General features: G+C 48.4%; 2 protein-coding genes and 1 long non-coding RNA gene across 4 annotated transcripts; all 3 read right to left on the bottom strand.

Annotated features, from left to right (window-relative positions):
• Positions 1-9,338: 9,338 nt before the first annotated feature.
• Positions 9,339-14,441, bottom strand: TNFSF14 (TNF superfamily member 14). The gene is made up of 4 exons (XM_020916797.2): positions 14,129-14,441; positions 12,260-12,296; positions 11,945-11,986; positions 9,339-11,332 (listed from the first exon to the last, which is right to left on the bottom strand). Exons 1-4 carry the CDS (start codon positions 14,345-14,347, stop codon positions 10,905-10,907), a joined length of 726 nt encoding a protein of 241 aa, XP_020772456.2. The 5' UTR covers positions 14,348-14,441; the 3' UTR covers positions 9,339-10,904.
• An 8,587-nt stretch (positions 14,442-23,028) lies between these two features.
• On the bottom strand, positions 23,029-25,453 carry LOC139034319 (uncharacterized). The gene is made up of 2 exons (XR_011486720.1): positions 24,183-25,453; positions 23,029-23,724 (listed from the first exon to the last, which is right to left on the bottom strand). It is a non-coding gene; the product is annotated as an uncharacterized lncRNA (long non-coding RNA).
• Positions 25,454-33,824: 8,371 nt separating this feature from the next.
• Positions 33,825-70,233, bottom strand: C3 (complement C3). Of its 2 annotated transcripts, none has more exons than XM_070464839.1 (41): positions 70,074-70,233; positions 69,078-69,270; positions 67,712-67,874; positions 67,533-67,603; positions 65,529-65,623; positions 65,343-65,425; positions 65,158-65,248; positions 64,941-65,043; positions 64,684-64,810; positions 63,938-64,053; positions 63,691-63,837; positions 62,573-62,782; positions 62,242-62,448; positions 60,702-60,860; positions 60,025-60,154; positions 59,688-59,759; positions 59,322-59,519; positions 56,986-57,097; positions 56,613-56,698; positions 52,210-52,352; positions 51,899-52,111; positions 49,378-49,444; positions 49,191-49,277; positions 48,267-48,470; positions 47,633-47,708; positions 47,217-47,376; positions 46,136-46,234; positions 42,512-42,668; positions 40,736-40,899; positions 39,102-39,260; positions 38,895-38,954; positions 38,682-38,772; positions 38,490-38,541; positions 37,854-37,941; positions 37,644-37,730; positions 35,739-35,844; positions 35,191-35,280; positions 34,929-35,012; positions 34,311-34,451; positions 34,105-34,279; positions 33,825-34,026 (listed from the first exon to the last, which is right to left on the bottom strand). In XM_070464839.1, exons 1-41 carry the CDS (start codon positions 70,148-70,150, stop codon positions 33,885-33,887), a joined length of 5,085 nt encoding a protein of 1,694 aa, XP_070320940.1. In that variant the 5' UTR covers positions 70,151-70,233; the 3' UTR covers positions 33,825-33,884. The 2 variants fall into 2 exon arrangements, with proteins under 2 accessions (XP_070320940.1, XP_020772460.2); XM_020916801.2 differs by having other exon boundaries at positions 34,105-34,240; positions 34,368-34,451.
• Positions 70,234-70,463: the final 230 nt, after the last annotated feature.

The raw sequence follows: 70,463 nt of genomic DNA, 5'->3' as shown, positions 1-70,463 counted from the left end.
TATATGTCTCAGTGCAGTTCTAAAAAAAAAACTCAACTTTGATTTTCATGGAATTTGACAAGCAGAGTAAAGTACTCTACATAACCAAGAAAATCCTGAAGATGCAGAATAAGAAGAGCTCTGTCTTCCCAGATAGCAGGGCTTATTGTACTCATCATGTTAGTGAAGGCAGTGTGGTACTAGTATTGGTATAGACACATCAGCCCTTGGAATAGTTTATCATCTGCCTGGCTTCCTCCTGAGACATGAAAGATGTTCTCAGAGGACTTTCCAGCCATCAGGATGATAGACCTGTGACAACTTACCGCATCCTCTAAACTAGATAAAATCTGGCATACATATTGCGTGCGTGTATGCTCAGTCATGTCCAACTGTTTGTGATCTCATGGAGCATACATATTAGCCCTGGGTTTTTTTGGAGGGGCTTTCTACTTATACAGATTTTGATCTAAGATTGGAGTACATCTACAATGGATGCCTGCACGATATGAATTAGTGTTTATTGTTTGCCAAAATAGGCTCTTACTGAGGTTAGAGTTTGATTTAGAATATGTTTGTATACTTTTATTCATCATCCATTTAGTCACTCTTTTATCTGTACATCCAGCCATACATACATTCAGTCTGCCCACACATGTCTACTGCCCATCCACACATCCATCCATCGATTCATTTATCCATCCAATCAACCATCCATCCATATACTCAACTATCCATCCACCCATCCCTCAACACATCCATCCACTCAACTATCCATCCATCTATCCATCCAACCATCCACTTTCACTCATTTACCCATTCATTCATCATTTATCCACCCATTGAAACATCTACCTATTTATCCATCTACGCGTCTCTGTCTGCCTACCTATCTGTATGGTTATAGAAAAGGGCTTGCACAGTCCACTAGCTACCTACTGATGCGTAACATCACCCCAAACTTAGTGATGTAAAACAAGTGTTTTATTTGCTCATAATCCTGCAAATTGACCCAACAGGGCTTGACGGGGATGGTTAGTTTCAGCTCTGCGGATCCGGGCAGTTCATCTGGGGCTGGTGTTAACTATAAGGACTTGGTCTTACATTGTTCGTCCTCCAGGGCTGTCCGGCCAGCCATCGTTTCTCACCAGACAACTGTACTTCTTAACATGGCCACTCGGGTCTCTGAGAAGGCAAACGTTGCAAGCCGCTTGGCCTCCTTTTTTTTAGTTTAGTTTTTTCCCCTAACTGATTTATTTTTTATTGATATATAGTTTACTGTGTTGTTAATTTCTTATACAGCAAAGTGATTCAGTTGTACATGTATATGTACATTCTTTTTAAAATATTTTTTTTCCGTTATGGTTTATCATTGGATATTTTTTAAAAACTGGAGGATAGTTGCTTTACAACCTTGTGTTTATTTCTGCTGTACAACAACATGAATCAGCTCTAAGTATACCTTTGTCCCCTCCGTCTCGAGCGCCCCTCCCACCCCTTCAGGTTACACCCCTGTGTTACCCAGCAGCTTCCCGCTAGCTAGCTATTATAATCTACACATGGTAGTGTGTATGTGTCAGTGCTACTCTCTCAACTCGTCCTGGCCTCCTGAGGACTGGATTCTGGAATTCCTGGAATGTCACTTCTGTAACATTCTATCAAAGTAAGTCAGAGTCAGTTTACTCAGCCGTGATGGTTCGAGACCCTGTCATGTTCTGGTAAAGAGAGGCACAGGGTGGACACGTTCCCTGCCCCCATGGTGCTCACCTTCTGGCTCCTGCGCTTTCTATAGACTCCAGCTGCCCTAACAGGTGCGGCAGGCCTGAGGCCTCCATCCACTGTGGGAGACTTTTCCCCCCTCCCACAATAGGTCGAGTTTTTTCTAGACCCCCTTCATCAGAATGGACTACTTTTCCAGGCTTCAGTGTCTGGGAAGGGGCCCCAATTCCCCTTCCTCAGCCTCTGAGCCACATCAGAGCCACGTTGCTATCCCCAAGGGATACCAGATCCCCATTTCTTCACCCCCAGAGTCCACTTTGGGGACTAACCCTCCCACCTCAATCCATAGAGCAACAGCCCTTGCATTGTCACTCTGGCTTTAATTTCTCTCTCCCAGGAGCAGCTAGGGATGTTTCTTTCTTCAAGTTCATTGATATATTGTAATATATTAAAAATTTTTAAATATTTGTTTTTATTTATTTATTTGGCTGCACCCAGCCTTAGTTGCTACATGTGGGATCCAATTCCCTGAGCAGGGATCAAAGCTGGGCCCTCTGCTTTGGAAGCTCAGTCTTAGCCACTGGCCCACCAGGGAAGTCCCCGTATGTTGTAATATTTCATTAGACTTTATTTGGATGTCTCTGAGTTTGTAGCAGGAGCAGGGTCTGTCTGTCTCAGCTGAGACCACTTTGGAAAGATTTGTTGTTCAGTTGCTCAAATCATGTACAACTCTTTGAGGCCCCATGGAGTGTTGTTGTTCACTCACTAAGTCGTTCATGTCTGACTCTTTGAGACCCCATGGATGGCAGCACACCAGGCTTCCCTGTCCTTCACCATCTCCTGGAGTTTGCTCCACCTCATGTCCGTTGGGACAGTGATGCTATCCAACCATCTCATCCTCTGTTGCCTGCTTCTCCTCCTGCCCTCAGTCTTTCCCAACATCAGGATCTTTTCCAATGAGTTGGCTTTTCACATCAGGTGGCCCAAGTATTGAGCCTCACCTTCAGCATCAGTCCTTCCAACGAATATTGAGGGTTGGTTTCCTCTGGGGTTGACTGGTTTGCTCTCCTTGCTGTCCAGGGGACTCTTGAGAGTCTTCTCCAGTACTACAGATAGAAAGCATCAATTTTGGGATTCTGAAAGAGACACGTGCACCCCAATGTTCATCGCAGCACTGTTTATAATAGCCAGGACATGGAAGCAACCTAGATGCCCATCATCAGATGAATGGATGAGGAAGCTGTGGTACATATACACCATGGAATATTACTCAGCCATTAAAAAGAATCCATTTGAATCAGTTCTAATGAGATGGATGAAATTGGAGCCCATTATACAGAGCGAAGTAAGCCAGAAAGACAAAGACCATTACAGTATACTAACACATATATATGGAATTTAGAAAGATGGTAACGATAACCCTATATGCAAAACAGAAAAAGAGACTCAGATGTATAGAACAGACTTGTGGACTCTGTGGGAGAAGGCGAGGGTGGGATGTTTCAAGAGAACAGCATCGAAACATGTATATTATCTAGGGTGAAACAGATCACCAGCCCAGGTTGGATGCATGAGACAAGTGCTCGGGCCTGGTGCACTGGGAAGACCCAGAGGGATCGGGTGGAGAGGGAGGTGGGAGGGGGGACTGGGATGGGGAATACATGTAAATCCATGGCTAATTCATTTTAATGTATGACAAAAACCTCTGCAATGTTGTAAAGTAATTAGCCTCCAACTAATAAAAATAAATGGGAAAAAAAAAAATTTGGGATTCTGTAAAACAGACCTGCAAGGGAGACTTCCATGCTGGAGGTTAATTAATTGTAGAATGCTGTCAGGCTCAGCTCGTGGGAGGGCACTGGGGCTCGGCAGAGGGAGGAGCTGGGCTCCGACAACAGGGACTTCAGTGGGTCTCATGGGAAGCTCTGAAGCTGGGGTGGCTCTTCAAAATCACCCCCACATCACACCCCCACCCCCAAGTTCTGGCCAAACCTCAAACCTCTTCATCACTTTGTGCTTTTTGGAGATCAATGCCAGGAGGAGACTAGTAGGTGATTCCTGCTTTCCACCATCTCTTTTGTGAAGAAATGAAGATGCAAAGTCAACTACTACCTGAACGGGAAAGGGCCAGGAGAAATAAATAATAGCATCAGCAACGATGTATGTGCTCAGTCACTCAGTGGTGTCTGACTCTTTGTGACTCCGTGGACTGTAGCCTGCCAGGCTCCCCTGACCGTGAGATTTTTCAGGCAGGAATATTAGAGTGGGTTGCCACATCCTCCTCCAGGGAATCTTCCCAACCCAGGGACCGAACTCTCATCTCCTGCGTGTCTCCTGCATTGCAGGCTGATTCTTTTACTGCTGGGCCTTCAGGGAAGCCCAACAATGACGGCCAGTGTTTACTGAGCACCTAGTTGTGCCAGGAGCCACTCAACTTAGCATTTGGCATATCTTTAAAAAAATTTTTAAATTTATTTATTTTTGACTATGCTTTGTTGCTTCAGGGGCTTTTCTCTAGTTGCAGCGAGCGGGGGCCACTCTCCGTTTGCAGTGCACGGGCCTCTCATTGCAGTGGCCTCTCTTGTTGCACAGCCTGGACTGCAGGACACGTAGGCTTTCAGTAGTCATGGCTCCCAGGCTCTAGAGCACAAGCTCAGTAGTTGTGGCACACAGGCTTAGTTGCTCCAGGGCATGTGGAATCTTCCTGGACCGGGGAATGAACCTATGTCTCTCGCATTGACAGGCAGATTCGTATCCACTGAGCCACTGAGGAATCCTAGCACTTGGCACATCTCAACTCTTCCCAGGTAATGGAGTTGTGGGGAGGGTTAGGATGATATATTAGTTCGTGGGGCTGCCATAACAAAGGACCACAGCCGGAGTGACCTAAACAACAGCAATGTATCTTCTCACAGTCCTGCAGGCTGGAAATCCAAGATCACAGCGTCAGCAGTGTTGGTACCTTCTGAAGCCTTGCTCCTAGGTTTGCAGAGACCACTTTGTGTCCTCACGTGGTCTTACCTCTGTGTGTGCCTGTGTCTAAATCTTTTCTTTTTCTTAAATTATTTTTTAATTGAAGTATAGTTGCTTTACAATGTTGTGTTAGTTCAGGTGTGCAGCAAAGTGAATCAGTTACACATACACATATCTCCACTCTCTTTTATTTCCCATTTAGGTCAACACAGAGCATTGAGTATTATTTCCTGTGCTCTCCAGTAGGTTCTCACTAGTTGTCTATTTTATACATGGTAGTGAATATATGTCAATCCCAGCCTCACAACTGATCTCACCCCACCTTCCCTCCTTGGCATCCATGCATTTGTTCTCTATGACTGTGTCTCTATTTCTGCCTTGCTACTAGGTTCATATGTACCATTTTTCTAGATTCCACATATATGTGTTTGTGTATATTTGTTTTTGTCTTTCAGACTTACTTCACTCTGTACAACAGTCTCTAGGCTCATTCACGCCTCTGCAAATGGCACTGTTTGGTTCCTTTTTATGGCTGTGTAATATTCCATTATACATATGTGCCACACCTTGTTTATCCATTCTTCTGTTGATGGATGGCCTTCTCTGGTGGCTCAGTGGTAAAGAATCCACCTGCCGATGCAGGAGACATGGGTCCAATTCCTGATCCAGAAAGATCCCTTGGAGAAGGAAATAGCACTCACTCCCATTCTTGCCTGGGAAATCCCATAGACAGAGGAGCCTGGTGGGCTACAGCCCACACGGTCACAACATGTCGAACATGACTTAGTGACTGAACACCACCACCAATAATTAGTGATGTTGAACATCTTTTCATGTGCCTCTTGGCCATCTGTCTTCTTGGGAGAAGTGTCTATTTATATTTTCTGCCCATTTTTTTAAATAGAGTTGTTTGTGTGCTTGATATTGAGTTGCATGAACTGTTTGTATATTTTGGAGATTAATCCCTTGTCAGTTGCTTCATTTGCAAATATTTTCTCCCATTCTGAGGGTTGTCTTTCCATCTTGGTTATGGTTTCCTTTGCTATGCAAAAGTTTTTAAGTTTAATCAAGTCCCATTTGTTTATTTTTGTTTTTATTTTCCTTACTTCAGGAGGTGGATCAAAAAAGATCTTCTTATAAGGACACCAGTCACATTGGATTAAGGCCCACACGAATCACCTTAATTTTCTCCCTTAAGGTGCCATCTCCAAATATAGTTACATTGGCAGATCCTGGGGTTTGAACTTCAACAAATGAATTCTGGGGGAACGCAATTCAGCATACATTACAGGGTGGGCAGTTCCTATGCTCTGCTTTTTGGAGAAAACCACCCTGGAAAGGGGAAAGTCCCTCTCCCCCCGAGAAATTCTGGGGGAAGGGGACTGAAACCTAGAAGAGGCTGCAGTCCTGTTCCCCGTTGCAGAGAGACTGCAGGTCCCCAAAGAGGAAATGACTCAATGGTGTCTCTGGGCAGCTGAAGCCACAGAGCGCCTCAAAGAGTTTCCTGTACCTAAACCCGGCCTAAATACCGGCCTCCTGAGCAAGGCTCAGGACTAGCAGAGAATGCACCACTCTAGAGAGACTATAGGAACACAAAGAGGGGGTGGGTGGATCAGAAGAAGAAGCTGGGCACCATGTGCATGTGTGGCTTAAGAATCAGACTATGGGAGGGACATAGGTAAATCTATGGCTGATTCATATTGATGTTTGGTAGAAACCAACACAATACTGAAAAGCAATTAACCTTCAATTAAAAATAAAAAAAAAGAATCAGACAAGATCCCTCCTTCTTTTTTAAAAAAATACTTCTAATTCCTTATTTTTTTTGAACTTTTAATTTTGTGTTGGGGTGTAGCTGATTAACAATGTTGTGGTCGTTTCAAGTGAACAGCGAAGGGACTCAGCTTTGATTTTTGTCCCCTAAGACTCATTTCTGACTTCTGACTTCCGAAACTGTAAGATAACCAATTTAGTAGTGCCTTAAGCAGCAACAGGAAACTAATACAACTAAGAACTCTCAATTTTCCTGAAATTCATGGTCATCTCAGACTGTCATATACGTTCCCACCTTTGATGGAGAAATGACTTAACCTCTCTGTGCCTCAATTTCCCCATCTATCAAATGGGTACTATAACAGTATACCCCTAGCCCCAATAGGGTCATTGTGAGAATTCAGTGAGTTACTGTGAATTAAAGAAGGCTGAGCACCAAATAACTGATGCTTTCGAATTGTGGTGAACTGACTCACTGGGTGAGACCCTGATGCTGGGAAAGACTGAAGGCAAAAGGAGAAGGGGTCAACAGAGGATGAAGATGGTTGGATAGCATCATCGGCTCAATGGACATGAGTCTGAGCGAACTCCAGGAGATAGTGAAGGACAGGGAAGCCTGGCGTGCTGCAACCCACAGGGTCACAAAAAGTCACACATGAACGACTTAGCGAGTGAACAACAGCAATGCACTTAGCATAGTGCCTGGCATGCGGTGCGTGCATTAGTATGACCTATAATTAAAGATCATTATTATTTTAAGAAAAACAGTCATGCAGACATGATGATGAAAGGCAACTGACATCCAGTCTTCAAGTGGAAGACCATGAAGAGGAGTGGAGACTGGTGAGCTGACGCCCTCTCCACAGGGGACAACTGCTACCCAACCTGGGTTGTTATCACAGCCCCCAACTTGCCAAGAAATCTCGATTTGTCCATGTGCAAAGTTTCGTAACCTTTAAACAATGGCTACTAATTGCTGTTTGAAAAACACACTCAGTGATTAGACGTGATCTTACATCTACAGATGTCAGATCACCTTATGTAATAACTGAAAAGAATTGGAAAAAAATTTGTTTTAAGTTTTGATACTTTATTTTTGTTTGTTTGTTTGGGCCACATGGCATGCAGGTTCTTCCCATTTCTTGGAGACGATGCATCTCAGTGTTTGTATGCCATAATAACGCAGCAGGGAGGGGCATAGTGTCATCACAGGAAAGTAGGAAACAATTTAATCGCTATGGTTTTTCCTTCTATTACCTCTGGATCCTGGCAAGAGATTGGGAGAAGGAGAAGAGTTTTCTGTTTCAGAGCTGGGGGTGGGGGGGTGGTATCAAGTGATGACAGGAGACTTTGGGTATTGCAAGAGAAATGATGGGGCGGGGAGAAGTGAAATCTGAAAAGATACCGGTGGTGTTAGCGGAAATCAAGTAGATAGACTTCTAAGAAGTTGTAAATAGGTCACTGGCCTGAACTGGGGGCTTCCTGCTCCCACACTTTATCTGAAATCAAAGCCCCTCCCAAAGGTGATCTTAGGAGGCTCAATTCCGTAGAGGTTCTATCCCCAGGCAGATGTTGGTGGCTGCTGGTGACTTTGATGAGCTCCCCCCAGACACACACAAACACACCCCGGTCTTCTCATCAAAGCCACGGAAACAGAAAGACCACGAAGAGAGTAAAGGAAACTCCAGCATGGGTGGAGGCTGGGCCCTTGGGGCTGTTTCACCTCCCACCAGCCCAGCCAGGGAGGCATGAAGCTGGGTGCCCTTGGTGTGGGCAGAGTGGGGTGGGGGAGGCTCCTGAGCCTTGGTCGCTGCATCTGGAAAGTGGGGGCAACAACAACTCCTCCCCAGAGATGCAGATAAAGATGTGACTCGCCACCTATGGCTGATTCATGTTGATGTTTGACAGAAAACAAAGTTCTGTAAAGCAATTATCCTTCATTTAAAAAATAAATTAAAAAGATGTGACTTGCACAATATGCAGGGCACATGCCTGACAGATGCTTTCCTTAATATCTCTTAATGACACTCATGTACTTATGTATCTCTTCCTGCATACCAGGCACTATACCAAGTGGCTTTTTTCCTCATCTGATTTTAAAATTCATTGCGTCTCTTTTTTTTAAAAAAAAATATTTATTTATTTGGCTGCACTGGGTCTTAGTTGTGGCACGAGGGATCTTTAGTTTCAGCATTCAAACTCTCAGTTGCGGTATGTGGGATCTAGTTCCCTGAGCAGGGAGTTGTGGAGTCTTAGCCACTGGACCACCAGGGAAGTCCCTCCTCATTTGATTTCATCTTTACAATAAACCTGGGAGGTGAGAATCCTTGTTACCTAGTATTTCAGATGAGGAAACGGCATGGAGAAGTGACGGGGTTTGCTCCTGTGTCACATGGCCAGGAAATGACAGAGTAGACTTGGAACCCAAGACCATCAGATGGCAAAGCCAGTTCCCTTCACCCCTTTACCAGGCAACTGTGTCAATAACAAGTGATTCATTCTTCTCTGGGGTCTGAGCTGTGATACTAGGGTCCAGGGAAACCTTGCTTTCTGGGCCCATGCTCATTTGCATAAAGCATCAGGTCTGTAAGCATATCATTACCTGTCCCTCCCCACACTCTTGGATGCCCTGATACCCCAAGCTCCCAGCTGGCTGTGCTGAATGTTGGCAAGAAGGGTACTGAAGTATGTAGCCTCTGTTTTCTCAGGAACTGTGGGTCTGAGGCTAAGGCACACCTGGGCCCCAGCTCTCTGGCTTCTCTGATAAACTTCCTGCATAGAGTTGGGTCAGCTGGGTTCAGAGTTCTCAGCTGTAAAAGTTACCTCTGTGGGTCATTCCATCTGTCCCTGGGCTTCCATGAGCTACCTGCCCGCTAAGAACTAGACAGACCAGCTGCATTGTTCAGTATTTATTTCCAAGGCCAGTGGTCCAAGGGCTACAGACTAAGTCTGGTCCTCACCCCAGGATGTGAGGTGGCTGGGAAGAACTGGCTATGTGTGTTTGTGTGTTTGTGATTGTGAGGCTGCGAGTGTATGTGATGGGTGTGGCCGTGATGCAGCATGCGAAAGTCTGACATGAGAAGCATCGCATCCCGTGTGTCATACGTGGTGTGACTGTACGGCCCAGTGTGGGTGACTGGGGCTGTGATGATGACTTGTGTGTGACTGTGTCATATGTGGTTGTAATGCAGTGTCTGTGCCTGAGGGTTTGCTCTGCTCTCTAGGACTTCCAGGTTGTGTGAGAATCTGATGTTTGGTGTGTATGTGTCTGTGGTTGTCAAGGAGTGGCTGAGCTTGTGATTCTCTGGGATGCTGTAGCTGTGATGACAGTTTATTTCTTTCACTTTTTCTACCTTTTCTTTCTTTGTCTTTCCTTTCACTCTTCTTTATTTCCACCTTTTCTTTCTTTCTCTATCAATCCATCTTTCTTTTCTTTCACCCTTCCTTTCTTTCTACCTTTCTTTCACCCTTCCTTCCTTCCTTTCTTTCCACCTTTATTTCTTTTCTGCCTTTATCTATCCATCTTTCTCTTCTTTCACCTTTTCTTCCTTTCCACCTTTCTTTCATTTTTCCTCCCTTCTCTCCCTTCCTTCTCTCACTCTCTCTTTTTCTCTCTAGAAACATTTTCCAAGTACCTGTGCTCCAGGCTCTGGCTTGGGTGCTAAAACAGCATTGCTGGGTGTCAGCCGGCCTGTGGGAGATATACACTGGGAGCCAGAAACCAACCGCAGAGGGAATATCTGCATCATGGAAATGGGCATCCCCTCCTGGGACAGCTGGTTGCTGAACACCTCCCAGCACGTCCCTACACCTGTTTCTCTGAGTGTAGCTTTGTGACCAGGCTGTGGTGTGGCTGCAAGCCCCGTGGGTGGAACTTGGGTCATGACTATGACCATGGGTAGGGCTGGGCTGGGCTGGGCTCTCCAAGGTGGGTGAGTCTTGATGATAAATCCTCGCAATCCCCCCCAGACTCGCCCACACTTGTGAGAGGGTAGAGGGTGTTAAGAAATTTTCTGTTCTCAGTCAACTCCCTGGACCCCATGTCCCACTTTAATCTGAATCAAAAGTATAAATACAATTTCCTGTCTTAGCCAACCACCACCACCATCACCATGTCCCTTTGATCTGAATCAGAAGTATAAATAGCCACCCCTGAATATCAAGATCGGCTTTACCCCCTGCCTGGGGACTAACAGACCCCCGGTCTCCGGGTTGACGTCCTCGGGGTTGTCCATGGCAGGGCCTGCAGTCTCCTTTGGTCCTTCGGAGGTGCCTGCTGGTTCTCGGGGCAGCTGGGTTCTCGGCATCACTGGTCCCCACTGAGCTCTCCACCTGTCACGTTTGGGTGTCCCCCAGGCCCGCTCTAAAAACTTCCGCTCGTGTTTTTCTGTGTCCTGAGGCATCCTCTGAGGTCTCTCAGTTATCGCAGACACACCTTAGATTAGCCCCGACCACGTCCTTCACACCATGAAGGCCCCGAAGTAGGAGCGTGTGCCGTCGAGGAGCTGGACCACGTGCTCGCCCGGCATGCGTACCACCACCTCTTCCCCCACGTCCAGGTGGACCACTCCGCCCAGGAAGCTGCTGTCCCACCACACCTGGGAGCTGCCTGCTTGCCTCAACAGCGACTGCCGGCTGACCAGCAGCTCCAGCTCCTCGGGGTAGCTGGCGGTGCGCATGTAGAGCCCATGGGTGATGGGCAGGCAGCTGGACGATTCCTGGGAGCAGCGCTTACCACCCAGCTGCACCTTGGAGTAGATGTAGTAGTAGCCGGCCTGGGTAACCACCAGGGCCCCATCCCGGTAGCAGAGGCCCCTCAAGAAGGTCGGGCCCAGTTTCGTCTCCCACAGCAGCGGGTCACTGCTGCCAGTCAGGCTGAAGTTGGCCCCTGTGGAGGGAGGCAGAGCAGGGCTTGTGAGCGCACATCTGCTTTCAGTGGGACCCGGGGCCAGTCGCCAGCCCTCTCTGAGCGCCACCTTGCTCTGGGCTAGGCTTTAAATGTATGCACTCACTTTATCCTCACTTTACAGGTAGGGGAACTAAAGCACAGTAAGTGGCAAAATAACTTGCTTATCCTCCATCTTAACGCTTTCACTCCCTTCTTGCAGGTGGGGAAACCAAGGCACAGAGCAATCAATTCGCCCAAACCATCAGAAATTGTTAAGTGGCAGAACTAAGGATTTAAGCAAAACACATCATGGCCCAGCAGCCTTATAACCTCTGTATGCCTCAGTCTCCCTCTCTGGAAAATGGAGCTATGAATAGTCCTGGCTAAGAGGTGGAAAGTCCATCACAGTGTGAGCCAGAGATTAAGTACCCTACAAGGCTTTATTCAGTAAATGAAATTAGAAATTCGTGGACTCAGGCAGTGTCTGTGCTCTGGGCAGCTTTGAAGAACTAATGAATAAAGGAGTACTCAGCCACCATTGGGGTGTCTGTCTGGTCTCCCCAGGACCACTGAACCCTCTTATCCCCTGCCAGGACTTGAGGGCCCCCTCACCTGTGAGGTGTGCTGCTGGGCTGTGTTGCTGGGGCTTCCGCTCTGGAAAGAGAGAATCAGAGGTCAGAGGTGAAGGTGGTGGTTGGGGGTAAAGGGCCAGCCTCCAGAGGGGTCATCTAGTCCACCTCCTGGTGTCAACCTCACCCTTTCCGGAATGACCCAAACTTCTGCTTCTCCGGCCTGGGGGAGGGGCTTCCGTGGGGCTTGAGCCAGTTGTGCAAATTGCATTGGGCAATGGACTGAGGGGGTGGGGGCAGCATAGGAACCATACCGTCCCCTCCTGGGGGTGGGGTGGGGACCAGGACCCTGACTCACCTTGCAGCATCAGCTCCCAGGGTTCTGCACCTTTGTCCTAAAAGTACAGAGCAGTCCCATGGTGAGGATCTCTGGGGCCCACACCCTGGCATCACTCAGACTCGTGGCCGGGAGGCACACGCAGACCATGGCCACAGACATCACCCTCCGTTGACTCCAAGGCCACGTGCACGCACGCCCTGCCCCTACTCCCTGCCACCCAGCAGGCTCTTAACCAGCCAGGACCTCAGTTTTCCTCTCTTGTAAATGGACACATGGAAAATGCCTGGTTTGAATTCCCATGTGAAAAGTGTATTACAATGCCTGGCACAGAGCAAGAGCTATAGAAGTGTTTATTACATAGGTGCTAGGGAGCTCAATCCCTGGATCAGGAAATGGCAACCCATTGGAGAAGGTAATGGCAACCTACACCAGTATTCTTGCCTGGAGAATCCCAGGCAGAGGAGCCTGGCAGGCTACAGCCTGTGGGGTCGCAGAGTTGGACAGGACTGAAGTGACTTAGCGCACACACACAGAAGACACACAGTCACCTGAATGGCTGGACACTTGTACATAAATGCAAACACGTGAATACAGACACACGGACGCAGACCTGGACGCACTGACAAGACACACGGAGGCAGATGCATGGGTGCAGGGTTACGGAGTCACTCGGGTCTGTGCATACAGAGACCCAGTAACAGACACAATGTCAATACACAGGCTGTAGATGAGTGAGGAAGTATCTGTGTTGGTACACGTGTGTGGGATAGCAGCACATGTCCAAGTGGGCCTGTGGCCACCAGGTCCAGGCACGAGGAGAAAAAGGACCTGGAAACAAAAAGGCTGAGACCGTGTGGGCATGGCATGGGACACACAGACCTACAGGTGTGGCAGCGACATCCACGGCCGTAGGAGATGGATGCAGAGAGACATGCTCACAGACTGAGAAAACTGGCTTAGTGACAGCCCCGGTAGTGGTGATCAGGGCACTGCTGATGATGACTAGCTAGGTCAGGGACTTCCATGGTGATCCAGCAGTTAAGACTCTGAACTTCCAATTTAAGGGCAAAGGTCTGACCCCACTCCTGTGCGACATGGCCAAAAAAATTTTTTTTAATTAAAATATTTTAAAAAGTGGTCAAACTGAGGAGTCAGATAAATATTTTAAAAACAAACAAACAACTAGCCATGTCAGGATGGCGGTTCTGGGGGATACAGACAGCACGACTGTTTTATAAAACATTAAGCTTCCTAGAGGTATGTGTGCTTAGTCGCTTCAGTTGTGTCTGAGTCTGCAACCCCGTGGACTGCAGCCCACCAGGCTCCTCTGTCCATGGAATTCTCCAGGCGAGAATACTGGAATGGGTTGCCATTGCCTCCTCCAAGGGATCCTCCCGACCCAGGGATCAAAATCGAATGCCCTGTGTCTCTTTTGTTTTTTGTCCTGTGTCTCTTGCATTGGCAGGTGGATTCTTTACCACTGAGCCACCTGAGAAGCCCGCTCCTAAACACCTAGGTTTTGTTAGTTCCCGTCACTAGAAGAAATTATAATTATGTGATGCCATTGCAGTATTTATATACAAATCAATATGTTGTACACCTTAAACTTACACAATGTTCTACGTCAATTATAGCTCAGTTAAAAAAAAAAAGTAAGTTCCTATTTATTGAGTGCTTGCCTGTGCCACACACACAATATTCTGTTTTATTCCCTATGGAGACTCTTATTATCATGCCCATTTCATGGATGAGGAAACTGAGGTTCCAGAGGTGAATTAGCTTGCCTGGGACTGCTCTTAGTCTGTCCTCCGTCCTTGCACATACACACGTACAGATGCTCAGTGACATTGGCTTGGAGATCCCCACCCCTACCCCAGTGGTGCTTACCTGCAGGGGGGCGCCAACCGCCTCTAGACGCCAGTGCAGCTGCAGCAGGAACCAGCCCTGGACAGCCAGTCCAGCCACCACCAACAGCAGCATGAGGCCCAGTCCCAGCTGGGTAGCACTGCAGGGCTGTCTCTTGCGGCTGCACCCCAGCCTCCTGAACGGGATGTCTGTCTGTCCATCCACCACGAACACCGAGGGCTTCACGACTGTCTCTTCCATGCCTGAGTGGACAAGGCCCCAAGATGCCCAGGGCCCGGCTGGCTCGGCTGAATCCTGCAGGCCAGGAGGGAGGAAACCACGATTGCCCAACACGCCTGGGCTTCTCACACTGCCGACAGGCACTCGTGGGTCCCGGGGCTGCCTTTAGAGCTGGGGCTCAGCCCCTCCCCTTTCCCCACACGCCCTCCTCTCCTTCCTGTCATCCCCCCACCCCCAGGCTGGCCCCATCTAACTCTCACTCAGAGTCTCTCACACTTTCCAGAGGCATCTGGAGATGTGACTCAGGTGGGGATGGGAGACGAAAAGCCCCAGCTTTCCCTTCTGATGGCATCAACCATGTGGCTGCCAAGTGTTTGCTGAGCACCTCCTGTGTCCTAGGTACTGTTCTAGGTTTGGGGGCACAGCTGTGAGCAAGAGAGACAGATGTCCATGGTCTTAAACCATTCCTATTCTAGCGGAGTGAGAAAGACCAGCGTAGTAAGTAAGAAAATACTTCAGAGTGCTTGAAATGGTAATATGAGCAATGGGAAATGCCCACAAAGAGTGGTTTGTGTGTGTACATGTATGTGGGTGTGATTATGTGTGTGCACGAGTGTGTGGATGCATGTGTGTGTAGTTGCGAGTGTGCACCTATGTGTGTAGTGTGTGCATGCAGATGTGTGCAGGTGCATGTGCATGCCCATGCTTGAGTGTGCTTGTGTGTCTGTACACACTCCTGTGTGCGTGCATGAAAATTTTTTTGTGTGGTTTGTTTTTAAGTATTTATTTATTTATTTATTTGGCTGTGCTGGGTCTTAGTTGAAGCATGTGGGATCTTTGATCTTCATTGTGGCATTCGGGATTTTTAGTTGTGGCATGCGAACTCTTAGTTGCAGCATGTGGGATCTAGTTCCCTGTCCAGGGATCAAACCCAGGTCCCCTGAATTCAGAGTGGAGCTGCGAGCATGTGTGTGCATGTGTTTGGATTCCAGGTCACAGTTTTTTGGGTATATACCTAGGACAGGGACTGCTGGGATCAACCTTAAAAAAAAAGTATAGTTTAGTTTTTTGGTCACACTATGGGGCATGTGGGATCCTAGCTCCCCAACCAGGGATTGAACCCATGCCTCTTGCAGTGCAAACGTGAAGTCTGAACCACTGGCCCTCCAGGGAAATCCCCTGGCATCAGCTTTTAAACACTTAAGTCAGCTCTCATCTCTTCCATGTTTGTGTTGTCATTCAGCCACTAAGTTGTGTCTGACTCTTTGTGACTCCATGGACTGCAGCATGCCAGGCTCCTCTGTCCCTCACTATCTCTTGGAGTTTGCTCAAACTCATGTCTGTTGAGCCAGTAATGCCATCCAACCATCTCATCCTCTGTTACCCCCTTCTCCTCTTGCCCTCAATCTTTCCCAGCATCAAGGCCTTTTCCAAAGAGTCAGCCCTTCATATCAGGTGGCCAAAGTATTGGAGCTTCAATTCATCCTCAGTTCTTCCAATGAATATTCAGGGTTGGTTTCCTTTAGGATTGACTGGTTTGATCTCCTTGCTGTCCAAAGGACTCTCAAGAGTCTTCTGCAGCACAACAATTTGAAAGCACCTGTTCTTTGGCACTCAGCCTTCTTTATCGTCCAGTTCTCAGTTCAGTTCAGTTGCTCAGTTTTGTCCAACTCTTTGCAACCCCATGAACCGCAGCATGCCAGGCCTCCCTGCCCACCACCAACTCCCAGAGTTTACCCAAACTCATGTCCATTGAGTCAGTGATGCCATCCAACCATCTCATCCTCTGTCATCCCTTTCTCTTCTTGCCCTCAATCTTTCACAGCATCAGGGTCTTTTCAAATGAGTCAGCTCTTCGCATCAGGTGGCCAAAGTACTGGAGTTTCAGCTTCAGCATCAGTCCTTCCAATGAACACCCAGGACTGATTTCCTTTAGGATGGACTGGTTGGATCTCCTTGCAGTCCAAGGACTCTCAAGAGTCTTCTCCAACACCACAGTTCAAAAGCATCAATTCTTCTGTGCTCAGCTTTCTTTATAATCCAACTCTCACATCCATATATGACTACTGGAAAAACCATAGCCTTGACTAGATGGACCTTTGTTGGCAAAGTGACGTCTCTGCTTTTTAATATGCTATCTAGGTTGGTCATAACTTTCCTTCCAAGGAGTAAGTGTCTTAATTTCATGGCTGCAGTCACCATCTGCAGTGATTTTGGAGCCCAAAAAATAAAGTCAGCCACTGTTTCCACTGTTTCCCCATCTATTTGCCATGAAGTGATGGGACTGGATGCCATGATCTTAGTTTTCTGAATGTTGAGCTTTAAGTACTACATTTTGGACTCTTGTTGACTATAATGGCTACGTTATTTCTTCTCAGGGATCCCTGCCTACAGTAGTAGATATAATGGTCATCTGAGTTAAATTCACCCATTCCAGTCCATCTTAATTCACTGATTCCTAGAAAGTCAACATTCACTCTTGCCATCTCCTGTTTGACCACTTCCAATTTGCCTTGATTCATGGACCTGACATTCCAGGTTCCTATGCAATATTGCTCTTTACAGCGTCGGACCTTGCTTCTATCACCAGTCCCATCCACAACTGGGTATTGTTTTTGCTTTGGCTCCATCCCTTCATTCTTTCTGGAGTTATTTCTCCACTGATCTCCAGTAGCATATTGGGCACCTACTGACCTGGGGAGTTCATCTTTCAGTGTCCTATCTTTTTGCCTTATCATACTGTTGATGGGGTTCTCAAGGCAAGACTGCTGAAGTGATTTGCCATTCCCTTCTCCAGTGGACCACATTCTGGCAGACTTCTCCACCATGACCCATCCATCTTGGGTGGCCCCACACGGCATGGCTTAGTTTGATTGAGTTAGACAAGACTGTGGTCCATGTGATCAGATTGGCTAGTTGTTTGTGATTGTGGTTTCAGTCTGTCTGCCCTCTGATACCCTCTCTCAGCGCCTACAGTCTTACTTGGGTTTCTCTGACCTTGGATGTGAGGTATCTCCTCACGGCTGCCGCTCCTGACCTTGGACTGGGGTATCTCCTCACGGCTGCCGCTCCTGACCTTGGAACTGGGGTATCTCCTCACGGCTGCCGCTCCTGACCTTGGAACTGGGGTATCTCCTCACGGCTGCCGCTCCTGACCTTGGAACTGGGGTATCTCCTCACGGCTGCCGCTCCTGACCTTGGAACTGGGGTATCTCCTCACGGCTGCCGCTCCTGACCTTGGACATGGGGTATCTCCTCACGGCTGCCGCTCCTGACCTTGGACATGGGGTATCTCCTCACGGCTGCCGCTCCTGACCTTGGACATGGGGTATCTCCTCACGGCTGCCGCTCCTGACCTTGGAACTGGGGTATCTCCTCACGGCTGCCGCTCCTGACCTTGGACGTGCGGTATCTCCTTTCAGCCGCTGCTCCTGACCTTGGAACTGGGGTAGCTCCTCTCAGCCTCCGCTCCTGATCTTGGACTTGGGGTAACCCTTCTCGCCGCTCTTGTGCTGCGCAGCCCCCGCCCCTGCGCGCGCAGCCGCAGCTGTCCAATTCTCTCATCCGTATAAATCTTCCAGTGACCGCACATTGAGCTTGAGGGTTGACAGATTGTGGCCCGTGGGCAGAGTCAGGCCAGGCTTATATTTCTGTACAGCCACAGGAGCTGCTCTCAGGGTGCTCATCCTTTAGTGTCCTGGAGTCCCAGATGGGGCACCTTCCTCTGGTTGTTCCCCCCTTTGCTTCCAACTGGCTTCCTAATTGGCAGCCAACACTCACCACTATCCAGGCTTCGTAGCTGATTGTGTTGCAGGGAAGAACTGATTCTGCCTCAGCTGTCTCATCTGGGTGAGCTGGTGGGAACTGGTGGGAACAAAAGCTTTTCTTGCTTTTGTTCTTATAATCATACATTATGGACTGACTGCCTCAGAGGACCCTGCCCCTCTGTTTGACTTGAACTAAAGTGCCTTTGTTTAGCTCGCAGAGAGATAATCTGACCCTGCCCACCTGTGAATGGCTGCAAGAAAAGAAGAAATTAACACACCCCCTTCTACTTTGCAAGATAAATGGTCTTTTTACTTTATTTGCTCACCTCCTCTCCCTCTCTGTTTCTATAAAAGAACCTGGTATCCAGACCCCAACAAGACGGTTACCTTGAGACATTTAGCCTGCCGTCTCCTGGGTCAGCCGGTTTTCTGAATGAAGTCGTGTTCTCTGCCTCCACACCTCTCTTGGTTAGCTGGCCTGTCGCGTGGTGAGCAGAGCAAGCTCGGGCTGCGTAATCATCACATGGGCTGCCACCTACATGTTGGCGTGTCTTCTGTTGACAGTTACTAGGCATTGACTGGTGCATCTGATTCTGGGGGTTGGTGACTCAGCATGTTGCTTCAACTCCGGCCAGCTCACCCAGATGAGACAGCCTAGCCTTGGGAAAGAGAGGTCGGCTGGAAACTGGGCATCACTGGAGCAGAGAGAAACTGGCCTTGGTGGTCATCCCACACCCTCTCCACTCACCTGGATCTTGACTACTAAAAAAGATGCACAGCGTGAGAGTTGTAAGTTAAGTTTTATTTGGGATAGAATGAGGACTGCAGCGCAGGAGACGGCACCTTAGATAGCTCTGAGAGACTGCTTCAAAGAGCAATCGTCAAAGAAGTTCAATATATAAGATTTTGGTGAAGGGGGAGTTCAGTGCAATCAAGCACTCATTTTGCATGAGGTTTTCTGCTAGTCATGAGGAGCTGATGTCATCATGAAGGGATTTAGTGCTTTTCTAGATATAAGTCAAGAATCCACCTGCAATGCAGGAGACCTGTGTTCGATTGCTGGGTCAGGAATATCCCCTGGAAGAGGAAATGGCAACCCACTCCAGTATACTTGCCTGGGAAATTCCATGGACAGAGGAGCCTGGGGGGCTACAGTTCATGGGGTTGCAAAAAGTTGGACACAACTGAGCAACTAACAGTCACTCACTAGATGTGAGGAGATATAAGGATTGGGGTCATGAAATCAGTTTCTGAAAATATATAGCTTTCTAAAGACCTGTCCCACTGGTTTCTCTGGAGCAGAGTGCCTCACTTTCCACACTGAACTGCCTTTAGTGCATCTTGAGAATCAGCAACTGCAGCCACACAGGATTCCATCTCTGCAGAGGAAGATGGCAAACGTCCTTGGTGAGTGCCAAATTGTAGTTGATAATCTCCAAGCCTCGGGCCCATCACTCTTCATCCAGAGAATGTCTCCAGAGCTGGACACGAATCCTGTCTTCCAACCCTGGGTGGCCCATCCCAAGCAAATGAAGCATAAGGCAGGCTGGAAGCACCCTTCATTTTATGAATATCTTCTTAATAGCCTTAATTTTATCTCTCGGTCCTCAAAGACTAAAATATTTACTGTATAGCCCTTTATGGAAGGGCTTTCCCCTGAAGTAAGAATAGACATTAAGAGGACTTCTGGTGGTGCAGTGGTTAGGACTCCACGCTTTCACTGCCAAGGGCATGGGTTCAATCCCTGGTCAGAGAACTAAGATCCCCCATGGTGCCACGATGTATCACATCATCACCCTCATCGGGGAGGACCTCGAGAAGTTCAAGACCCTTGAGAGTGACCCTGCAGATAGGCATCAAGGATACAGGGCAAGCTGCTGAAGGCACACCATTCAGTTCAGTTCAGTTCAGTCGCTCAGTCGTGTCCGACTCTTTGCAACCCCATGAGTCGCAGCACGCCAGGCCTCCCTGTCCATCACCAACTCCCAGAGTTCACCCAAACTCATGTCCATCGAGTCAATGATGCCATCCAACCATCTCATCCTCTGTCATCCCCTCCTCCCGCCCCCAATCCCTCCCAGCATCAGGGTCTTTTCCAATGAGTCAACTCTTCACATGAGGTGGCGAAAATATTGGGAGTTTCAGCTTTAGCATCAGTCCTTCCAATGAACACCCAGGACTGATCTCCTTTAGGATGGACTGGTTGGATCTCCTTGCAGTCCAAGGGACTCTCAAGAGTCTTCTCCAACACCACAGTTCAAAAGCATCAATTTTTCTGTGCTCAGCTTTCTTCACAGTCCAACTCTCACATCCATACATGACCACTGGAAAAACCATAGCCTTGACTAGATGGACCTTTGTTGGCAAAGTAATGTCTCTGCTTTTTAATATGCTATCTAGGTTGGTCATAACTTTCCTTCCAAGGAGTAAGCGTCCTTTAATTTCATGGCTGCAATCACCGTCAGCAGTGATTTTGGAGCCCAAAAAAATAAAGTCTGACACTGTTTCCCCATCTATTTGCCATGAAGTTATGGGACTGGATGCCGTGATCTTAGTTTTCTGAATGTTGAGCTTTAAGCCAACTTTTTCACTCTCCTCTTTCACTTTCATCAAGAGGCTCTTTAGTTCCTCTTCAGTCTCTGCCCTAAGGATGGTGTCATCTGCATATCTGAGGTTATTGATATTTCTCCTGGCAATCTTGATTCCAGCTTGTGCTTCTTCCAGCCCAGCATTTCTCATGATGTACTCTGCATATAAGTTAAATAAGCAGGGTGACAATATACAGACTTGATATACTCCTTTTCCTATTTGGAACCAGTCTGTTGTTCCATGTCCAGTTCTAACTGTTGCTTCCTGACCTGCATACAGGTTTCTCAAGAAGCAGGTCAGGTGGTCTGGTATTCCCATCTTTTTCAGAATTTTCCACAGTTTATTGTGATCCACACAGTAAAAGGCTTTGGCATCGTCAATAAAGCAGAAATAGATGTTTTTCTGGAATTCTCTTGCTTTTTCGATGATCCAGCAGATGTTGGCAATTTGATCTCTGGTTCCTCTGCCTTTTGTAAAACCAGCTTGAACATCTGGAAGTTCATGGTTCACGTATTGCTGAAGCCTGGCTTGGAGAATTTTGAGCATTACTTTACTAGTGTGTGAAATGAGTGCAATTGTGCAGTAGTTTGAGCATTCTTTGGGATTGGAATGAAACCTGACCTTGTGGCCACTGCCGAGTTTTCCAAAAGTGCAGCACTTTCACAGCATCATCTTTCAGGATTTGAAATAGGTCAACTGGAATTCCATCACCTCCACTAACTTTGTTCGTAGTGATGCTTTCTAAGGCCCACTTGACTTCACATTCCAGGATGTCTGGCTTAAGGTGAGTGATCACACCATCGTGATTATATGGATCATGAAGATCTTTTTTGTACAGTTCTTCTGTGTATTCTTGCCTCCTCTTCTTAATATCTTCTGCTTCTGTTAGGTCCATCCCATTTCTGTCCTTGATCGAGCCCATCTTTGCATGAAATGTTCCCTTGGTATCTCTAATTTTCTTGAAGAGATCTCTAGTCTTTCCCATTCTGTTATTCTCCTCTATTTCTTTGCATTGATCACTGAGGAAGGCTTTCTTATCTCTCCTTGCTATTCTTTGGAACTCTGCATTCAAATGGGAATATCTTTCCTTTTATTCTTTGCTTTTCACTTCTCTTCTTTTCACAGCTATTTGTAAGGCCTCCTCAGACAGCCATTTTGCTTTTTTGCACTTCTTTTCCATGGGGATGGTCTTGCTCCCTGTCTCCTGTACAATGTCACGAAAATCCATCCATAGTTCATCAGGCACTCTGTCTATCAGATCTAGTTCCTTAAATCTATTTCTCACTTCCACTGTATAATCATGAGGGATTTGATTTAGGTCATACCTGAATGATCTACTGGTTTTCCCTACTTTCTTTAATTTAAGTCTGAATTTGGCAATAAGGAGGGCCTGGAATGCAAAAGTAGGAAGTCAAGAAACACCTGGAGTAACAGGCAAATTTGGCCTTGGAGTACGGAATGAAGCAGGGCAAAGGCTAATAGAGTTTTGCCAAGAGAACACACTGGTCACAGCAAACACCCTCTTCCAACAACACAGGAGAAGACTCTATACATGGACATCACCAGATGCTCAACACTGAAATCAGATTGATTATATTCTTTGCAGTCAAAGATGGAGAAGCTCTATACAGTCAGGAAAAACAAGACCGGAAGTTGATTGTGGCTCAGATCATGATCTCCTTATTGCCAAATTCAGGCACATAAATACACAACATCAAGCTGATCTGAGGAATCAGCCTGCATCCCCTGCATTCTTTGATCTTAGTTGCCGTATGTGGGATCTAATTCCCTGACCAGGGATCTGCCCCCGGGCCACCTGCATTGGGAGCTCGGAGCCTTAACCACTGGACCCCAAGGAAAATCCCTCAGCATCGTATTTTATGACCCTTATTTGCAGGACAGGACTGAGCAGTCCCTGGGCCTGCAGATGGTCTGTGCCCCTCAGGACTTACTGTTATCAGAGCGGTCTCCTTGTCGTCTCCTTCCACTGTAATCTCCACAGACATAACCACCACCTCGTCAATGACTTTACTATAAAGCAGGTGTCTTTTGGACTCTGTGGGAGAGGGTGAGGGTGGGATGATATGGGAGAATGGCATTGAAACATGTAAATTATCATATGTGGAATGAATGGGCAGTCCAGGTTTGATGCATGATACAGGGTGCTTGGGGCTGGTGCACTGGGATGACCCAGAGGGATGGGATGGGGAGGGAGGTGGGAGGGGTTTCAGGATGGGAACACATGTACACCCATAGCAGATTCATGTCAATGTATGGCAAAACCAATACAGTATTGTAAAGTAAAAAAAAAAGAAACGAAAGAATTAAATAACAACAACAACAAAATAAAGCAGGTGGTCCTATTTTACTGACACCAATGAATGCATGGTCGAAGTAGACTAAAAGGCATTCTTTTCGCCAAGCACCTTGGTGTTTGCACAAGTTTGCTTAAAATGCTTTCTCTGTAAATCAGCTCTTTAGGTTTTCTGTTGGGCTAAGGGCTCTGTACTTCCTTCTCTTTAAAAAAAAAAAAAGATTGTATCTACTTATTTAATTTACTTTTTGGCTGCACTGGGTCTTTGTTGCTGCACTCGGGCTTCCTCTAGGTGCAGCGCGCGGGGGCTGCTCTTCCTTGCGTGGCGATGGCTTTTCATTGTGGTGGCTTCTCTTGTTGCAGGGCACAGACTATGCACGTGGGCTCCAGTGGTTGCAGCTCGTGGGCTCCAGAGTGGAGGCTGTGTAGCTGTGGTGCACAGGTTCAGTTGTTGCATGGCATGTGGAATCCTCCCCGGCCAGGGATTGAACCAGTGTCCCTTGCATTGCAAGGAGGATACTTAACCAATGGTCCACCAGGGAAGCCCTCTGCACTCGCTTCTTTCTGTCAAAATAACTTCATCCTGATAGTGTTCCACTGGTCACTCTCAGCACCAGTAGGAGATAGCAGACAGCCTCACTGGTCATCTGTTTGCTTGGGTTTCCTACACTGGTTTAGCACAATGTTTGGTAGAACATCACTGAGCAGAAAGCATGGATGTCACATCCCTAGAAACAAAAACCATAGTAGTTCCGTTCCCAATGTGTACCTTAATTTTTTTTTCTGTTTGTGTTTTAATTTTTCAAGTAAAAATAATACTGACTTTCAGTGAAAAAAAATACTGAGTTTTTACTTGGCTGTTCTGGTTTTAAAGGATGAGTTGTAGGCTGTGTGTTTTTCTCTACCAACATGGTGCTTATGAAAAACTTCTGTACCATGAGTAAAATTTGAGGTTTTTTTTTTTTTTTTTAAAAAAGAGCAGATGAGGTATGGAGCATCCCTAGTGAATGAGACACCTGAGGGACTGGGGGATGAGAAATCCTTAGCTCCAAACCTCAAGGAAGGCAGGATAGAGGGGTGGCCCTTGGGAGTGCACTGATCGGAGCCTTACAGCTTCACTCAGGGTCCTTGAAAGATCTCTCATTTGTACACCTCCCACGGCATGGTCGAGTGAGCAGAGACCTACCTGGCAATCACAAGTTGCATCCCAGAAGGCTTAAGAAACTGTGTGAATAAGGAGTTCTTGGTCACAATGGTACCCTGGTCCATATGGAGCAGCAAGAAATTCATCCAGAGTGAAGCGCTGCCACTGCAGATGCCCACAAGGCATCATGGGCGGGGCTCCAGGATGATTTCCTGCAGCCAAGGGAGGGACCACTCTGGAGGCATCCTGGTAACCCACAACCTCTCCACAGTGGCACAGCCTCCCCGAGCTCCCTCTCCCAACAAACCTGCAAAACACAGGGATGATCCAGAACACCCCCTACAAGTGATAGCAGAGAGTGATGAAAGGTAATCTTTCAGATACACCTGAGACCAGGTGAAAAATAGATGAGCTTTTCCAAAGAAGACACACAGATAGCCCAAAAAGCACATGAAAAGATGCTCAGCATCACTAATTATTAGAGGAATGCAAGTGAAAACTACCATGAGGTATCACTTCCCACTGGTTAAAATGTCCATCATCAAAAAATCCATGAAGAATAAATGCTGGAAAGGGTATGGAGAAAAGGAAACCCTCCTACACTTTTTGGTGGGAAGGTAAATTGGTACAGCCACTGTGAAGAACAGATGGAGGTTCTTTAAAAAGCTAACAATATAGCTACCATACAATCCTGCAATTCCACTCCTGCGCATATATCTGGAGAAAGCTATAATTTGAAAAGATACAGGCACCCAATGTTCATTGAAATGCTGTTTACAATAGCCAGGATGTAGAAGCAACCTAAGTGTCCACTGATAGATGAATGGATAAAAAAGATGTGGTACATATATACAATGGAATATTACTCAGCCATAAAAAGAATAAAATAATGCCATTTGCAGCAACATGATGGACCTAGAGATTGTCAGACTGAATGAAGTATGTCAGACAGAGACAAATATCATATGATATTGTGGAATCTGAAAAAATGGTACAAATGAACTTATTTACAAAGCAAAAATAGAGTCACAGATGGAGAAAACAAACATAGTTACCAGGGAGGAGAAAGAAGGGAGGGATAAATTGGGAGTTTGGGATCCACATACTCGCTAGTATGTAAAACAGGTAACTAGTAAGGACCTACTGTATAGCACAGGGAACTCTTCTAAATACTCTGTAATGAATGACCTACATGGGAATAAAATCTAAAAAAGAGTGGATATATGTATACGTATAACTGATTCACTTTGCTGTATACCTAGAACTCACCTTACATTGTAGATCAACTCTACTCCAATAAAATTTTTAAAAAAACTTGTGTCAGGGTCAACTGTTTGCTCTGGGGCTTTCCTGGTAGCTCAGCTGGTAAAGAATCCACCTGAAATGCAGGAGACCTTGGTTCAATTCCTGGGTCAGGAAGATCCACTGGAGAAGGGATAGGCTACCCACTCCAGTATTCTTGGGCTTCCCTGGTGGCTTAGCTGGTAAAGAATCCTCCTGCAATGTGGAAGACTTGGGTTGTATCTCTGGGTTGGGAAGACCCCTGGAGAAAGGAATAACTACCCACTCCAGTATTCTGGCCTGGAGAATTCCATGGGCTGTATAGTCTATGGGGTAGCAAAGAGTCGGACACAACTGAGTGACTTTCACTTTCAAGAGAAAAGGAATTCGACAGTCTTTTAAACTGATTCTGTACATAAGCACCATGGACACTGCAGAGTTAAAACTACAAAGGAGCTGGAGGCATGGGCAAACTGAAGAAGATGTAATCTGCTTGTGAAAGCACAGAAAAAGAGTAGGACGTGCTTTAGTAACAACCAACTTCTGTTATTGTGTGTTAAGTTTCTCATCTGTGCATCAGTCACCAAGAAGTCCTTTATCTGTTCCTTGGGCACAGCAGGTCCTGAACACCTTGCTCTAGACTTGGCCTCAGGGGAGACACAGAAGATGGCGGAGGAATAGGATGGGGAGACCACTTTCTCCCCTGCAAATTCATCGAAACAACATTTGAACACCGAGCAAATTCCACAAAACAACTTCTGAACGCTGGCAGAGGGCATTAGGCACCCAGAAAGGCAGCCCATTGTCTTCGAAAGCAGGTAGGACAAAATATAAAAGATAAAAAGAGAGACCAAAGAGGTGGGAATGGAGATCCATCCCGGGAAAGGAGTCTTAAAAAAGAGAGAAGTTTCCAAACACCAGGAAACACTTTCTCCAGCGGGTCTGTTGGGAGCCTTGGAATCTCAGAGGGCAAAATAACTGGGAGGAAAACTAAATAAATAATTAAACCCCACAGATTATGTGCCTAACAGCAACTCCCAGCGGAGCAGCAGCCCAGACGCTCACATCCCCCACTAGCCAGCAGGGGCTGGACAGGGAGGCGCGGGCTGCATTGCTTAGGCTAAGAACCGGGCCTGAAAGCCCCGAGGGCAATCTGAGGGAACTAGCTTGAGATAGCAACTGAGAGTGTGGGAGAGCTACCCCGCAAAAGGCCCTAACCTAAGACACCACCAGGTCCGCTCACAGAACAAAGGACTGAGCAGAGCTAGCTGGCTGCGGGCCGACCCATCCCCTGCTGGAGGCAGGCAGGTGAGGGCAGCCAGAGCCGGAAAGGGACAATTGGGGCCCCAGAGAGGCATTCTGTACAAAACTGCAAGCAGGCCTCATTGCTAACCAAGACTTCTTGGGATTCTGGATAGTCGACATCCACCAGGACGGTCGCAGCCAGAGATCAGCTCCCCAGAAGAGACGCACGGCCCACATGAAAAGGCGCGCCACTCTACACCCAGGAAACCGGGCGGCTGGCTCGGGGGAGGCGATAAGTCGCAGCCTCCAACCGGGGCGACTGCGCCCCCCAAGCACCTGCTGACCTGAGCTGCTCGGACCTGGGAAGGGCACAAAACGCAGGCCCAACCGAGTCTGCGCCTTTGCGGAGCACCGAAGAACTTGAAGCTGAGCGGCTTAGACCTCGGCAGGGCGTGCAACCCAGGGGCCCGTCAGTTCCCAGCAGAGCACCCTGGAGCCTGAGCGGTGTGGACTGGGAAAGCACCCACGCCGAGCGCGGGGGCGAGCGCAGTGTGCCTGAATCACTGGGAGCACACGCCGGGGATGTTTGTTCGCGGTGTTCCTTGCGCCCCACAGCACAGCTGAACAAGGGAGCCTGAAAAGAGTGACACCACCGCCCCCCTTGTGTCAGGGCGGAAGTTAGACACTGAAGAGACCAGCAAACAGAAGAACCTAAAATAAAGAGGGAACCGCTTTGGAAGTGACAGGTGCAATAGATTAAAACCCTGTAGTTAGCACCGACTACATAGGAAGGGGCCTATAGGCCATGAGAAGTACAAGCCGGACCAAGGAACTATCTGAAAATGAACTGACCCCACACTATCCACAACAGCTCCAGAGAAACTCCTAGGTGTATTTTCACTATTATCATTTTTTAATTTAAAAAAAATTTTTTATTTTTTATTATTTTTTATTTTTAAGTCCTCTATTACTCCTTTAATTTTCATTTTTATAACCTACTATTACCTTGCAAAAAAAGGGCCCTATTTTTAAAGCAAACTTCACATATATATATTTTATAATTTTTGTGACTTTTTTTTAATATTATATTTTTGAGAATCTAACCTCTACTCTAGATTTTCAATCTTTGCTTTTTGGTATTTGTTATCAACTTTGTATCTTGAAGAACCCAATCTTCAGTACCCATTTTTCCCTTGGGAGCGAGATCACTGGCCTGATTTCTCTCTCCCCATTTTGACTCTCCTTTTTCTCCACCAGATCACCTCTATCTCCTCCCTCCCCCTTCTCTTCTGTACCCAACTCTGTGAATCTCTTTGTGTGTTCCAGGCTATGGAGAACATTTAGGGAACTGATTACTGGCTGGATCTGTCTCTCTCCTTTTGGTTCCCCCTTTTATCCTCCTGGCCACCTCTGTCTCCTTCCTCCCTGTTCTCTTCTCTGTGTAACTCCGTGAACATCTCTGCGGGATCCAGACTGTAGAGAGCACATAGGGAAGTGATTACTGGCTAGCTTGCTCTCTCCCCCTTTGATTCCCCCTCTGCTCCTCCTGGTCACCTCTGTCTCCCTCCTCCCTCTTCTCTTCTCCATGTAACTCTCTGTGCCTCTCCGAGTGTCCCTCACTGTGGAGAAACTTTTCATCATTAACCTAGATGTTTTATCATCGGTGCTGTATAGATGGAGAAGTCTTGAGGCTACTGTAAGAATAAGACTGAAAACCAGAGGGAGTAGGCTTAAGTCCAAATCCTGAGAACACCAGAGAACTCCTGAATCCAGGGAACATCAATCGATAGGAGCTCATCAAACGCCTCCATACCTACACTGAAACCAAGCACCACCCAAGGGTCAGCAAGCTCCAGAGCAAGACATACCACGCAAATTCTCCAGCAACACAGGAACATAACCCCGAGCCTCAATATACAGGCTGACCAAAGTCACACTAAACCCACTGACACCTCAAAACTCATTACTGGACACTTCATTGCACTCCAGAGAGAAGAAATCCAGCTCCACCCACCAGGACACCGACACAAGCTTCCCTAACCAGGAAACCTTGACAAGCCACTCGTCCAACCCCACCCACAGGGAGGAACCTCCACAATAAAGAGGAACCACAAACACAGCAATATAAACAAGATGAAAAGGCAGAGAAATACCCAGCAGGTAAAGGAGCAGGATACATGCCCACCAAAGCAAACAAAAGAGGAAGAGGTAGGGAATCTACCTGATAAAGAATTCCAAATAATGATAGTGAAAATCTTGAAAACAAAATGGAGTTACAGATAAACAGCTTGGAGACAAGGATCGAGAAGATGCAAGAAAGGTTTAACAAGGACCTAGAAGAAATAAAATAGAGTCAATATATAATGAATAATGCAACAAATGAGATAAAAAACACTCTGGAGGGAACCAACAGTAGAATAATGGAAGGCAGAAGATAGGATAAGTGAGGTAGAAGATAGAATGGTAGAAATAAATGAAACAGAGAGGAAAAAAGAAAAAAGAATTAAAAGAAATGAGGACAACCTCAGAGACCTCTGGGACAATGTTAAACGCCCCAACATTTGAATCATAGGAGTCCCAGAAGAAGAAGACAAAAAGAAAGACCGTGAGAAAATACTTGAGGAGATAATAGTTGAAAACTTCCCTAAAATGGGGAAGGAAATAATCACCCAAGTCAAGAAACCCAGAGAGTCCCAAACAGGATAAACCCAAGGCGAAACACCCCAAGACACATATTAATCAAATTAACAAAGATCAAACACAAAGAACAAATATTAAAAGCAGCAAGGGAAAAACAACAAATAATACACAGGAGGATTTCCACAGCTGATCTTTCAATAGAAACTCTTCAGGCCAGAAGGGAATGGCAGGACATATTTAAAGTGATGAAAAAAAAAATAACCTACAGCCCAGATTACTGTACCAAGCAAGGATCTCATTCAAATATGAAGGAGAAATCAAAAGCTTTACAGACAAGCAAAAGCTGAGAGAATTCAGCACCACCAAACCAGCTCTCCAACAAATGCTAAAGGATCTTCTCTAGACAGGAAACACAGAAAGGGTGTATAAACTCATACTCAAAACAATAAAATAAATAGACTTGGCATCAAGAGTCCCAAACATCCGAACACAGCACTGTAAGTCAACTTTAGTAGTAGTGGTAGTGTCAGTCACTCAGTTGTGTCCCACTCTTTTCAACCCCACGGGCTGTAACCGGCCAGGCTCCTCCATCCATAGGACTCCTCACCAGGCAAGAATACTGGAGAGGGTAGCCATGTCCTCCTCCAGGGGATCTTCACCACCCAGGGATTGAACCCATGTCTCTTGTGTCGCCTGCATTGGTAGGCAGATTCTTTACCACTAGCGCCACCTGGGAAGCTCTTATTTCTATTAAAAACAAACAAACAAACAAAAAGAACCCCAAACAAGCAAAAAAAAAAAAAAAAACAAAAACCAAAAAACCCAAAACTCAAACAACAAAAGAATTCCAAACATCAAAATAAAAAAATTGTAAGAGGAGGCGGGACTTCCCTGGTGGTCCAGTGGTTAAGACTGCACTTCCAGTGCAGGGGGCGTGGGTTCAATCCCTGTCTGGAAACTAAGCTCCCTCCCATATGCCATGCAGCTCGGTCAGAAAACAAAAAGTAAGAGGAAATCCCCATCCTGGGACTGTAGTCCCTTTGGTCTATGGGGCTGGTCACCTCTTTTGCTAATAGGAAGGCTAAAGTACTGCAAAATGGGAAGAAAACTGTTCTGTGAGACAACCTTGAGCATAGGATCGAAGACAATACAGGCACCTGTACAGAGAAGCCTCACCCATCTGAAATGCAAATGGAGTGGGTAAGTTGGTTGTTAAATCAGTAAGACCCGCTGATAATGCAAAAAAGAAAAAAAATTACTTGTGGACACAGGGAGGGAAGGAGAGAATGGGATGAATGGAGAAAGAGGCATTGACATATATATATATATATATATATATATATACACGCTCCCATGTGTAAAACAGATAGCTGGTGAGAAGTTGCTGTGAAAAGCAGGGAGCCCAGCTTGGTGCTCTGTGATGACCTAGAGGGCTGGGGTGGGGCAAGAGAAGGGAGGCTCAAGAAGGAGGGAATGTACGCATGATTGTGGCCCGACTTCGCATTGTTGTATGGCAGAAACAGAGCTTCTCTGGTGGCTAGATGGCAGAGCATCCACCTGCAATGCAGGAGACCTGGGTTCAATCCCTGCATTGGGAAGATCTCCTGGAGGAGGGCATGACAACCCACTCCAGTATTCCTGCTTGGAGAATCCACATGGACAGAGGAGTCTTGCGGGCGACAGTCATGGGGTCACAAGAGTAGGACACGACTGAGTGCTAAAGCACACATGCAGAAACCAACACCACATTGTAGCTTTACATTTCCCTCCAATTAAAACATAAATTTAAAAAGAGTTTAGAAATGTATTAAGTTTCACAAGCTGTTTGTACTCATATATACTTTCTCAGTTTCAGATCCTCAGCTATTTTATTGAGTGGGAAGTCGAACTGAAAGGGTTCAAGAATAATGTTGCTTTAACTTATGTCTCAGGAAAACATTTTTTTTTTTTTTTTTTTGGCCATGCTGCGTGGCATGTGGAATCTTAGTTCCTTGACCAGGGATCAAACCTGTGCCTCCTACATTGAGAGCATGGAGTCTTAACCACTGGACCGCCAGGGAAGTCTCAGGAAACACTTCTTATGATAATTTGCCAGATTGTCTATGAACAAACCCACTTTTTTTAGACATTGATAAAGTCTTCTTTTCTTCACATGGTATTTTATACAAGAACACTTCAGGTGTGTTATTAGATGTGACTGATTTTGATAAATCCTATTAGGTCTGTATCAACTGGTTACATGTTGTATTCATAGCCTTTTGTCAATCATCACCTCTTTGTTTAAAAGATGGCCTATTTTGAGCCTTTGGATTGGGACATTCATGTTTTTAAGACAAAAAAACCTTGAAAACAGAGACTTTCCTGGTAGTCTAGTGGCTAAGACTCCACACTCCCAGTGCAGGGGGGCCTGGGGCCCATCCCTGGTGAGGGACCTAGATTCCACATGCTGCAACTGAAGTCCTGGCACAGCCAAATAAATACATAAGCATTAACAAAAGAAGCCTTGAAAACAGTCCCAAACAGGAAAATAATGGCTATCAGAAATATATTTTTAAAAATTATTTTTAACCACAGGATAATTGTTTACGATGTTGTGTTGATTTCTGTCATACAGCAGCATGAAATCAGCCACTGTGTGTTGAGTTGCTCAGTCTTGTCCGACCCCATGTGACCCTTTGGACTGTAGCCTGCCAGGCTCCTCTGTCCATGGGATTTTTCGACACAAATACTGGAGTGGGTTGCTATTTCCTTCTCCAATACGGTTTGTTTTAGTGAGAGTTACTGTTACTGTATTTGTTTATTGTAAAGGTGGATATTTAGTGTTTTGTCCAGTTTTCAAAAAAAGTAAAAAAAAATTTCAAGGAAAAAAAAAAAACCACCTTCATAGCAACATTTAGATTGGTGTTTAACCCAACTGGTCACCATAGCCTAGCAAAAACTGACATGTAAACTGAACCATCCCTCAATCTAAATGACTTTGAAGGTGGTTCCATCACAGGCAGGCTTTCCACATCACCCTGTTCTCCTTTCTTTTTTTGGACACCCTCACTGTCTGAAATCAACTCCATGCTATCTTTAGAAATGTGAGATCCTCAAACCATATGTTCACAGCCTCGAACCACAGATGCTGAAAAAAAAAAATCAAACAACAAAACAAAAATACCCAATGCATTAAAGAAACGAGGAACTTGAATTCCAAGCCAGAAGGAAGGAGAAATGAATGTGAAAAGAAATGAGAAACTGTCCACCAAGGAGAGCGGTGGGGAGGGGAGTGGCTGGTAGACGTCAGCTGGGACACCTGGTGAGTGAGGAGGATTTTTGAGTGTCCTCTTGACAGGGGTCTCTGGCAGGCAGGGACTGGAGGGAGCAGGGATGGGCTATGAGTCAATTTCCCCTCACATTCCTGGAGTTAAGGGGGTGGGGAATTCCAGAACCTGGGGTCTTAGGGGAAGGGGGCTGTGCAGGGGTGACTTCCAGGTTCAGAGGTGTTTTCCTGTGATTGTCGCACCCAGAGCTGGAGCCTGGACCTCACCCTCAACCATCCTCAAGGGTCCACAGGTGGATGGGCACTTAGGGCCCTTGGGCAGCGGGTGGCCTCACCCTCTGACTGCTGCCTCACCCTGTGTTTCTGATGAGGCTGTGGCCACAAGGGCCCCTGCACTCCTTCCTCAGTCGCTGGCTCATGAATCATGTCTCTGGCTAGGTCCCTCAGGCTCCAGGCGGAAACATCACCCTGAGCTGCCTGTGACCGCCCCCTCCTGGCCCAGCCGCCTCACACAATCCCACCAGTCTGCTCAGGACCATCTACAAAATGGTGACCAGGAGGGTGAGTCTAGGGGGTGGCACACGGGGTGCAGGTGAGACAGGAAATGGAGTGAAAGTGAGCTGAGGAGGAGGGCAAATGCGATGACAGTCCCAACAGGTGAGGATGGGAGCTCGGGATTCAGGTGAGCATGAGGGTGAGGAGGCAGAGAAGGACTGGTGGGTTCTGATGCCGAAGACACAGGTAGAGATGCAGGGGGAGGTGCAAGCAAGAAGCCAGGTAAATACCCAGGTGAGGATGTAGGCAAGGATGCTGGTAAGAAAACATGAAGAGGGACTTCTCTGGTGGTCCAGTGGCTAAGACTCCATGCTCCCAATGCAGGGTTCAACCCCTGGGCAGGGAAGCTCAGCTGGTCCACCTGCAGTGCAGGAGACCCTGGTTGGATTCCTGGGCCAGAAGGTTCCCCTGGAGAAGGGACAGGCTACCCACTCCAGTATTCATGAGCTTCCCTGGTGGCTCAGATGGTGAAGAATCTGCCTGCAATGTGGGGAAGAGGCATAGGCACTTCCGGTTGGGAACGGGTGAGGCAGGCATGGGCACTGGAAGCCCGTGAACGTGAAGGTGAACTGCAGGAGGGAGTGAAGTGGGAATCAGGTCAAGTTCCTGTAGGATGGAGCTGAGCAGCAAGTGAAGTAGTGGGGGGTCGAAGCTGCTTCTGTCCCCCTCTCAAAGACCTCCAGACTTTGGGAGACATATGAAATAGGAGTGGAGCTTTATTGGGTGGACAGTGTGTGTGTGAGGGTGTGTGGGTGGGATCAGTTGGGGCAGCCAAAGACGACCATGTTCTCCGTGAAGTTGGCCAGCTCCTCGCACTGCTTCTGGTTCTCTTCATCCTGACATTCCTCAGCATCGGGCCACAGCTCCACCCAGGTGTCCTTCCCGACGATGTAGCTGATGCTGAGGGAAGACAGGGATCAGGAGCGGGCGGGGAGGGTGGGAGCAGGCGGCCTCCGGAAGGCAGGGGCGGGAACTCACTTGGGTTTCTCGCCCCACAGGTCAGAGGACACGCCCCACACGAGGTAGTGTGCTCCCTCCTTCAATTTAAGGGCTTCCCTGCACTTGATGTGGCTGATGAACTTGCGCTCCTGGTTAACCTGCACCTCGTCGGAGCCTGGAGGGGGCAGGGAAAGGGAAGCTGAGCTGGGGGAGGGAGAGGGTGGGGAGGGCTGAGCTGGGGGAGGAGAAGGGGAGGGGCTGGGGGAAGGGAGAGGTAGGAAGACAGCAGACACAGGACCAACCCGATTTGATGATTTGCTCGATCACCATGATGTACTCGTCAAAGTCATCTTCCAGCTTCTTCCGGGTAAGTCTGGTCTTGTACACTGTTGAGGGGTGTGGAGGACAGCGGGGCATCCTGGGCAGGGCTGTCTGTGGGGCGCCCTCACCTGGCTCCTCCCAAGCGATGATCACAGCCAGGCATGCTCACGTCCCTGCTAGCCAACCCCTCACCGCAGGATAACACGCCAGGCTACACTCATAGCCATGCATACAATCAGCCCTCCGCAACCACCGTCGGAGGCACGATGATAGCGACTCCTATCCACCATGACCCATGGGTTCCCCACAACATGGCGGTACGCACAACCACATCCACTCCCAACCACCGTCACGCACACGCCCACAAACCCACCCCACTCGTGGCCATGTGACCCCGTGCAATCAGAGCCCCTCACCACACACACACCCACAACCACGGTCACCACGCGCAGCCAGGACCACACCCGCCTTCACACTGCCGCTCACACACAAGCCCGCGTGCGTGCGCCTTTTCCGCGCCTCTCGCCTGGGGCCCCACTCACCATAGTCCACGCCTGGCTCGCAGGCCTTGTCCAGCCGGCCGTCCAGAGTGATCTCCTCGTCCGGGTGGTGCATGAAGCAGTTCTCTGAGGGGTGGGTGGGGGGCGGGAGGGGGACACGGTCTAAGACCCACTTCCTGTTCAGGGCGCCCACCATCCAGGGGTACGCCCGGTCCCCTTGTCCAGCCCTCTTGGGTCAACCCCCCACCCCAAGGGAGCCGGGGTCCAGTGGGTGTGGCCACCCTCCTGGCGCCTGAGCACTCACCCTCTGCACAGCGGCAGGTATCTTTGTGGCAGAGTTTGCTCAGCATTCCGTCCTCCTTATCCGGGTGATAGAAGCGGATACAAGTTTCATCTGCGGCAGAGGTGATGGGGAGGGGTCAGAGGGCTAGGGCCTCCGCCCCAGACACCACACCTGGAGGCTCAGTTATCCAATTCCAGTGGGTCAGACCTCCAGATGCCAGGTCCCCAGCCCTGGGACACCCAGACTCCTAACTCCCAGACCTGGGGACCCCCAGGCCCCTAACTCCCAGACCCAGGGAACCCCAGATCCCTAACTCCCAGACCCAGGGACCACCACCTAACCCTCAGATTTCCTGGATCCCCCTAGCTCTCAGATCCCTGGGGCCCCCAGACCCTTAACCCTCAGATCCCTAACTCCCAGACCCATAACTCCCACACCCATAACTCCCACACCTGGGGACCCCAGACCCCTAACTCCAAGACCTGGGGACCCTCAAACTCTTAACCCTCAGATCCCCAAGACCCCCAGACTCTAACTCCTAGATCCCAGGTCCTAGGATGGCTGCTCACCCAGGTTGTAATAGGAGTACACCTTGACTGCCCCAGGCTGTATAAGTCCGACATTAAAGTACTGGTGAACTTTGAAGGACAGACAGTCCTCCACTGTGTGTGAGACCTGGGAAGAAAGAGGAGGTTGGTCAGGGGGAGGGCCGACATGGGAGGAAGTCCAGCATGGGGTTGGAAAGTGGTGGAGAAACTGAGGGATCTAGGTGGGGAAGATGGGGGGCAGGGCTGGCAGAGGGCAGGAATCTTTGACAAAAGATTAATAAGCAGTTCATGAAATCCATTAGCCACCACCACCACCACCCCTCGCCCCCCACAGCTAAGGCTAGATTGCACTTCTCAGCATGTTTCAGTTCCCTGTGGCCATGTGATTGAGCTCTGGCCAAGGACTGCTATCTATGTCCTTAAAAACATTCTGTGGTTAACAAGACTGCATTAGACACTTGAAAGTTGCCAAAAGAGTAGCTCTTAAAAAAGTTCTCAACACACACATTATAACTATGTAGGGGGTGGATGTAACTGACCTTATTGTGGTAATTATTTCTCAGTATATAAATATATTTACATCAGTATATAAATATATAAAATCATTACATTGTGCACATTAAAACTACACAGTGTTATATGTCAATTACATCTCAATAAAATTGGAAAAATTAGAAAGAAAGAAAAGAGGGAGAAAGAGAGTGAGGGAGGGAGGAAAGAGACAGATATACACATATATGCACTGACACATTGTTGTTGTTAAGTCATTAAGTGGTGTCCAACTGTTTGCAACCCCATGGACTGTAGCCCGACAGGCTCTTTTCTGTCCATGGGACTTCCCACGCAAGAATACTGGAGTGGGTTGCCATTTCCTTCTCTAGGGGATCTGCCCCACCCAGGGATCAAACCAGAGTCTCCTGCATTGGCAGGTGGATTCTTTACCCCTGAGCGACCTGGGAAGCCCCATATTGATACTTATACACGTGTATATGTGATGACACATATATTTGGGGAAAAGTCATAGTGGAGAGAAAGAGAGCAGGGCAGGGACTTCCCTGCTGGTCCAGTGGTTAAGAATCCACCTTCCAATGCAGGGGATGCGGGTTTGATCCCTGGTTGGGGAACTAAGATTCCACATGCCGTGGAGCAGCTAAGCCTGTGTGCGACAACTACTGAGCCTGTGCCCTAGAGCCCACGCTCTAGCAACAAGAGGAGCCACCGCAACGAGAAGCCCGCGCACCGCAACGAAGAGTAGCCCCCACTCGCCGCAACTAGAGAAAGCCCATGTGCAGCAATGAAGACCCAGTTCAGCCAAAAAAAAAAAACCAAAAAACAAACAAACCCAAAAACCTGCAATGAGATAGCACCCACACATGCCAGAATAGCTATCATCACAAAGAACACAAATAACAAATGTTGGGAAGCCTTGTGCCCTGTTGGTCGGACTGCAAATTGGCATGTGGACTTCTCCAGTTACAGCATGTGGCTTCAGTAGTTGTGGCAGGCCACAATCGAGAGCCCATGCACCACAATGGAGACCCAGCACTGCCAAATAAATAAATAAATAGAACAAGGGAAGAATGGGGAGAAAATAAGAGAAGAGAGAAATGCTAGGGGCTGGGGAACAAGGGAAGTCCCTTCTCTCCATCAAGCACTGCTTTTTTTTAAACCACAAGTGGGTTTTTTCCCCCTCAGTGGTTGTTTAAGACTCTGGTGAGAAGAAGCTGGAGGGAACAAGTGAAAAATGCAGTTGGGACATGAGTGGTCAGAAGGTGAGATGCTTACAGAAGGTGGGTTGGCCTTGTTTTACATGCCCCTGTCCTCCCACACCCAGCAGTCCAGACCCTGTCTCCCTGGCCCCACCTGGGCTAGTGGAGAAGGAAAGGTCAGCCAGGTAGAGGTTCAGGATCCCAATGGAAGCTTTACCTTGTCCAGGTAGATGATGAGTGTGTTCTTGTTGGAGTCTTTGTTCATCTCATACTTAGAGATGTATCTGTCGACACCACTGCTCAGCTGGGGAAGGAAGTGGTTTGTTAAAATCCTTCCTGCATCCCCATTCCCCCTGCCACTCCAGTTTCTTCCAGACCCTGGGCTCCTGCCCATGGATTCCAGCCCCTGAGCCCAAGGCCTTCATACCAGTTTGAGGTCATCAATATCAGGTGAGAAGCCTGTCATCATGGATATGTCCAGGATGGACATAGTGGCATCCTGGTCTCCCAGGTACCTGGATGGGGCAGGGGGAGAGGGTGTTGGCCCCCAAGGTGGGGTCAGTGCCCGGACAAGGGGGTCATATCAAAGACTGAGGCCTCTAGTTCCCACATAGGAGCACAGAGGGAGGTTCAAATGTAGGAAACATTCTCTTAAGGGGAATACAGGAAAAGCTACATAATGATCAAGGTGATTCATTTTTCAGGTTCTGGAACACAACTGGCCCGGGTTCAAATCCCAGCTCTCTATAACATCTGATGGGTTACTTAACCTTTCTGTGCCTCAGCTCTAGGAAATGAATATGCGTTGGTCTCACTCTGTATGATTCTGTTACCATGGTCTAATTCAATGTCGCCAGTCCCCCAGCACCGTGTTCTGACATCAAGACCATGTTGCTAATCTCACACTGCCATGCAAAGTGAGGACTTCTTATCCTGTATTCAGCACAGGACTAGATGCACAATATACTCTCAGAAGGCATTAAACATCACAGTTATTATTTGTAGGAAGTCTTGCTAGAGACAGAGGGATGGCCAAGATGAATCCCAGGGAACCATCTCTTACCTGGTACAGATGTCAAGGATCATGGAACCTTTGGCGTCCTGAGGCTTCTTGACTAGAAACACAGAAAACAGAAGGATGGATGGTGGTGGGGCAGGGGGAGGGGTGTAGTTCCTGGGTTCTGTTCCAGGAGGGAGGCAGACATAAGAACAGGGTTGGGGGAAGGGTAACAGATAGGGTCTCTCCTCCTTTTACCTGGTTCGGGGGCTGGGTGTATGGAAACCTGGAGGTCGAACTTTTTGCAGGAGACTTTGCCTTTGAGCTTGGCATGGTAAACGGTCACTACCTGGTGAGGTGGGAGGGGAGATGAGGTGTCAGTCCATTTGACTTGGGAAGGAAAGGGGATACTGGAGCACAGGGGCCTAGAGAAGGTGGTGGGTCAAGAAGGTGTGGGTTCCCATTCCTTACCGACAAGGTGCCTTGTCCTTTCCCTTCAGCTCTTACTGTGAAACGCTCATTTTCCTTTGTCTGCAAGGAGTAGGGAGAGAGAAGAGAGATTATTTGGAACCAAGCCTCCCCCCATTTGAGATGGTCATCAACCCTCCCTCCTGCCTCCTAGAAAGTCTGGCTGGCATGGAGGATGAAAGTGATGAGGGTGTGGCCAGGTGACTTTACCTCTTCTGAGCGCAGGAGGCTGGCAGATTCCCAGAGGATACGATGCTTGACCAAAGAGTTGCGGCTGGGCAGTTGGATGGACACATCCAGGTTCAGGTCCTTGTGGTCAGGAACATCCTTCTGGTATTGGGCCAAGGCTTGGAACACCATGAAAGTGGCCTGTTGCCCATGACAGAGAAAGGGGATGAATTTGGGTGACTGAGAAAGTGGTTAGAACCACTGAGGGATGAAGAGACTCAGATCAGACCTGGGGCACTTAGGCAGTGAACTAGAACCCACCAGAGAGGGTAAGAATACGATTGGGGGCTGGTCAGATACTGAGGACATGTCCTAGAACTCTCTGAGTGAGATAGGTCAGACAAGAACTTGGAGACACTGGGAACATGGCTAGAATCCACCAGAGAGTACAGACATAAGACAGAAAGTCTAGCCACACTGAGAAGGTGCTCTAGACACATCCAGAGGAGAGAGTCTAAGACAAGCATTGGTAGAGGCACTGAGAATGTGTCCAGAACCCACTCATGAAATAAAAGAATGAAATTGGAATCTTGGAACACTGAGCATCTGATCTAGAACCCCAAAGTGTCACTGAGGGTGTGATTGAGAACCCACCAGAAAGAAAAGCGGTTAAACTGGAGCCCGAGGTTCCTGGAGTTTGAGGTTATTGAACCCATGGTCTAGAACCCATCAGGGATTAGAATAACTAAGAACCTTGTCTAGAACTCACAATAAGATGTGGTAACACTGGGAGCCTGATGGAACTTAGAATGTGGTCTAGAACCCACCAGTGGGAGACAGAGGCTTGGATAATGGTGTGTGAGGTGTTAGTTGCTCAGTTGTGTCCAACTCTTTGTGACCCCATGGACTGTAGCCCACCAGGCTCCTCTATCCATGGAATTATCCAGGCAGGAATACTGGAGTGGGTTGCCATTCCCTTTTCCAGGGGATCTTCCCAACCCAAGGATCAAACCCGGGTCTCCTGCATTTCAGGCAGATACTTTCATCACTGAGCCACCAGGGAAGCCCCTTGAATAATGCTGTAGAGTCATTAAGAACCTGGTCTAGAACCCACAATGAGACATGGTAACATTGGGGGCCTGGTGAAATGAACATGGGCTAGAACCCACAAGTGAGACGAATAAGATAGGGAACTGTGAACATGATCTAGAACCTACCAGAAGGACAGAGAGGTTGGGATAATGGTGTAGGGTCACCAAGAATCTAATTTAGAATCCACCAGTGAGACAGAGTAACAATGGGGGCCTGGTGAAATGAACATGATCTAGAACCCACCAGTGAGACAGAGTAAGATGGGGCACTGGGAACATGGTCTAGAACCCACAGTGGGAGAGAGAGGGTCACACCTGAACCTGGGCCCTGAGAACATGATCTAGACACCAAGAGGGAAAGGGAGGCTTGGAACACAGCTCAGGGCATCCAGAATGTAGTCTAGAATCCACAGATGGGTTTGCAATAAAAAAAAAAGAAAAAGATTCTTGACTTCATTCCAATCATCCTGGCTGATGGAAGAGAAGCACTGCCTCTCTTGGTCTCGGGACTTTCTTCAGAAGACTAATGAGGCCAGAGGAGGCTGGGATGCAGTCACCAGGGTGCGGTATGTGTGGACCACTTGCCTGTGTGGAGCCATAACCACCTCCATAGTATCTCTGCTCGTTGAGCCAGCGCACGACAGGAGCCACAGTGTCGTAGTCTTTGCGTGCCAGCAGAGCCAAGAGGGCGTAGGACGTGGCCTCCACGTTGTAGAGCTTCTGGTTGGGCTCCTCCCAGCGGTTCTTCTCTGCAGGGAGAGCCCCCCACCCCAGTGCTCACTGCTCTGTCCATCCTGTAAACAGCTCAGAGAAAGCTCAGGAAAAAAGACTCATAGCCTAGACCTCTCGGTGTTCAGGTGTCCTGGCCCACATTCTAGGTCCTCAGTCTGCTGCCTCCTGCCTCATTCTCTTCCCTCATCCACCTTCCCTCCTCCATGTGAGTTCTGCACTGCAGCCCCACTGTGGGAGATTTCCTAAACTTGAAACACACATTCTTACCTCTGAGCCTTTGCATATTCTGTTCCCTTTACATAGAGTACCTTTTCCTCATTTACTTTGTTAATTCTTACCCACCCTGCACAATTAGTGGGCACCCCAAGACTGAGTGGAGGTCCCTCTTCCTCCTGTTTCTCAAAGGATCCTGTGCTTCCCCCATCTCAGCACTGATACTCTATAGTAATCTATGAACTCATTTCTTTCTTCAATTGGAGTGTGAGGACATAATGGCAAGGGCTGTACTGTACTCACGGTGGTGTCCCAAGTGCCTAAGAAAGTTATGATGGCAGAGATTGTCACTGAGAACCAAGAGGATAACTTCCTCTCCCTGGGCACACAGTTGGACTACATTTCCCAGAAGCCTTTGCAGGTAGATATGGCCACATGACTAAGCTCTGGCCAGTGGAATGTGCACAGCAGTGATTGGGCCTCTTCTATGTCTAGTCCCTTGCACAATCTTCCTATTTCCTTTTCAGCTTGAAAGGGCAGGATTCTGAGGCCCCAGAATGGCAGAGCCATGAAAAGATAGAGACCTGGATCCCTGCATCACTGTATGGAGGAGAGCTGTCCACCAACAACATACTTTTGTCATGTTAAACCACTTTGGTATTTATATGATACTTGAGATACCTTATTATCAGTGAGTACAAATATGATACAGTGTCATCACTGGAACCAATGATTAGCTGCCCACTATATGCTAGGCACTGTGCTAAATTCCCTGTGGTATTATTTTACTGAATCCTAATTACCCTTGAGATAATTACACTATTACAGTATTGTTGCTGTTAGTCACTAAGTGGTATCTGACTCTTTTATGGCTCCATGAACTGTAGCCTGCCAGGCTCCTCTGTCCATGGGACTTCCCAGGCAAGAATACTGGATTGGGTTGTCATTTCCTTCTCCAGGGGATCTTTCTGACCCAAGGATTGAACCCAAGAATCTCCTGGCAGGCAGATTCTTGACCACTGAGCCACTAGGGAAGCCCTAGGTATCATTTGAAGATGAGGAAACTAAGGTCCAAAGAGGTTAAGCAACTTGTACAAGGTCAGAGAGTGAGAAAGTGGCAGAGTGAGATTTCAGTTTAGATCTGTCTGATGTCCGTGCTCATGGTCTTAATCACACCTCACTGCTGGGTCATAGCAAGTGCTCAACACACAGCATTCAACATGGTTGAATGAATTATGCACTGAGCCTTCTTGTGTGGCTTACAAGGAGAAATTATCACACCACAGAGCCATTCATCCCAGTTCAGCTTGGAGAGGTCCATTCCAGTGCAGCTTAAAGCCATGCACCCCAGCTCAAGAGGGCCACCCTCAGTCCCCAGCCATGGGTCCCTACTTACTCCTCCAGGCTACCCCTCACCTTTGGCTGTATTCAGAAATTTGGTGAGGCGGTCATCCTCCAGCTTGCCCAACAAAGCCAGGGCATAGGCAGCAATGGCCACAGTATATGGTCTTCGCAACTCTCTGTAGTGGTTTTCAAGGAAGTCTCCTGCCTTATTGATGCTGCGGCCCAGGCTCTATGACAAAGAGGATTGGGTACTCTGGTCAGGGGGGCATTGCTGTTACAGACAACTGATGAAGATCACTTTCTGGGACCCGGTGGCTTTTGTCCTTGGGACCTATTTGCCTTGGATCTGTTTGAGGGTTTTCCATTGTGAGCTGCTTTGTTACTGAGTACCTACTATGCACTCTGTGTGTGTGTGTGTGTGTGTGTGTGTGTGTGTGTGTGTGTGTGTCTGTGTCTGTGTGGTGCAGTGTGTGTGTCTAAATACCAAGTGGTGTGCTGGTGAATATTTAACAACCAGCTCTCCAGTGAAGGCACAGGACTGGGCTTGGGGCCAGGGGTGTGGTACTAGTTGTTCATTCAGGCTTTTCTGTAAGATGTTGTAGAAAAACCTGAACTTTTGCCAACCCAATAAATTGTCCATTAAAATGGCATAAAAACTTCCACCAGGGTCAATTTCAAGTAACCACTGTGATGTCCTTGAGCATAGAGTGGGGAAGACATACTCCCAACAGGCATTCATGAGCTAGTATGAGCCGGATTCAGCACACCAAGGGAACACCTCTTATTCAATCATTATCAGCTAGCTCTTACAATGTCCAGTCATATAACCGCTCATTTAATCTCATAAAATCCTATGAAGCAGGCATTACTTTCATCATTATCCTACTGCATAGATTAAATTCTGTGACACAGAAAGATGGGGACCAGGGTAAGACATGATTTGAAGTGTTTGCTGATTTCCATGGTTTCAATACTATCATACCTGATTTCAACCCACCAATGTGGCATCACTGACTGTAGATTTGGGAAGAGAGGAACAGTGGAACAACAAGATATAATATTTCCAATATACAGATACAATAGATATAAATAACCCCAAGAATAATGATAAAAGTAGCAAAATATTTAGGAAGTGATACATTTTAAGTTTATCACCTGTTTTCAGTGTTTAATCTTTGCAGTGTGAGTTTATATGATTTAATTTTTAACAATGATTGTGTTCAGCAACCAGCTTGCAAATTCCTAGAAATTTAACAACTGGCTTTCACAAGCTGGGTAGCATCCTATTGATTTAAACACCATCGGTCTGGCTCCACCGCCTATGCCATACTTTATTTTAATGTTGCTGTATTGTAGAAAATGTTGTGTTGTAATAGAAACAACTCTTTTAACTGCCTTCCTACATCTATCCTCCTCTGTTGTAAGAACACCTCCTCCCTTTCATCCACATGGCCACAATGGAAGCAGCCATATTTGCCCACTGAGACCTACTTCCTGGTCTCAGCTGATTGGTTCAGGGATGATCACCTGACCCAGGATGAACCAATCAGAGTCCTTCACTGGGAATCAGAAAGTTCTAGCCTTAGTGTATTTCGTCAAGGAAGACAGTCGTGTTCTGTCAGGCAGGTTGGGTGGCAGGCAAAGGTGAATTATTGGGCAAGAAGGGATTGAAAGATATGGGAGAACATAAAGAACAAAGCATTCTGGCAGAGTCCTTAAAGCTACTTTCATTTTTAAAAAATTTTTTGGCTGCAATGCATGGCAAGAGGATCTTAGTTCCCCAACCAGGGATGAACCCATGCTCCCTGCAGTGGAAACAAGGAGTCTTAACCACTGGACCACCAGATTCCTACTTTCATTTTGAACTCTATAAATTCTTAGATTCCTAAAATAAATTTCCCATTTATTTTTGCACGACCTAGTCACACATATGACAACTAGGACATACATGTGGCCTCTGAGACAACTCAGAGAGTCCTAAAAAATGCAAAAATTATTATACCTATTTTACAAATGCACACATAAGACCTGACAAAGGGTACATGAGCATCAGGATTTGAGGTCAATGCTGTCTGACCCCACAGTCCTGGTGCTCTTTTCTACTATAATTTCTCTCAAATCTCCAAGATTGGAACCAGGAAAACCTGGTTTAAAGGTCACCAGCATTAATGGTAGCAGCCCCCTCCCCTCCATCTCTTTTCTGGGGCCCTGAGAAGGAAGAAGCAGCTGGCTGAAAGGGAGATCCTGAAGTCCCCCACTGCTGCTGCTGCTGCTGTGTCGCTTCAGTCGTGTCCGACTCTGTGCGACCCCATGGACTGCAGCCTACCAGGCTCTTCCATCCATGGGATTTTCCAGGCGAGAATACTGGAGTGGGGTGCCATTGCCTTCTCCGGAAGTCCCCCCACTAGGGAAACTAAAAGTCAAACAAGCCACTCTCAAAACCCCAGAGCAAAGCAGATGGAGTGATTACAGGCTCTCAGGAGCCTGTCTTTCTAAGCTTCTCTGTTTCAGAACCAAAACTAGAGGAATAGGGGACAGCAAAAAGCCAACATTATCAATTCTTTCCCTTCTGGGTCACACGTGCTCAGTTGTGACCAAATCTTTTGTGACCCTATGGGAGACGCTATGGACTCTTTCCTTCCAGGCTCCTCTGTCCATGAGATTTCCCAGGCAAGAATACTGAAGTGGGTTGCTATTTCCTACTGCAGGGGATCTTCCCAGTCCAGGGACCGAACCCATGTCTCTTGCATCTCCTGTGCACTTCAGGTGGATTCTTACTACTGAGCCACTGGGTAATCCTTCGGGATCATGGACATGGACTCCTTTAAGAATCCCCTTAAAGATCTCCAGGAAAGATTTTCCTTCCATTTTTAGTTCCGTGTCCTCAGTTTTCTTTAGGGAAGCCATAAGAATATGTAGGGCTTCCCTGGTGGCGCAGATGGTAAGGAATCTGTCTGCAATGCAGGAAACGCAGTTTTGATCCCTGGGCCAAGAAGATCCCCTGGAGAAGGGAATGGCAACCCACTCCAGTATTCTTGCCTGGAGAAACCCATGGACAGAGGAGCCTGGCGGGCTATAGTTCATGGGGTTGCAAGGAGTTGGACATGACTGACTGACTAACACACAGGAATATGAATGTAGGAGTCTCATGGAAAGCAAGCTGAAGGGGCTTTTTGTTGGGTTTTGGCTACAACTCTGAAAATGGTAAAGCAGGCAGAAAAGACCCAATCTTTGATTTCTCTGTGCTTCAGTTGTCTCTTCTGTAAACTGGGGGCAATAAGAGTAGCCTACTTCTTGGGCTGTTACAAGGATTACAGGAGTTAAACATATGAGACTCTTGTTTTGTTGTTTAGTCGCTCAGTTGTGTCCAACTTTTTTGCAACTCCATGGACTGTAGCCTGCCAGGCTCCTCTGTCCATGGACTTTCCCAGGCAAAAATACTGGAGTGGGTTACCATTTCCTTCTTTAGGGGACCTTCCCGGCCCAGGATCAAACCCACGTCTCCTGAATTGCAGGCAGATTCTTTACCACTGAGCCACCTGGGATCTTAGTTAATTGCCAGATAAATGTTGGATACTATTATGGCCACTGGGGTGGCTGTTAGTGCACTGGGAGCACTGGAAATGGCCTGAAAGCAACATCTCACCTCAGGTGGGTGTGTCCTTCGGTGGGGGGGGGAGGGTGGGGGACACTTACGTTGACCTGTGCCTCGCAAATGTCTTTAGCCTCATGCAGCGCGATGAGAACAAAGGCTGTAAGGGACACATCTTTCTCCCTGGCGTCCTTGAAGCCACCCTAGAGGAGAAGCGTGGAAACAAAAGACAGGGTCACCAATGTCTTCACATGTCAACCTACGCCCCGCTTGTAGGCTCAGTGGATCAAGGCAGGGCTGGGTCTCTCCCCAGTGTCTCTCCAGAAGGGCCAGGCTCTTTAGTATTCATTCATTCATCCTGGAAATGTTGCTGGTGCTGTGAATGAGATGTTGGATGAAGACCAGATTCTAGCCCCAGCCCTCGCAGTCTTCTAGGGGAGACAGATAGGAACCAGCCTGCTCATCAACAGATATATAATTAGAAAGTGATGAGTGCTGTCCAGAAGTGGATGTGGCATTGAGAATGGACTATGGGAGTGTGACTCAGTCGTGGAAAAGTGTCCCTGAGGGATGACAGCTGGAACCACAATCTGAGCAGAGAGGAGAAGTCACCTCTCAAACAGGGTGGGGCTTAGCATGCCAGGCAGGAGGAACAGCATGTGCAAAGGAGAGCAAGGTTCCTAGCAGTACAGATGGAGTGAAGAGAGAAGTGGGTAAGCCCACGAGGCTGGAAGCCTGAAAGGTCAGGCTTATGCATCAGTTCTCCAACTTAAGCATACCTGGTGGGGGTGGAGAGGTGTTAAAATTCAGATTCCTAGACATTGCCCCTAAAGCTTCTGATTCAGTGCACCTGGAGTCCAGCCTAAGAATTTCTGACATTCTGCATTTCTAAAAGCTTGCAGGTAATTTTGCTGATGTTGCAGGCCTGGGGATCACACTCTTAGGACCATAACTCTAAGGAGTTCTATGTTTAAGAGCAACAGGAAGCCAGGTGGTTTCGTTTTGCACTGGATCCTGCAGGTCTCTGATCTTTGCAAGGGAGGAGGGACACTCTCAGCTCCCTTATTTCCCTGTCCCCGCACGCAGTGAATTGGGCAGTGGGTGGATGGTGGCGTCTTTCTCCAGTCCATCCTGTGATGCTCTGGTGCCCTCTCCCCTGGCCTGCCCCGAATCTCTGCCTCTTACAATCATTTCTTGGTGTATCACGGGCCCATCCTCCTGGAAGATTCCATCAGGCTTCTGCTTCTCCAGGATCAGCCATTTGACGGTCTCACAGAGGTCCTTGGAGTCTATGGCGATGAGGTTGGCGGACAGTGCAAAGACCTTGACCACGTAGGCTGTCAGCCTAGGGGTAGGTACAGAGCGTGAGCCAATTGGCTCTGGGATCCGGAGACTGGCATCCCAGCCAACCAATGAGCAGAGTGGGGCCGGGCCTGGCCTGGTTCCATCAAGCTTGTAACCCAGGGTGGCATGCTGATTATTCAGCGGGCTGGTACCTTGACTCCGGGTGGAGACCTACCTATACCACCCCAGGCCGAGATCCAGGGCCTGCTCAGGGATGTGAAAGGCTGAGGATGTGCAACCTGATCCTGGAGACTCACCAGGTGCTGGCGGGCCGATTTAGGAAGGCCGCGTAGGCTGAGTTTTTTTGTCTGAAGGCCAGCTGCTGGGTGTACCCTGCAGGGAAGAGAGAAGTGTCACCAGAGGCTGAGCGAGGGGGTGGCTGGTGGGTGTAGACCCTTCAGGGGGCTTAGAGAGAGGATAAAGATTCTGTGAAGGGCGGGACAGCGGTCTAGAGAGGAAAGGGGGAATCTGGCTAGGGGGCGGGTGTGTGGGAGGACGGGGAGCTAAAGAGGGACTCATAAGGTGGGAAGATCAGAGACAGGGGGAAGGAATTCTTGGAGGAGAGGGGATTCAGAGAGAAGAGGTTCTCAAAATCAGTTCTCAGGGGCAAGGGGGCCTCAGCGAGAGAGGGAGCTCAGTGAGGGGTTCAGAGAAGGGCGAGGGGGTAGTCTCAGAGAAAGGGCAGGACCCCGAGAGGGGCGGGGTCTCAGGAGTGGCGAGGGCTCAGAGATGAAACCGGCTCAGAGGGGCGGGGCTCAGAGATGAAGCCGGCTCAGAGGGGCGGGGCTCGGGTGGAGCAGGCTCAGTGGGGCGGGGCTCAGGGGCGGAGAAAGGACAGAGGGGCGGGGCTCAGGGGTGGAGCAGGTTTAGAGGGACGGGTAGGATGTGCACCCTTTCTGATGAGCTCCAGGGACTGCTGCCTCTTCTCCAAACCGAACTTCTCCCACTGCTCGGTGCTGTCCAGGTAGTGCACGGCGATGACCGTGGGCGTCATACCAATCATGTTCTGCTCCCCACAGCCCGAGGGGGTTTGGATAAGGTGCTTCAGCCGCTCTCCATCGATGGCGTCCTCCGTCATTTGGGCCACTGGAGTCCCTGTAACCCGGCAGGAGGATGTCACTCAAGTTCACGGCTGCTTCCAGACTTTTCAGGCTCTGACCAGCTAGGGCCAAAGGGGTCAGGGACAGCTGGGGGCATGTAAATGATGGAGATGCTTCAAGGCTGAATGGCTGGAGGGGGTTTTGCATTTGTTGGGGGTGGGGGTGGGCTTCTGCTTCACAGGGGAACTCTGGGCCCTGGCTCCTGTGGTTCCACCAGCGGTAACAACAGTCATGAATACTTTTATCAGGCTTCACTATTCCCCAGGCTCTGTTCTAAGAGAATATCATACAGTAGCTCATTTAATACTCCCAACAACCCTTAGATATCAATACTATTATTCGCTCCTATCACAGATGAGGAAACCAAGCGTCTCCTCCCCAAAATTTACAGCTGTCAAGATGCAAGGTGCCTTTCTAGCTCCATCTTGCCCCAGTTCTCCATCCGAGATAATTAGATCCAGAATTTCTGCTCTTGAACTACATTACTCATGTAAACCCCTTTATCAGCAAAAGCTGTTTGCTGAACTAAGTACTGCCTGGAGCCTTCTATGAAGTGGTTCAAGGAGGGGTTCTAGCTGAAGAGGAGGCAGGAGACACAGTGGTTAAATACCACTGGGGTGCGAGTAGATGGAACTGGGCTCCTGACTCTCGGGTCATGACTTTCCTCCCAACACTGTTCTGGGTCTCCTGGGGTTGGGGTCCAAGGTCATCTCACCTTGCAGGAGGATCTTGGTCTCTGACTCGGTGTCTGGGACTTGATCACTAAGATCTGCAGCTGGGACTTCCACTCGCTGCACTCCGCCTGCGGGGTGAATGGGAGACACCGATGGTACCAGCTCCCTCCCACCCCATCCTGCATCACCACCGCCCAGGCCTCACTCCCTCTCCCATGGCTGACTCACCTTGACCCAGATGTTCTGGATTCAGTGTCCGAATGGCCACAGTTTTGTTGACTCTTATTCCTTCTGGCTGGATGGTGTTAAGGGCAGGGGGAGTTGCATGAATGAGACGACAGGCAGACAGTCAGTCATATTCTGGGGATTACTGTAGCATAAGGCATAAGGGCCTTCACCCGACCTTAGCTGTGTGACTGGAGGTCAGTTACTTAACCTCTCTGTGCCTCACCTTCCTTCTTTATAAGGAGGTAATATAAACATCTACCTCATGCCTATTGTTGTGCAAGTTCATAATGAAATTATAAATTAATAAAGAAGTAACAACTTTTAGAAATCTTTCTATGTGCCTAGATGATTGCTCTCCTATGGTTAATTCATTTAATCTTCACAATGACCCACTGGAGTGGGTACCGCTTTTATTACTCCCATTTTACAGATGGGGGAGGGACTTCCTCATGGTCCAGTGGTTAAGAATCTGCCTTGCAGTGCAGGGTACATGGGTTTGATCCCTGGTAAAGGAACTAAGATCCTACATACCATGGGGCAACCAAGCCCATGTGCTGCAACTACTGAGCCCATGTGCCAGAACTAGAGAAGAAGATCCCTGTGCCACAACTAAGCCAAATAAATAAATATTAAAGATGGGGGGACTGGGGAACATACAGGTAAAGTAACTTGCCCAAGGTCACAAAGCAAGTAGAACAGAATTTGGGTTTGAACCTAATAGTCTGGCTCCAGAGTCTGTTTTTAACCCAATGCCTCTTAATGGGCTAAATAAAATAAAAATTTTAAAACAAATAATTTAAAAGTAAAATAAAATTTTTGAGCCAGTAAACAAGAATAAATAATAAAAGAAAGAGGAAAGAATAAATGAAAGAATGTACATAACTACTTAACACAGTGCCGAGGAGACAGTAAGTGCTCAATTAAAATAGGGGCATCTTAATTAGAGTCAAAGGCCCAACACAAGCTCTTATGTGTCTATGCACATAAGCCTCCATGGAGGACAGTGGCTGCTTTTGCCTTCACAGAACCCATTCTCCTTTTGCCTGGAGTGATTTCCATCTTTTCCTTTGCAGACTGAGTTCCTTCCTATGTTGTATTCATCACTATGTAACATCCAGCTCTCTAGGAAGAAAAGCTCTTGATTTGTAGTGCTGCCAAGTTCCTTGGTGTAAATATCTCCACCACGATGGATTTCAAGCTACCACCGTGAGTGAGTGCAGACTTGGGAAGTGGTAGACATACTAGATCTAGGGAGCTGAGTAACACAGGCTCCAGCACACTACTGGTTTCTTCCCACCAGTGCCTGTGTTGAGTCATATTGAAATTCACAGCAAGAGGAAAAATTTGTGCACCTATATATACATACTTTCATGTAATTTTTAAAATATATTATTTTAATGGTTAGATTTATTCCAGAACATTAAAGTAGTTGAAAAAATATGTTTGCTTCCATTAAAGCCAGGCAAGAAAAATTATAATAAATTATGATTTGGGTATAAATAAAACATTTCAATGTGAAATCTTACTGTCAGTTTTGATACATTTGGTTTTCAGTGTTTCAATATTTTTTTCAACTACTGTAATGGTTTTTGGGAAAAAATGACCAATAAAAAATATACACAGGCCCAACTCAGTTTTCTTTTGTTTTGGGTGTCAATATGACGTGGTTTGACACCATCAAATTTGTCTCTAAAATTTGGTATTTTGTATATTGCAGGAGTTTTTGGAATGAATTTTGATTTCTTAAAATATTGCATTAAAATGTTTTTGATCTTGTTTATGATCTTATGTTTTGCTTTAAAGTATTCATGAAAGATGCTAAAATCCTTTCATTTTGGTTGATGATTTTGTCTATTGTATTTGAAAATGTTCAACACTATAGGAAACAGTAACAGAAATATGACTGTTAATGCATATTTCTTTTTTTCTGGGTTGAGTTTTTTTTCCCCATGGGTCTTCTTTTTTGTTGTGTGTCAGTGCATATTTTAAGGGTAAGAATCATAGGTAAAGAAGAAGTGTCCTAGTTCTTGCAATTGTAAATTATTCCTTTGCAATATTTGCTCTGTGAAATATATTTTCTCAAGATTTTTAAATTTATTGATTTATTTGGCTGAGCTGTGTGGCTTATGATGTCTTAGTTCCAAGACCAGGGATCAAACCCAGGGCCACAGCAGTGAAAATACTGAGTCCTAGTCACCGGACCACCAGGGAACTGCCCCCAAGATTTTTAAAGTCAGAAGAAAACGCCTGTGCTAAAATGTTACAAGATGTCATATTTGATATTAAAATATGTTTTAATGAAAAAATATTATTGATCTCTGAGTTTTCGGGTGTCTGCTAAAAATTCTGTGCTCAAGAATAATGCCTCACTTGCCTTACCCTAATCCTGGCCCTCCTTCCAAACTTCCAGAACTCCTGAATCTCCCATGGTGGGCCTGGGTCCCCAACCTGGGTTTACAGCACAGGGCGAACAGGAGCCTCTCCCGAAGGACAAGGGGCAACAGGTACCCCAAGGACTCACCACGACCTTCAGGGTCTTCTTGACACCATCACTGATGAAGTGGTTGTAGACGGCAGCCTTGACCTCCACCTCGTGGAGGCCGACCTTCAGAGGCACAATGACGTAAGGCACCGCCAGTGAGGACCGGGCTGGGATCACTAGAGTCTGCTGGTGGCGCTTCTTGGCGGTGGCCAGGCTACAGAAGGCTGGATTGTAGAGCAATTCCACCCTCACCTGCCAGGGAGAGAGAGGATGGGGTCAGGAGAACATGCCACAGACTCGCTCCCCCAAGGCCCCGCACCCTCCCTGCCTCTGTTGCACCAGGGACGCGCCTTGAGATCTTCGGCCTCCCGGTAGTTGTAGAGGACCGCTCGGATCTCCACTTGCTCGTTGCGCACCACCGAGTAGGGGAGACGCAGGTCGATAAAGAAATCCTGCATCACAGTGACCTCGTAGGGGTCAGCCACACAGATCCCTGCCCGGAGTGGAAACAGAACGCAGAGTGTCAGCAGTGGGGTTAGGGGACTGGGCAGGGTGGACTGGGTCCGAATTCTCGCCCCTACCAACGTCCCAGTGCTTACACCTGACCGCGGGAGCTATCCCAAGGTCTTTGCAGAAGCCCATAGACATAATACGGGGGCTTTCCTGGTGGCTCAGATAGTAAAGAATCTGTCTGCAACTCAGGAGACCTGGGTTCGATCTCTGGGTCAGGAAGATTCCCTTGGAGAAGGGAATGGCAACCCACTCCAGGATTCTTGCCTGGGAAATCCTGTGGACAGAGAAGCCTGGCGGGCTACAGTCGGTGGGGTCTCAGAGTTGGACATGACTGAGCCACTAAGCGCTCATACATAGATGTAACATCGTGGCAGGGGTGGGGGGCTGGGGGGGTTTGATCCCTGGTCAAGGAACTAAGATCCTGCAAGTCGCATGGTGTGGACAAAAAGAAAATCTCTTTAAAAGAAATGACTAAGCCAGAAACTAACACAACACTGTGAATCAACCATAATTCAATTTTTAAAAAAGGGACTTCCCTGGTGGTCCAGTGGCTGAGACTCTGGGTTTCCAATGCAGGGGGGCCAGGTTTGATCCCTGGTCAAGGAACTAGATCTCACATGACACAGCTAAAAGCCAGTGCAGTCAAATAAATAAATAAAAAGAAATATCTTTTAAAAAAGAATTGACTTCTAATACCTGATCTGTGTCATTTAAGGAGGCGTCTATACATCTCCAAAAGGCAGTTACTCTTTGGCCCCTAAAATATGCTCAACTCCAATATTAAAAATAATAGTTCACACTCATTGAACATTACAATGTGGCCGGTACTATTATAACTATTATAAAATCCCAACACTTTGAGTAGTTACTCTTTCGGTTGTGCCCATTTTATGGATAAGCATAAAGAGGCTAAGTAACTTGATTAAGGCCACACAGCTGCCCAGAGAAAGATGTGGGATTTGGACTCAGGGACTTGGGCTTGGGAAGTGCCCCACTTTTAATGATACTCTTTCTTTACCCCATAAGAGCTCTTAAGACTAAAATTTTCAAGTTCTATTGGTTGCATGCATGCTAAATTGCTTCAGTTGTGTCTGACTCTTTGCAACACTCTGGACTGTAGCCCACCAGGCTCCTCTATCTGTGGGATTCTCCAGGCAAGAATACTGGAGTGGGAAGCCATTTCCTCCTCCAGGGGATCTTCATGACCCAGGGATTGAACCCACATCTCTTATGCCTCCTACATTGGCAGGCAGGTTCTTTACCACTAGCACCACCCAGGAAGCCCCATTCTATTGGTTACAAGGCTACAATCTTTATTCTGAAGCTTGGATTCCTAAAAGTTTCATTCACTGGTGACCCTGGAAAAGTCACCTTCTTTCCCTGGCTTCAGTGTTCTCATTTATGGTACCAATCTCATAGGGTAGTTGTGAGCATTCAATGAGTTAATGATGTTAAAAAGATGTCACAGGCAAGATGTAAAACCACAGGATTCTGCACAGCTCCCCTGGGACATTTTGAATGGCACAACTAGGAGAATGGGTTGCTACTGGAATCTAGCAGATGGAGACCATGAAGATTATCAACATCTTATATCGTACAGGACAGTCTCCTGCTACATAGAGTGACCCAGCCCAGAATCACATCAGTGAGGAGGTTGAGAAATGCTGGTGGAGGGAAGACGTTTCCTAACTTTCACGGCCATACAGATCTCCCAGGAATCATGTAACAAAATACATGTCTGACTCAGCAGGTCTGGAGTACAAGATTTCTGAATGTCTTACGGTGATGGTTTAGTCACTAAGTCATGCCCAACTCTTGCGACCCCATGGATTGTAGCCTGCCAGGCTCCTCTGTCCATGGGATTCTCCAGGCAAGAATACTGGAATGGGTTGCCATTTCCTTCTCCAGGAGATCTTCCCAACCCAGGGGTCAAACCCAGGTCTCCTGCATTGCAGGCAGATTCTTTACTGACTGACCCATAAAGGAAGCCTAAATGTCTTATACATACTGCTATATTTTAAATGGATGACAAATAAGGACCTACTGTATAGCACAGGGAACTCTGTTCAATGTTATGTGGCAGTCTGGATGGGAGGGGAGTTTGGGGGAGAATGGATACATGGATATATATGGCTGAGTCTCTTCACTGCCCACCTGAAACTATCACAACACTGTTTATTGGCTACACTTCAATATAAAATAAAAAAGTTAAAAAAAAAAAAGATACTGAATGTCTAACAAACTCCCAGGTAAAACTCCTTTACCAGACTGCAACTAGTCCAGGGAACACGCTTAGGGGGCAAGGGTCTAATGGTAGTTTTTAACATTTTTTTTTTCAAGCCGCAGGAACATTTTTTAGGTAAAGGAAACCTCAAACAGAACCTTGGTATACAGAAATGTACAACAGGCAAATATGAAGATGCCCTGATTTGAAACAGGGATGGGGACCCCAAACTAGAACTGTGCTGAGTGACTTTGGAGTCCCAGGCAGAAGGAAAACTATATGCCTTTCGTATATGATTTTATCTGCCATCATCACTTGTTCAAGAGAAATTATCAGAAAATCACAATTCCTTTCATGAAAAGCAAGACAAGCAAAGAAGCAGATTTTAAAAGTTTTGAAGCCAGGAAAGTAAAATGACACTGAATTATAATTTATGATAAATTATAACTAAATAAACTTATACTAGAGTAACTGGGTGTGGTATAAATGAAATACACTAAATGCTGTGAGTTTTAATACATCTTTTTGTTTTGTTTTGTTTTTTTAGTGTTTTTAATAGTTTTTCAACTACTTTAATGCTCTGGGGGAAAAAATAACCTTTAAAATGGACAGAAAATGTGTATATAAAACACATCTTTCCTTTGGCCTCAAGCTCCAACAGGGCTCAACACAGTGCTTTATTTAAAATCTGGGTATTTTGTACATCACGGAATTTTTTTTTGGGGGGGGCATTCATTTTGATTTTTTAAAAAACTATTGCATGAAAGTACAATTTATCTTGATGACTGAGTTTTTTGGCACCCACTTAATTTTGCATTCAAAGTCAGTGCCTCACTTTCCTTGCCCCACTCCCATTCATTCATACTTGACTAGGGTTTGTCAGGGTCTCACACGCAGCCCTTGGTGGCAGTGGCGGGGGAAGGGGATGCATATACCTTTTTGTTGTGTTTCACAGCCTACCCACTGATGTTTCGATCACTCACTTCATCCCGTTTCCTCTTTTATTTTTTCTTAATTGCTTTACTCACTACCATGGCAATATCACCCCTACCAAGTTCTTGTGGCAAATTATTCTATGTGACATTATAGAATAATATATCATATAGCAAATAATTCTATATGATATGGTGGATATACGTCTTTTTGCATGTGTGTGCTCACTCAGTCGTGTCCAAATCTTTACGACCCCATGGACTGTAGCCCATCCATGAAATTTTCCAGACAAGAATATTGGAGCGAGTTGCCATTTCTTACTCCAGAGGATCTTCCCGATCCAGGGATCGAACCTGCCTTTCTTGCATCTCTTGCCTTGGCAGGCAGATTCTTTACCACTGCGCCACCTGGGAAGCCTGTGTGTTTTTATACATTTGTCCAAACCCACAGAAACATATGACACCGGAGAGTGAGCCCTAATATCAGCTAAGAACTAGCAAAGATAATGATGTGTCCATCAACTGTTACAATGTTGATGGTGAGGGAGGCTGTGGATGTGGTGGGGAATATGGTACATAGGAAGTCTCTGCACCATCCTCTCAATTTTGCTCTGAACTGCTGCTGCTACTGCTGCTAAGTCACTTCAGTCGTGTCCAACTTTGTGCGACCCCATAGATGGCAGCCCACCAGGCTCCACCGTCCCTGGGATTCTCCAGGCAAGAACACTGGGGTGGGTTGCCATTTCCTTCTCCAATGCATGAAAGTGAAAAGTGAAAGTGAAGTCGCTTAGTCGTGTCCGACCCTCAGCAACCCCATGGACTGCAGCCTACCAGGCTCCTCCATCCATAGGATTTTCCAGGCAAGAGTACTGGAGTGGGGTACCATTGCCTTCAAACTGCACTAAAAAGAAATTCTATTTACCAAATCATGATGTCACTCACATTCTGCACTCTAATCCCTCTCTAGTAACCAGGGCAAAGTGTCAGCCACCAGGAAACAAAAGATCTGTCAGGATGGAATGAGAAAATGCTCAGGGGATCTGGGGTCCTGGCCTCTGAGGACCGGACCACCATCCTCTCTCACCTTTCTTGTCCGACAAGCTCACGGCCAGAATCTCCCAGGTGGTGATGGAGTCTTTCAAAAACACGTTCGTGAGCTTCGTGGAGATTCTGGTCCAGGGAGAATGCGGGGGGCGGGGGGCGGGCATTAGAAGACTTCTAGCAGGGTGCAGGGGGAGAGCAGGTAGGGAGGGGCCCCAAGGGACAGGGTTGGAAGGGGGCTGGAGGTGGGTACATTTAGGTAGCCCCAACTCAATTTTTCTAGGCTGGGCTGTGTGCTTCCACCATGATTCCACAAAAGAAGGGGGTTTGAGGTGCATGCAAATGCAGTGTCCAATCTGGGGTGATCATAGAAGCTGGCCTGGGGATAGGTTGAAGTGGGGACATCCCAGCCTTACCCATTTTTGTCTGCTTGTTTAAAATCCTCAATGATGGTCCACAACCAGCTCTCGGGGAATTGACTTCGGGAAATGATGTCCTCCTCTGGGATTATTTCATCATCCAGGTCACCTGTGGGTGGGGGTAGGGGGTTAAAACAGACTGAATCCCCCCTCCTGCTCCCTCCACGGTCCCTTTTAGATATTTATCTTTATAATCCCCTGAAGGGATTCCTAGCATGGACACACCCAAGGTCACATGATCACTTCCAGGGATCCTAGGCACATTTGCCCCTTTTAGAGGCTCCTTTCTCCATTAAAAAAATATTAAAAGTCATATTTTACAACCAGGTTGGTATAAAGGTGAAAATAAGCCACACTGCATTGGGTTGATTTTCTTTTCCCCCTTCTTTGATTTTCAAGGGAATGAAAACGTTTGCATGAATGAGCCTCTAAAAGCATCATTGGCCCATGCCTGCTGTGTTGTTAGCCATGTGATGGTTAAGTCTATCCTGAAAACAATGAGGCTAGCTGAGAGATTCCCCGGACTTGACGGAGATTGCCAAAGAGACAGTGGCCTTTAAAAGTCATCTTGACCCCATCAGCAAGTACACAAAGTTGGCTAGAATAGAGTTCAATCCTGGCTGGGCTTTCCTCAAAAAATGATGAACGTATTTTAATTTGGTTTTGGGGCTTCCCTGGTGGTTCAGATGGTAAAGAATCTGCCTGTCAATGCAGGAGTTACAGGTTCCGTCCCTGGGTTGGGAAGATCCCCTGGAGGAGGAAATGGCTACCCACTCCAGTATTCTTGCCTGGGAAATCCCATAGACAGAGGAACCTGGTGGGCTACAGCCATGGAGTCACAAAGAGTCAGACTCTTAGTGATTAACACTTCCACTTTTCTGCCTAACCACAAACTAGGTGGAATTCCATAGATACTGAAAAACACACATAAAAGTGAAGAAAGTGAAAGTCGCTCAGTCGGGTCCGACTCTTTGCGACCCCATGAATTCTCCAGGCCAGAATACTGGAGTGGGTAGCCCTTCCCTTCTCCAGGGGATCTTCCCAACCCCGGGATCGAACCCAGGTCTCCCGCATTGTAGGCAGATTCTTTACCAGCTGAGCCACAAGGGAAGCCCAATGTTCAAAGGCACTCAAAGTGCCTTTGGGATACTAACTCTTAATCAACCCTCTGTATCACCCCCAGTTGGCTAAAGAAATGACACAATGCTGGTGGTGGTGGTGGGGGGGAGTCATCCATGTGTGTGTAAATCATATACACATTGTCTAAATTGCTTCTTGGTGAAGAAAAAGTCTTGGGTCACTGGAGCAGAGAGTAGCATGCCTAGTCATTATAATTTGCAAAGAGACTGAAGATAGAATTCTGTGCTCATGTATGTTGGGAATCATGTTTTTGGCGGGGTAGAGGGTTGAAGAGGTAGCTAGTGTTCCAGCTAAAGGAATTCAGAAATATTTGACTTTGGCAATGGTTGCTTTTGAGAGGTGTCTGCAGATAATTCAGTTTCAACAAAGCCCATTGCAGCACAGAAGTCCTCTAATTAAGACATATCAAAAGATGTTTTTAAAAAACAAAAAGAGAAAAGGAGAGGAACTTCCCTGGTGGTCCAGTGGTTAAGGTCCTGAAGTTCCACTGCAGGGGGCACAGTTTCAATCCCAAGTCAGGGAACTAAGATTCTGCATGCCACATGGCATAACCAAAAATTTAAAAAACTGAATAATGGTGGGATCAGGCCACACCAGGCTCCTCTGTCTCTCAATAGATGGCAGTGGAGACTCTTGTCAGTTCTGTAAAGGCCACTTTGTGGTGAGACCATTCTGATTTTGCTTAAAGGGGGCTTCTAAGAGAAGCCCTGGCTTTGCCTAAGATTGATGTGGCCTGAGATGTAGAGTTTTGACTGTGTACGTGTCTATCCAAAACCGAATGAATGAATGAATGATCGAACATTGATTGGGCAAAGGTTGAGCAGCTCTCTTAAGAAGGCAACATGAATTAGTTTTCTTTGGTAAAGGCAAGCTTAGAACCCATCTCAGGTCTTCCTACTGGCAACTAGTGTGACCAGCTCTATCTTCTAGAACATTCCCTCAGACCATGTGAGTCCTGGGCACTGGTAAAGTCAAACTTCAGAGTGTCTGGGGCCACGGCCAGGCCAATCCACCCAGGCAGGAAATTTCCTTGCCCTCAGGTAAGGAGTCTTCTCCACTAGACTAGGTCCTTCATCCCTCCGACAGGCACTTTCTTCCGCCTGCGACTGGGACTAGGTCCTAGGACTAGGTCCCAGGACTGGAGCCCTCCCTCCCACCCCGGACAGGCCGGCCCTCCCCGCCACAGGACTCACTCCTGGCCAGCTCCAGGGCGCTGTCGCGGTTGTGCTGCTGCCGCAGCTGAGCGATGTACTCGCAGCAGTCCAGGAAGGCCTTGACGCAGGCGTCGCCCTGCAGGATGAACTGGGCCCGGCGCTGGCACGGGAACTTCATGGGGTTGTCCCGCATGCCGTCTTCACAGCACTTGCGCAGATCGCCGCTGTACTGGCCCACTATGGGAACACAGGTTTCCCCCCCACGTCCCGCGCGCCCTCAGCTGCGGCATCGAAGCAGCAGGCGCTCAGGACACAGCCCCAGGGAGAACTTCCCCACGGTCAGACCCTCCCCTTCCCTCTCTAGCTGGGATCCAGAATGGGTGGGGACCAGCGGAGAGCGCATACCTTTATCCATCCTCTTCTCCATGAGCTGCACCGAGCGGCGTCGGCGGACGGCTGGTTGCGGGCACAGCGGATCTAAAGGCAGGTGGAAGGAGAACCAGATGGGTTAGGCACCTACTATGTGTCCTTGGTTTCCTCTCCACCCCCACCCTCGCCGCGATGCTGGAGTGTTATCGCGACCCATACCGAGGCTCGGAAAGAAGTGATTTGCGAGATGGTGGTGGAGGCGGGACTTCAACACCCCGACCTGCACCCCAGAGCCCTGCCCTAAGCCTGTTCTCAGTATCTGGGGGATAGAGGCCCTGCTCCTCGCCTGCCCTGCCTCTCCCTGCGTCCTCACCTGCCCTCTGCTTGGTCTCCAGGCCCTGGCTGGTCTTGAGGGCGAGTCCTGCATCGGTGAAGACGCCGGCATAGTCTCTTCCACTGCCTGGCGTGCAGCCAATGTCCGCTTTCTCCACCACGTCCCAGATCTGCGGGGTGGAGTGGAGGCGGAGGGTCAGAAGTGCCGCCACCCTCTCGCCAACTTGTCCATCCAGCCCCACCCCATCCATCCTTATCCTGCTCCCCCAGCTGGCAGGTCACGATGGACGATCCAGAGTTGCGCTCTGGATTGCGTCCTTTCCCAGCACCATCTCCAACGTGGACCTTTGTCCACCCACATTCTCATCCTCGACTTGACTTCCCATCCCCGTGTCTACATCCATTCGGACCCCTATGCTCAATCCATCTGCTCCTCTCCAGCACCATTCCCAGGTGGCTCAGTGGTAAAGAATCTGCCTGCCAATGCAGGAGACACTGGTCCCATCCCTGGGTGGGGAAGGTCCCCTGGAGAAGGAAATGGCAACCCACTCCAGTATTCTTGCCTGGGAAATGCCATGGACAGAGAAGCCTGGTGGGCTACAGTCCATGGAGTTGAAAAAGAGTTGGACAGGACTGAGTGACTGAACAACAACAAGCATCATTCCCACCTCACCCCAATGCCATCTCTGAACCAACCTCAGTGACTCTGGGGCATACCTTACTCTGGGTCAATTTGTTCTTCTTATTCAGCACAAACACGCCCTTGTCCACGGCCACCAGCCCCACTCGGGCCCCCTGGTCAGCCTCGATCTTCAGGGTGATCTGTTGCCCGGGTCGATGGTGCTTCTCTTCCTTCCCACCACTTTTCACCACCAGCTATGGGAGGGGAGCAGATTGGATGGGAAAGTCAGCCCTGTAAGACCCCGAGAAGCCCAAGACAGAGGAGGTCTTGAGCTGGACTGAAAGGGGAGGGGAAGAAGCAAGCCAAACTGGCATCAGGCAGAAAATCAAGAAAAGAGAGAAAACCTGGGGCAAGAGAGATGCTGAGTGCAAGCCTCCACTCACGAAATGAATGAGTCATAGGGATCAAATACAGTGTGAGGAAGATAGTCAATAATCGCATAGGATCTTTGTATGGTGACACATGGTTACTAACAGGACTCATCATGGTGAGCATTTTGAAACCCACAGAAATGTTGAATCACATATTGATATTTGGATTGTAGAATTGTCATACACCAGGAACTGACATAGTGGCATAGGTCAATTAGGTACTTCCCTGTAACCTAGTCTGTAAAGAATCCGCCTGCAATGCAGGAGACCTAGGTTTGATCCCTGGGTCAGAAAGATCCCCTGGAGAAGGAAATGACAACCCACTCCAGTATTCTTGCCTGGGAAATCTCATGGACAGAGGAGCCTGGCAGACTACAGTCCATGGGGTTGCAAAGAGTCAGACATGACTTAGCGAGTAACCACCACCATAGGTCAATTATACTTCAAACAAACATACTCATAGAAAAAGAGATCGGATGTGTGGTAAAGGGAGGGGCAATTGAGTGAAGGTGGTTAAAAACAAACTTTCAGTTATAAGTACCAGGGGTGTAATGTACAACATAATAAATATATGTAATTAACCCTGCTGTGCCATCATATAGGAAGGTCGTTAGAGGAAACCCTGAATTCTCACCACAAGGGGAAAGATTTTTTTTTCTACTTCTTTAATCTCATATCTCTATGACATGATCAATATTCACTCAACTTACTGTGGTGACCACTTATGATGTACCTAAGTTAAATCATTATGCTCTACACCTTAAACTTAGTGCTGTGTGTAAATTACATCTTAATAAAACTGGAAGAAAAAGAAGCACTAAGGGAACTTCCCTGGGGTTTCAGTGGTTAGGACTTCGCCTTCCAATTCAGGGAGTACAGGTTCGATCTCTGTTGGGGCGCTAAGATCCCACCTGCCTCTCAGCCAAAAAACCAAAAGCATAAAACAGAAGCAATATTGTAACAAATTCAATAAAGACTTTAAAAAATGGTCCATATCACGAAAAAAAAAAGATGAAGAAACTGAGGCTGAAAGAGATGGAAGAAAGAATGAGATGGAAAAGGAAGAGAGGCAGGAACTCTGAAATGGGGAAGAGGCATGGACTCAAGAGGTTGGAGAGAGACAGAGCCAGAGGCACAAGACGAGGAGAGGGACAGCCAGGCGGAGGGTCCCCAGCTGGGCACAGAGAGGTACCCAGGAGCTTACCGTGCCCATACACGAGTCCTTGACATCCACCCACACGGAGTCGGCCACCACCTCCCTCTGGCCGTTGGCATTAATCAGCGTGTAGTAGGCCACCAGGCGGAAGGAAGGAATGAAGTCCGATGTGATGGTTAAGGGCAACACCACCAGGTCCTGGCCAGGCTCTCGGTCCTGGCGTCCCACCTTCAACAGCTTCCCCTTGTTCATGATCTGGGAGGACGGTTCGGTATAAGGATCAGGAAGGTGAGTGGGAGAATGGTTGGGAGTGGGGAGGGGGGAATCTGGGATGGATGAGAGCTCCCGGGGTTGCTGGGAGTTCTAGAAAGCCACAGACCATGTAGGTGTAATAGCGGATTTTGGCTTGCTGGCCGGGGTCTGTGCGCAGGTGGAAGTTGACGTTGAGAGTCTCCCCAGGCTTGAGCTCCACGCGGGGCACAGAGAGGTGCAGGTAGTTATTGGAATTCCCCTGGGTGTTGTAGGGTAGGGCCTGCATGGTCTTGGTGGCCTGTCGATCCTCGGGAATATTGTCCTTCTTTGTGCGTACCTAGTCAGAGAAAGATGGACGCCATGATGCCCACCTGCCCCCCGCCAGACACATCTAAATCCATACCCCTGAGACCAGGGTATTTGATGTGAGGAGAAAGACTTTGCAGACAAGATTAGGTTAAGGATCTTAAGGAGATGGGGAGGAAACGGAATGATCCAGGTGGGCCCAATGCCATCACAAGTGTCCATATAAGATGTCTAGGCAGGGACTTCTTTGATGGCACAGTGGATAAGAATCTGCCTATCAATGCAGGGAACATGGGTTCGATCCCTGGTCCGGGAAGATTACACACGCTGTGGAGCAACTAAGTCTGTGTGTCACAACTATTGAGCCTATGCACCCTAGAGCCTGTGGTCTGCAACAAAGATAAGCCACCTCAATGAGAAATCCAAGCACCACAACTAGAGAAAGCTGGCAAACAGCAATGAAGACCCAGTGCCACCAAAAATGAATAAATAAATAATTTAAAATAAAAAGACATCTGGGCAGAAGACATCTAGAAGGTAGGACCCTACTGTGCAGATGAGAGCACATCTATGCATGCAAACTATTATATATAGAATGGATAAACAAGGCCCTACAGTAGAGCACAGGGAACTCTATTCAATATCCTGTGATAAACCATGAAAAAAACATGAGAAAGAATGTAAATATGCATATGTCTAACTGAATCACTTTGCTGTACATCAGACATTAACACAACATTGTAAGTCAATTCTACTTCAATCAAATAAGTGAAAACATAAAAAGAGCCCTTCTATGCAAATGAAAACATCTCTGTGGATGGCACATCCCTTTATGCAAATGAAAGGATCCCACTCTATGCCCAGGACAGGATCCTTTTGTGCACATGTTTGGACCCCACTCTACAAAATTAAGTCCCCCGAGGCTGGCCCAGAACTCACGGTGATGGTCAGGGGATCCCGTTTGTTCTGTGTGTTGATGCTTAGCTTGGCCACGCCGTCATCCTGGGTCAAGGACTGCACGTTGCTGCCCTGGGTCACCACGGGGATGTGGCGGGCGGGGGAGCCGTCGGGGTTCGTCACGTACACCTGCGGGTACAGGGGCAGGTGGGGGGCGTTCAGGCAGACCCAGAAGTGTGACCATGCTCAGGAGTAGGGTCGAGGGGTGCAGTCCTGCCCAGGGTCTCACCATGAGGTCGAAGGGCATGGCAGGTTTGAAGAACTTGGGGGTCTTGGTGAAATGGATCTGGTAGGGGGAAGTCACAATGGGGATCCCGGTGCGCTCCGCCTCCACCATGTCGCTGCCTGAGGGGGGCCAGCCGTGAGGGAGGGCTCCTGGGCCACCCCTCAGGACCAGGCTTCCCCCGTCAGATTGCACTCTGCCTTCGTACTGGGCCTCTGTCCTTGGACTGTATCGCCCCCATCGACCTGATTCCACCTTCATTCTGAACGTCCACCCTCAGAATGAGTCTCCTCTTGCACTGGACCTCCCCTGTCAGACTGGACCCCTCCTTCATTCTGGGCCTCCTCCCTCAGACTAGATCTCCCCTGTCAGACTGGACCCCCTCTTCATTCTGGGCCTCCTCCTTCAGACTGGCCCTCCCCTGCCAGACTTGACCCCTGCTCACCATTCCAGGCCTCCTCTCTCAGACTAGACCTCCCTTGCCAGACTGGAACCCCCACCACCCTTCATTCTGGGCTTCCTGTCTCAGACGAGACCTCCCTTGTCAGACTGGATCCTGCTCCCTTCATTCCTGGCCTTCCCCCTCGGACTGCATCTCCCCCCTTCAGACTGGATTCCCCCGCTTCATTCTGGGTCTCCCCCCTCAGACTGGACCTCCCCTTCATTCTGGGTCTCCTCCCTCAGACTGGACCTCCCCCCTCAGACTGCATCCCCCTTTCATTCCGGGCCTCTGCCCCCAGACTGGGCCTCACCTGATTGCAAGATGACGGTGGCGGACACATATATGGACTTGCCCACCAGGGCATCAGCTCGGGAGGGCTGCACTCCATTCAGCAAAACCTGACGTCTCAGTATGGCCTCCCCATTACCATCGATGATCTGGGGGAGACAGTAAGGGTTCATGGCAGAGGGGGGACCTGAGGGGAGGGCCCAGGGGGTGGGCTCAGACGACAGGAGACAGGAAGGGTGTTCAGAGTGGAGGAGACCAGACAGGGCCTCTGTTAGGTACCGGAACACGGGTGAGGGAGTGAGTCAATGAAATTCTCCGGTCACCATCCTGGACCCCAAAGATGACGAAAGCTGTTCCGTCCACGTGCTCCCCATACAAGAACCTGCGATGCAGGGACAGTCTCAGAGTCTTGCCTCTGCAGATGAGTCTTCCTCCAAACTGGCTCTGGCCTCGCTTGAGCCCCTCCCCCCACCTGGCCCCTCCCCCTGCCCCTCACCTGGCAATGATGTTGATCTTCAGGCCATCTGGGTCATCAACGTAGTAGAACTTCTCTTCAGGCTCTAGTTGGACCTCAAAACTGGGAAGCACTGCGGGGAAAGATCATGTTGGTGTGAGCCCAGCACTGGGCCCAGCCTGACGCACCCCCCCATCCCCCCAACCCCAGCTCCCTGGTCCTCTTACCATATTCCTTCACCTCAAAGTCAGCGGAGAAGACCTGCTGCGGAGAGTCTTCATAGTGGGCTTTGATCTTCCAGACCCCCACGCTGTGGGGAGGGCAGGCTGGTGATCTGGACAGACCTGGCAGCCCCCGCCTCCCTCTCCTGGGGTAGGGGAGCCCCAAACCCCCTCCGGGAGGGCCTGACATACTTCACCAGCTCTGGAATGTTCCAGGACAAGGCCAAGATGCCAAATTGGTTGTGAGAAGACTGGGAGTCCCGCTTGACGGGGATGCCGTCGGGGGTCTGGGGGGACACGGAGAAATGGCGCTTCAGAGATAAGGCTTTGCCTCTTGGCTCTCCCCTCCCTGTCTGTGTCTGGACATTCTCTCTCTGTTAGGTCCTCAGGGGCAGTGGTGAAGAATGCGCCCCCGAGCCAGTCAGCTTGGGTTCAAATCCCCACTGAGCCCATTACAAGCTGTGTGACCTTGGGCAAGTTACTTAGCCTCTCTGTGCTCAATGCGCATATCTAGAAAAAGATAATTATTACTCCTGTGTCACTGGTTTGGGACATGTTAATATAGGCAAGAGCTGATGATGACCAGTGTCTCTCCAAAAACAAATAATAACTAGCATTTGGGACTTCCCTGGTGGTGGTCCAGTGGCTAAGACTCCACGCTTCCAATGCAGGGATCACACGTTTGATCCCTGGTCATGGAACTAGATTCCACATGCCGCAGTTAAGATGTGACACAACCTAACAAATAAATGTTTAAAATGATAGTAACTAGCATATGTCTTTCTATTGTGATGCAGGACCCTGTGCTAAGCATTTGATTAGCACATACATACACCACACATAACTGCCCACATTTGCCTTTCTGACATAGCAATGTTGCACGGCTCGGCCTCATACACATGTGATTTCATGCATTGCCAATAGTTTAACATCAGGAGACATCACATAGAAATCTGGTTTTCTGGCTTCTCTTGGAAATTGGGGTCACTGTGGATAACATGCTTCTGTTGGTACGGGGTGACATTTGCTGGGAGCTGAACACTGTGCCTTTAGGGGAGATGTGTGTCTTGTTCCCTGTAGACCCCAAAATCTCTAAAGCCAGCTCAGGGCCTTCAGGACCTGGGCCTTGTTAGCTGTGTGTAATCTCAATAAATACTCAGGAAGATCCCCAGAGGAGGACATGCCCTAGTCTTCCTCCCCTCTCTCCCCCTTCCTTCTACATGTATCGCTCCCTCCCCATCTCCCCTGCTTCTCTCTCCCCTCGCCTTCTCTCCCTCCTTCCAGTAAGTTTTTATTTATCCTACTACCTGCCAAGCATGCTGTCAACAGAAAATCCCTTCCCCTCCATTTGGAATTTATGTTCAGTGGAGGTTAGGGGAAGGTGCAATTAATAAAATGTATAGAGCCAGTTTACAAGATGCCAGAAGGAGAGGGGGTATTGCAATTTTACAGGGCACTCAGGGAGATCTCACTGTAAAATTGGGACACTGGAACAAAGACTTGAAGGATGTATGACAAAAACTACTGTAATGATGTAAAGTAATTAGCCTCCAACTAATAAAAATAAATGGAAAAAAAAAAGAAAAAAGACTTGAAGGAGGTGAGGGAGCGGTCTGTGTGGAAATTTCCAGGAAACGGGTTTTCTGGGTAGGGGGAATAGTCCATGCAAAGGCCCTGGGGCAGGGCTGTGCCCGAGGAGACTGGTGTGTGGCTGGAGCAGAGTGAGCTGAGAAGAGAGGGAAGAAGCGAGGGCAGGGAGGGAGGGGGTAGGTCTTGCAGAGTCTTGTGGGCTGCAGGAGGACTAGAAATTGTGTTCTCAGGAAAGTGGGAGCCCAGGAGGGCTGGGAGCAGAGAAGGGGGCAGGGCCTGACTCAAGTGCTCACGCGCGCCCTCTGGCGGCACTAGACAATTAGTGTCTGTCACCATCCCAGTCTTCGGATGAAGAAACAGACTCGGAAAGGTGAAGTGACCTGTCCAGAGTCACACAGTGACCGGACGTCTATCTGGAGCTAGAATCCACAGGCGCAAGCAAGCTTCGCCCCGCGTGGTCTCCCTGGGTCCCCGCCCCCTCTCCCGACCTCTCCATATGCCTGTCTTTGACTTTGGGTCTCCGCGGGTGGCTGTTTCTCTGTCTCGATCTCTTTGTCTCTCCGGGTCTCAGCCCCGGGTAGGTCTGGGGCCCCGGTTGGCTGGTACCTCGATGCTGACGATAACCGTCTGGCCCACGGGCAGCAGCTTGTGGTCGACAGTGAAGACCCGATAGAGGACTGAGAGGCAGTGGGAGAGGGAGAGAGCGTTGGGTGAGACTCCGCCCCTCCCCCAGCCCTGCCCCGCCCCCATCCCGCCTTCTCCAGCCACCCCTCCCCGCCCCTTACCCGTGGAGCCTGGGGTGTAGATGGTCTTGTCTGTCTGGATGAAGAGGTACCCGCTCTGAAGGCTGATCAGCACCACCTTCTCCACCTGAACACCCCCGAAGGTCGCGAGGATAGTCACGAACTTATGCCCCTTGTCTGATTTTAACTCTTTGCTGGCCGGGATCTGGGCATGAACCAAGAGATCATTAGAGGTCTGCTCCACCTGCCCCTCTTCACAACACAGCCTGCCCATCAATTCTGGTTTGCCCAGATTTGGGGAGTAACGGGGTACTGAGATGGGGGAAGGGTAAGAGAGGGGCTGGGGGTCAGAGGGAGGGATGGGAAGGGGGAGTAAGACTGGCGGCTCAGAGGAGGGAGGGCTCAGAAGGGGAAGGGGACTCAAAAACTCAGATGGAAGGGACTCTGAAAGAAGAGGAGGGCTTAGAGGGGGAGGGGCTTGGAGGGATGGGGGTCAGAAATGGGAAAGGATCCAGAGATCCTAGGGCTTGGAAGGAGGCGGACTTGAGAGAGATCAGGGGTCTACTGTATAGCACAGGGACCTCTGCTCAATATTATGTAACAGCCTAAATGGGGCAAGAATTTGAAAAAGAACAGATACATGTATATGTATCACTGAATCACTTGACTGTACACCTGAAATTACTGCAACATTGCTAATCAATTATGCTCCAGTATAAATTAAAAGTTTTGGTTTTTTTTTTTAAAGCCGGGAACCCAAAGCCAGTGCTTTGGGACAACCCAGAGGGATAGGGCGGAGAAGGCACTGGCACCCCACTCCAGTACTCTTGCCTGGAAAATCCCATGGACGGAGGAGCCTGGTGGGCTGCAGTCCGTGGGGTCGCTAAGAGTCGGACACGACTGAGCGACTTCACTTTCACTTTTCACTTTCATGCATTGGAGAAGGAAATGGCAACCCACTCCAGTGTTCTTGCCTGGAGAATCCCAGGGACGGGGGAGCCTGGTGGGCTGCGGTCTATGGGGTCGCACAGAGTCGAGCACAGCTGAAGCGACTTAGCAGCAGCAGCAGCAGCAGAGGGATAGGGTGGGTAGCAATAAGGATGCGGTGTTTAGGATGGGGGGTACACATGTATACCTGTGGCCGATTCATGTTGATGTATGGCAAAAAACCATCACAATATTGTAAAGTAATTGTCCTCCAATTAAAATAATTAATTTAAAATAAAAAAGAAGCTCTGAGAAAGCACAGGATGAAGCAGTGGGAGGGGCTCAGAAAAGGGAGGGCTCGGATGGGGGAGGGGGAGACTCCGAAGGGGCGGGGCTCAGAGAGGGAGAGGGGGCTCAGCCGGGTGGAGGACTCTCAGAGCCGGTGCGGCATCAGCAGGACTGGGCTCCCTGGCGCGCCCACCTTGATGGTGACGGTGGCCAGGTAGCCATTGCCGTTGTTCAGCTGGGTGTTTTCGTTTGACAGCACTTGTCTCTTGGCCGGGAAGTCGTGGACGGTGACCGAGACCGGAATATCCCCTTGTCCTCCGTGGGCCTCCAGCACCACCGTCTCCTCACTCTCCAGACGCAGGATGTTGGGGGTGATCATGGAATACCTGCCGGAGGGGAGATTGGGGCGCGTGGAGCTGTCATCCCTGGAAGCCCGAGATGCGAGCCCTTCCCCAGGGTGAGCGCTCTGCCCCAGTCCCTGGTCTCACAGGGGATCCGGTGACCCGCCAGACAGCTGGGGGGAAGCGGGGCGGTGCTTCACATCCCATCAACTCCTGAACATCAAAATCAGAGGTGCCAACTCTTGACTCTAGACTTCCAAACTCACCACTGAACACACTTATTCCAGGGGCTCTAATCTCGAAATCTTTAAACACCCCAAATCTCTAAACACCCAACCCTGGAACACCATATGTGCTATGTGCTAAGTGGCTTCAATCGTGTCTGACTCTTTGCTACCCTCTAGACTGTAGCCGGCCAGACTCCTCTGTTCATGGGATTCTCCAAACAAGAATACTGGAGTGGGTTGCCGGTGCCCTCCTCCAGGGTATCTTCCCAACCCAAGGATCGAACCCGTGTCTCCTGTGTCTCCTGCATTGCAGGATTCCTTACCTGCTGAGCCAGCAGGGCAGCCCAGAACATCCCAAACTTCTCCCTAAACCTGTGGCACCCCAGACCCAGATCCATGCCCTCAGCCACATACACCCGTAAGAAATCTCTAGACCCTTAAAACCTGAAACTGCAAACTCCCAGAATCTATGATGGTCAAATGTCCAGGAAGCCAAATCACCTCTCCTGCAAAATCACTCATCACTGCACACGCACCCTACACATGCGGGGCTGCTTACCACAAATGCATACTCCCATCTCTGAATCAGCCTTTTTTGGGGGTCAGGCTGTGACTACTCACATGGGGCTCCCCAGGGCCATGGGGAGACTGGCTAGAAGCAGCAGCAGCAGCAGGCTGGGACCTGAGGTGGGCCGCATGGTGCTGGGGCAGTGGAGGGACGGAGGGACGGAGGGACGGTGGGACGGAGGGAGAGGGCAGGGGGGGAGTGAGCTGAGGTTGCTGGAGGCTGCCTTTTATCTGGCTCCTGCCGTCCTCCCTCCTCCGACCAGCCCTCACTCCCCGAGGCCTCCCCCCTCCCTGGGACTGCCCCAGATTTCTCAATACTGTTTCCTAAGTTTTTCAATCTGTAGGGCCAACACGCCTGGCATAAGTGACCCGGGGCCATGTTCTTCAGCTACAGGGACACAACAACCTCCTGCCCTGGCCTCCCTTGGGGTCATGGCCAGCTGG

Source organism: Odocoileus virginianus, chromosome 3 (genome assembly GCF_023699985.2).
Source record: "Odocoileus virginianus isolate 20LAN1187 ecotype Illinois chromosome 3, Ovbor_1.2, whole genome shotgun sequence".
Classification (NCBI taxonomy): domain Eukaryota; kingdom Metazoa; phylum Chordata; class Mammalia; order Artiodactyla; family Cervidae; genus Odocoileus; species Odocoileus virginianus.
This window is presented reverse-complemented; position numbering and strand designations above follow the sequence as displayed.

Coding starts and splice junctions, on each gene's coding strand:
- TNFSF14 (XM_020916797.2), bottom strand. CDS start 14,347: ATGGAAGAGACAGTCGTGAAGCCCTCGGTGTTCGTGGTGGATGGACAG. Junction 12,297..14,128: donor CGGTTGGCGCCCCCCTGCAG/GTAAGCACCACT, acceptor CTGTACTTTTAG/GACAAAGGTGCAGAACCCTG. Junction 11,333..11,944: donor CCCAGCAGCACACCTCACAG/GTGAGGGGGCCC, acceptor CTCCCTCCACAG/GGGCCAACTTCAGCCTGACT.
- C3 (XM_070464839.1), bottom strand. CDS start 70,150: ATGCGGCCCACCTCAGGTCCCAGCCTGCTGCTGCTGCTGCTTCTAGCC. Junction 67,875..69,077: donor TGGCCACCGTCACCATCAAG/GTGGGCGCGCCA, acceptor GTTCATGCCCAG/ATCCCGGCCAGCAAAGAGTT. Junction 52,353..56,612: donor GAGCTTGTCGGACAAGAAAG/GTGAGAGAGGAT, acceptor CACTCCGGGCAG/GGATCTGTGTGGCTGACCCC.